Below are 70,812 nucleotides of genomic sequence, written 5' to 3' on the forward strand. Positions count from 1 at the left end.
AAAGACCAGATTCCACAGCCTCAAAACTTTTGCAGAGATGGTGCTTGCTGTGCTTCATTATGACCACTAGGTGGAGCCTTGTGACCACTGGAATGAAAGCCTCTGACTGTGTAGCGACCTGGTTTTAGAGGGTTGCCAATCCCCAGGTGGGGGCAGGGGATCCCTCGGTTTGGAGGCCCTCCCCCTGCTTCGGGGTCATCAGAAAGCTCCATTATACTCTATGGAGATCGATTTCCGTAGGGTATGATGGAGAACTGATCCGTGAGTATCCAGAGCTTCGGAGGGCTGTTTTTTTGAGTTAGAGGCCTAGCATCCGATGAATCTCCTCAAAACGCCTTCCAAGTTTCAAAAAGATTGAACCAGGCGGTCCGATTCTATGAGCCCCAGAAGAAGGCGCCCCTGTCCTGCATTAGTTACAATGGAGGGAAGGCATTTAAAAGGTGTGCGGTCCCTTTAGACATGATGGCCAGAACTCCCTTGGGAGTTCAATTATGTTTGCCACAACCTTGCTTCTGGCTCCACCCCCAAAGTCCCCAGATATTTCTTGAATGAGACTTGGCAACCCTACTTCGCTCTCACCTGGGGGCTGGCGACACTAACCGTGGTAGGGTTGCCAATCCCCAGGTGGAGGCAGGGGATCCCCGAGTTTGGAGGCCCTCCCCCCGCTTCAGGGTCATCAGAAAGCAGGGGGAGGGGAGGGAAATGTCTGCTGGACACACCATTATTCCCTATGGAGACTGATTCCCATAGGGTATAATGGAGAATTGATTTATGGGTATCTGGGGCTCTGGAAGGCCTCTTTCTTGAGATAGATGCACCAAATTTGCAGCATAGCATCCAATGCCTCCTTCCAACATACCCTCCAATTATCAAAAGGATAGGACCAGGGGCTCCAGTTCTATGAGCTCCCAAAGAAGGTGCCCCTATCCTTCATGATTTCCAATGGAGGGAAGGCATTTAAAAGGTATGCAGTCCCTTGAAATGCGATGACCAGAACTCCCTTCGGAGCTCAATTGTGCTGGTCACACCCTTACTCCTGGCTCCATCCCCAAAGTCCCCAGATATTTCTTGTATTAGACCAGGCAACCCTACTCCGCTCCCCCCTGGGGGCTGGCGACCCTGACCGTGGGCCTGTCGAGGACACCCTCCTGAGGCGCTGTTTCTCCTTCTCCTGTGTTGCAGGGCGTGGCGATGGCGCACCCCAAGCTCTTGCTCCTTCTGCTGCTGCTCTTGGCCGCCAGGACAGGCCTCAACCTCAAGCTGTCCGAGGCCGAGTCCATCTTCAGCTGCCTCAACGAGGCCCTCTCGGAGGCCCGGAAAGCCTCGGCTGAGGAGAACTCCCTGCTGGAGAAGAGGAGCTCCAAGTTCTCGCCGGGGGAGGACACCTCCTCGGAAGACAACAGCGAGGAGGACAAGGAGAAAAGGACGTTCCCGGCCGTCACCCGCTACAAATACCTGGCCCAGGCCCAGGGGAAGGGCAAAGTGTACCAAGGGCAGGCCAAGAGCGACCGGCGCACCAAGTTCACCCTCTCCCTCGACGTCCCCACCAACATCATGAACATCCTCTTTGACATCGCCAAGGCCAAGAACCTGAGGGCCAAGGCGGCCGCCAACGCCCACCTCATGGCCCAGATCGGTCGGAGGAAGTGACGAGGGCGGGGGAGGGACGAGGCTGAGGTAGAGGCAGGGCCGGGGGGCCATGAGGAGAGAGGGGGCGTCACGTTCGGCCTTCCCTTCCTCGAGGGCCCCAGAGACAGAACTGTCCACCACGCTGTATCTTTCCCACCCTCACCGCCGCTCGACGGTCCTTTCTCTTTCCTCTCCTCGAAAGAACCCTGGACTGGGCGGGATTTCGTTCTCATGAGGAAATGAGGGAGCCGGGGAGGGAGGAAGAGATTATTCACTTGACATTATGCTGTGCGGGGGGGACCTATTAAAGCAAATTCTCTCGAGTTCCTAATTCTTTGCATTTTAATAATAATAATAATAATAATAATAAATTTTATTTGTACCCCGCCCTCCCCCGCCGAAGCAGGCTCAGGGCGGCTAACAATACGGTGACCAATGGTGCACCAACAATAAAACAGTTACACTAGGAACATTAAATTAACATTAAACTAACCTTAAAAGCCTGAATTAAAACAATTAACTAAAACATTTTATGACGCTATCCTTGACACTCTTCTAGTTGATGCTGATGGCGGATTTTCAGTTATTCATAAGCTAATTTAAAAAGGGTGGTCTTGCAGGCCCTGCGGAACTGATCAAGGTTCCGCAGGGCCCGCACCTCCTCTGGGAGTTGGTTCCAGAGATGTGGGGCTGCGGCCGAAAAGGCCCGAGAGCGAGTATTCTGTAGTTTAATTTGTCTTGGCCCAGGGGTAGTCAGTCTGTTCTTTCCTACTGACCTCAGTGCTCTCTGGGGTTCATACGGGGTTTCCCCCCTTTCTGCTCTTCCGGAGTTGCGATTGGATGCCCCTGCCTCCTTGCCTCAGCTGAGTGCTAGAGAGGTCACCCTCCAGGTGTAGACAACAAACCAGTGGCGGCACAGTGAGAGCAAGAGAGAGAAAAAACCACTGCACCTGAAAACAAAACTGTTAAAAAAACTTACAATAGGATTTAGTTTACACTGCAAATGCAAAAGGCATATAGCAAAATTCAAAGAAATACTTCCAAAGGGCCAATATCTCTTTTCTTTTTTTAAATTTTATTATAACCAAAAAAATAAACCATTTCGTACAAATCATAATAATAAAAGATACAAAACAAATCCTTCCTCTACAGACTTGATTCAGTCATTACTGACATACAAGAGAATTACCTTAAATACCTTCAAGCGACAAGAAGTTCTCGCTGTACGGCGCCTCCAGTTTTTCTTCTTTCACAAAAGTCCCAAAAGATCCAAAGTTCAATCCATAAAGAAGAGTCCTTATCCAGAGTTGGGCTCCAAAGGGTAGTTTTCCTTCCCGCAGTTGCCGGCTTGGGGATCCACGTTCCGCTATAGAAAGCTTTTTCGCAAGCCAAATAACAATCTTACTCTTTGCTCTCCAAGCATCATTTTTACACTCCAATTCCTTTAGATATTTCTTTTCAAGGGACGGCTCTTTTCAAGATACTGGACCTTTGGAAGTATTTGTTTGAATTTTGCTATATGTCTTTTGCATTTGTAGTGTGAACGAAATCCTATTATAAGTTTTCTAATAGTTTTGTTTTCAGGTGCAGTTGTTTTTTCTATCGTCCTCCAGGAGGAGGCTTCCCAATCCCCAGGTCCCAGCGGGGGACCCCCCGGTTTTACAGGCTTCCCCCCCCCCACAGCCAGCAGGCTGGCGGAAGGAAGCCCCGCCCCCCACAGCCACCACCTACCTGTAGATCTCCGGCAGCTTTAGAAACCTGCAAATAGGTTCTGTTTTAAAATGTGCGCTTGTGCCTTTAAATAAGAGCAGGAAGCAGGAAGTACTTCATGGGGAAGGGTCAGAAGCAGCTGGCTTCGTCAAAGCAGAGCCCCTCCGTTTGTTCTGCTTTCGTCTCAGAGCAAGTCAGTGTGCGTTAGGGTTGCCAATCCTCAGGTGGGGGCAGGGGATCCCCGGTTGGGAGGCCCTCCCCCCACTTCAGGGTCATCAGAAACGGGAGGGGGGGAGGGGAGGGAAATGTCTGCTGGGCACTTCATTATTCCCTATGGAGAATGATTCCCATAGGAAATAATGGAGAATTGATCCGCGGGTATCTGGGGCTCTGGGGGGACTGTTTTGTGAGGTAGAGGGGCTGAATTTTCAGTAGAGCATCCAGTGCCTTTCCCCAGAATACTACTCAAGTTTCAAAAAGATTGAACCAGGGGGCCCAATTCTATGAACCCCCAAAGAAGGTGCCCCTGTCCTTCATTATTTCCTATAGGAGGAAGGCATTTAAAAGGTGTGCGGTCCTTTTAAAAGCGATGGCCAGAACTCCCTTGGAGTTCAATTATGCTTGTCACACCCTTGTTCCTGGCTCCGCCCCCAATGTCTCCTGGATCCACCCCCAAAGTCTCCTGGCTCCACCCCCAATGTCCTCAGACATTTCTTGAATTGGACTTGGCAACCCTATCCAGCTGGGACCTGGGGCATCCCCTGGAATTCCCACTCATTTTCAGATGACAGACTGTGGGTTCCCCTGGCGAAAATGGCTGCTGCAGAGCAGGGGTGGCTAAACTTGCTTCCAGTGCCAGATGAAACCCTGCGGTGGCCTCTAGGCAGTTGAAATCTTGGGGGCCCTTTTGCATCTTATCTCAGCTCTGAGTGTCCACCCCGCCACCCACGGCCCCCACTGCAGCCTGCGGGCACGTTCTTACAAGCCCTTTTTACTCAGTTGTGGAGAGAGGCAACCTTGGCGACAATGCCAGCAGTTGCCAAGTCCCCAGCTTCCCAAAGCGGGGGGGGCTCTCTCTCGCGCACGACGCAATGATGTCACCCGGAAGTGACGTCATCAAAACGGTGGCGCCCGTGCAAGGCCGTTCTAGGCGTTTCCAGGAAAACTCTGCCGTTTTCCCATACGATCTAGCCATTTGGGAGGTAAAAACTCTACGGTACCTATGCACCAGAGCTTTTTTACCTCCTAAATGGCTAGAATGCCCAGGGAAACCATAGAGTTTCCCCCTGAAACGCCTAGAGCAGCCCTGCATGGGTGCCAGCATTTTGATGTCACTTCCAGGTGATGTCATTGTGCCAGTGACATTGGGGGAGGTTCGCCCCGCCGGCCCACATTGGCAGCCCTATGCACCAGGCAAGTCAGGCAAAGAACGGCTCAGTTGCTGGCTGCACATGCAGACTGGGAGGGCTGCAAGCAAGTTGAAAAACGAGGCAGGGGGAGCTGGCTTGGGGCTGCTAAAGGCATGGGGGCTCATAGGCCAGTTCCTATTTTGCCTAATTGTTAATCCGGCCCTGCTTGCTTAATGTAAGGGTCCTAGAGAAGAAGACGACAAAGAAAATGGAGGAGGAGGATATTGGATTTATACCTTGCCCTCCACTCCGGATCTCAGAGTCTCAGAGCAGCTCACTATCTCCTTTATCTTCTTGTTTTTCTTTTTAGTTCGGGGCACCAAATTTTCAGCATCGCATCCAGGACCTCTCCTCAAAACACCCGCCTAGTTTCCAAAAAATTGGACCAGGGAGTCCAATTCTATGAGCCCCAAATGAAGTTGCTCCGAAAAGGTAAAGCTAAAGGTCGTCCCCTGCGCAAGCACCAGTCGTTTCCGACTCTGGGGTGACGTTGCTATCATGACGTTTTCCTGGCAGACTTTTGACGGGGCGGTTTGCCCTCGCCTTCCCCAGTCACCTACGCTTTCCCCCCAGCAAGCTGGGGACTCATTTGACCAACCTCGGAAGGATGGAAGGCTGAGTCAACCTGGAGCCGGCTACCTGAACCCAGCTTCCGCTGGGACTGAACTCAAGTTGTGAGCAGAGGGCTCTGACTGCAGGACTGCAGCTTTACCACTGTGCCACAAGTTGCTCCTATCCTTCATGTACGGTCCCTTAAATTGTGATAGCCAGAACTCCCTTTGGAGTTCAATGGTGCTTGTCACAACCTTGCTCCTGGCTCCACCCCCAAAGTCTCCTGGCTCCACCCCCAGTGTCTTCTGGCTCCACCCCCAGTGTCTTCTGGCTCCACCCCCAAAGTCCTCAGATATTTCTTGAATTGGCAGCCCTACTCAACCCATTGTGTGGTAACTGGCAACTGCACACACGAAGCCTTTCCAAAGGGACATAGTTGTGGGCCACGAGAACTTCTGCAAAGTCCTGGTAGTTGACCAAGAGAGGTCTGCCCAGAGAAAACCTTCTAGCGCCAGCTGCATCACAGGACACAAGGAGATTTCCAACACCCTCGGGGATAACAAGGCAAACACTGTTGAACCAACTGGAAAGCCAGCTGGGGGTAAAAAGCACAGACTCTAATTTGGGAGAACCGCGTTTGATTCCCCACTCCTCCTCTTCCTCGTGCAGCCAGCTGGGTGACCTTGGGTCAGCCGCAGTTCTCACAGAGATGTTCTCTCAAGAGCAGTTCCTGAAAGAGCTCTCCCAGCCCCACCTCCCTCACCAGGTGACTGTTGCAGGAAGGGGACGGAAAGGAGATTGTAAACCACTCTGAAACGCCAAGTGGAAGGCAGGATATAAATTAGGCTTCCCAACCCTCCCGCCCTGGCGGGGGACCCCAGGATATCCGGCCTCTTCCCCCGCTCCACAAAAAACCGGAAGCAGGGGGGGGGGAACGGCACGAAGGAGCATGGCGAGCCGCCCCATCCCGGAGCGGGCGATGCCGCCGCGCCGCTCCGCCCCCTCCCCGCCCACTGCAGCTGCTCCTCCGAGATGGGCCCAGGCTGAGCCCATCTCGGAGGAGCAGCCACAGAGAGCGGAGAAGAGGCGGCAGCTGCGCAGCGGCATCGCCCGCCCTGCCTCCGAGGCAAAACCAGAGAAGGGGAGGGCGGAGGCAGGCCAGGAGCATGGCGAGCCGCGAATCCGGGCCCTTCTAGGAACCGGACTCGCGGCTCGCCACGCCCCCGGCCCGCCTCCACCACCCCCTCCGATTCCACCGCAGCTGCTCCTCCGAGATGGGCCCAGCCTGAGCCCATCTCGGAGGAGCAGCCACGGCGAGCGGAGAAGAGGCAGCAGCCACACTCCCCAGCGCCGTTTCCCCCCCTCCCCCCTAGCTCCACCCCAGTGTCTCCTGGCTCCACCCCCAAAGTCCCCAGATATTTCTGTAGTTGGACTTGGCAACCCTAATATAAATTCAGTCTCCTCTTCTTCTTCTTCTTCCTCCTCCTCCTCCTCTTCTTCTTCTTCCACGGCAAAGCCCATCTGGGTAATGTGTGTGCAGGCAAAAACAAAGTTATACGCAGAGCCTCTTTATCTTTGCAAATTCGGCGGGGCCGAGCAGGAATGTACAGGAACACAAGTTTTGTTTGGCTTGGTGTCGGCACGGCCGGATCTGGGGGGGAGGGCAGAGGGGGGTGTTTGCCCCGGGTGCCAACAGAGGGGGGAGCCCGCCAAATTGGGTATGGGGTCCATTGTATTCTATGTCAGGGGTGGCCAATGGTAGCTCTCCAGATGTTTCTTGCCTACAACTCCCATCAGCCCCAGCCATTGGCCATGCTGGCTGGGGCTGATGGGAGTTGTAGGCAAAAAAAATGTCTGGAGAGCTACCATTGGCCACCCCTCTTCTATGGGACCATAAGATAGAATGGCCCATAAGGGGGCACCATTTTTAGTTCCCCCCCCCTCAAAAAAAACGTAGATCCGGTCCTGGGTGTCGGGGGTGGGCCTAATAGGCAAATGAGTTCCTGCTAGGGGGTTTTCCCCTACAAAGTAGCCCTGTGTGAAACAACGTGCCATCAGGGGGTGTGGCCTGATATGCAAATGAATCCCTTCCGGGCCTTTTCTATTTAAAAAGCCCCAGCAAAATGAATGAGTCCTTCGTTGTAAGCAACAGGACAGTGTAGAGAGAGGATTCTCATGCAGTCTCACTAGATAGAGAGCCAGTTTGGTGTAGTGGTGAAGTGGGCGGACTCTTATCTGGGAGAACCGGGTTTGATTCCCACTCCTCCACTTGCAGCTGCTGGAATGGCCTTGGGTCAGCCAGAGCTCTCTTATCTGGCAGAACCGGGTTTGATTCCCCACTCCTCCACTTGCAGCTGCTGGGATGGCCTTGGGTCAGCCATAGCTCTCTTATCTGGGAGAACCGGGTTGGATTCCCCACTCCTCCACTTGCAGCTGCTGGAATGGCCTTGGGTCAGCCAGAGCTCTCTTATCTGGGAGAACCGGGTTGGATTCCTCACTCCTCCACTTACAGCTGCTGGAATGGCCTTGGGTCAGCCAGAGCTCTCTTATCTGGGAGAATCGGGTTTGATTCCCCCCTCCTCCACTTGCAGCTTCAGGAATGGCCTTGGGTCAGCCATAGATCTCTTATCTGGGAGAACCGGGTTGGATTCCCCACTCCTCCACTTGCAGCTGCTGCAATGGCCTTGGGTAAGCCAGAGCTCTCTTATCTGGGAGAACCGGGTTGGATTCCCCACTCCTCCACTTGCACCAGCTGGAATGGCCTTGGGTCAGCCAGAGCGCTCTTATCTGGGAGAACCAGGTTTGATTCCCCACTCCTCCACTTGCACCTGCTAGCATGGCCTTGGGTCAGCCATAGCTCTGGCAGAGGTTGTCCTTGAAAGGGCAGCTGCTGTGAGAGCCCTTTCAGCCCCACCCACCTCACAGGGTGTCTGTTGTGGGGCAGGAAGGGAAAGGAGATTGTGAGCCGCTCTGAGACTCTTCGGAGTGGAGGGCGGGATATAAATCCAATATCTTCATCTACCTCACAGGGTGTCTGTTGTGGGGGAGGAAGATAAAGGAGATTGTGAGCTGCTCTGACTCTTCGGAGTGGAGTGCGGGATATAAATCCAATATCTTCATCTACCTCACAGGGTGTCTGTTGTGGGGGAGGAAGGTAAAGGAGATTGTGAGCTGCTCTGAGACTCTTCGGAGTGAAGGGCGGGATATAAATCCAGTATCTTCATCTACCTCACAGGGTGTCTGTTGTAGGGGAGGAAGGTAAAGGAGATTGTGAGCCGCTCTGAGACTCTTCGAAGTGAAGGGCGGGATATAAATCCAATATCTTCATCTACCTCACAGGGTGTCTGTTGTGGGGGAGGAAGGGAAAGGAGACTGTGAGCTGCTCTGAGACTCTTCGGAGTGGAGGGCGGGATATAAATCCAATATCTTCTTCTTCTTCTTCTTGTCCAGGAGACCCGAGTTTGATTCACAGCTGCTGGAATGGCCTTGGGTCAGCCATAGCTTTCGTAGGAGCTGTCCTTGAAAGGGCAGCTTCTGGGAGAGTTATCTCAGCCCCACCCACATCACAGGGTGTCTGTCGTGGGGTAAAGGGTGGGGTATAAATCCAATTTCTTCTTCTTCTTCTTCTTCTTCTTCTTCTTCTTCTTCTTCTTCTTCTTCTTCTTCTTCTTCTTCTTCTCCTCCAATTCAGCGCTCAGCTAAGGGTCATGCTTTGTTTAGTGGTGGTGAATGAGGAGGAAGGTTGAGAACAGGGAAGTGAGACAATCTTTCTCCCTTCGTCAATGAAATGTCCTGCTTGAACCCTCTCTTTCACAAGCAGTTTTCTTGCAACACCAAGTTACATTTCTCTCCTCCCCCCCCCCCCCCCCCCCGGTGCATCATACAAACATGAGTATTGGAAGAAACTCTGGAATCTCTTCAGCCCAAGCAAAAACGGAATATCTGATTCGAAAGATGAAGAGAAGAGCTATCCGGTCCTGGGGGTTTGGGGTGGCCCTCTTGTGTGCACGAGGAATCCTAGAATCATAGAGTGGGAAGGGACCTCCAGGGTCATCTAGTCCAACCCCCTGCACAATGCAGGAAACCCACAAAGACCTACCCCAAATTCAAACCTGCCTGTTAAAAAAACGAAATATGAACATCTGAAGCTGCCTTCTACTGAATCAGACCCTGGGTCCATCAAAGTCAGTCTTGTCTACTCAGACTGGCAGCGGCTCTCCAGGGTCTCAAGCTGAGGTTTTTCACGTCTACTTGCCTGGACCCTTTTTAGTTGGAGATGCCAGGGATTGAACCTGGGACCTTCTGCTTACCAAGCAGATGCTCTACCACTGAGCCACCGCCACCGTTCATGCCACATGAAAGTTTGCACAATGCAAAGACTTCCAACAATCGTTTCGAATGAGTTGAGGTTGCATGGAAGCAAGGCTTTTTTTGTAGCAGGAACTCTTTTGCCTATTAGGCAACACATCCCTGATGTAGCCAATCCTCCTTGAGCTTACAGGAGGCCCTGTAAGAAGAGCCCTGGAGCTCTCAGCAGGCCCTGTACGAAGAGCCCTGTAAGGAATTCTAGCAGGACCTCCTTTGCCTATTAGGCCACACACCCCTGATGCAGCCAATCCTCCTGGAGCTCTCAGCAGGCCCTGTACGAAGAGCCCTGTAAGGGATTCTAGCAGGACCTCCTTTGCCTATTAGGCCACACCCCCCTGATGTAGCCAATCCTCCTGGAGCTTCCAACAGGCCCTGTAAGGAATTCTAGCAGGACCTCCTTTGCCTATTAGGCCACACCCCCTGGTCTAGCCAATCCTCCTGGAGCTCTCAGCAGGCCCTGTACAAAGAGCCCTGTAAGGAATTCCAGCAGGACCTCCTTTGCATATTAGGCCACACACCCTGAAGTAGCCAATCCTCCTGGAGCTCTCAGCAGGCCCTGTATGAAGTGCCCTGTAAGGAATTCTAGCAGGACCTCCTTTGCATATTAGGCCACACACCCCTGATGCAGCCAATCCTCCTGGAGCTCTCAGAAGGCCCTGTACAAAGTGCCCTGTAAGGAATTTTAGCAGGACCTCCTTTGCCTATTAGGCCACACCCCCCCTGATGTAGCCAATCCTCCTGGAGCTTCCAACAGGCCCTGTAAGGAATTCTAGCAGGACATCCTTTGCCTATTAGGCCACACCCCCTGGTCTAGCCAATCCTCCTGGAGCTCTCAGCAGGCCCTGTACGAAGAGCCTGTAAGGAATTCTAGCAGGACCTCCTTTGCTTATTAGGTCCCACCCCCCTGATGTAGCCAATCCTCCTGGAGCTCTCAGCAGGCCCTGTACGAAGAGCCCTGTAAGGAATTCTAGCAGGACCCCCTTTGCCTATTAGGCCACACCCCCTGGTCTAGCCAATCCTCCTGGAGCTCTCAGCAGGCCCTGTACAAAGAGCCCTGTAAGGAATTCCAGCAGGACCTCCTTTGCATATTAGGCCCCACCCCCCTGATGTAGCCAATCCTCCTGGAGCTTACAGCAGGCCCTGTACAAAGAGCCCTGTAAGGAATTCTAGCAGGACCTCCTTTGCCTATTAAGCCACACCCCCCTGATGCAGCCAATCCTCCTGGAGCTCTCAGCAGGCCCTGTACGAAGAGCCCTGTAAGGAATTCTAGCAGGACCTCCTTTGTCTATTAGGCCACACCCCCCTGATGCAGCCAATCCTCCTGGAGCTCTCAGCAGGCCCTGTACAAAGAGCCCTGTAAGGAATTCCAGCAGGACCTCCTCTGCCTATTAGGCCACACCCCCCCTGATGTAGCCAATCCTCCTGGAGCTTGCCGGAACTTCTTTTGCAAATTAGGCCACTCCCTCCTGATGTAGCCAATCCTCCAGGAGCTTACAATAAGCCCCGGAATGAGAGCCCTGAAAAATCGCAGAGGTTTGGCGGGGGGTGGGGCCTAATATGCGAAGGGCTTCCTGCTACAAAGAGAAAGCCCTGCATGAAGGTATCCCAAACCTTTCCAATGAAGTTGAACTTAAAGAGTATTCTTCAAGATCATTAAGGAAGGAAAAGCTGGAAATGACATGTAGTTAAGGTTGCCAACACCAGCTTGGGGATTCCTGGAGATTTGGGGGGAGGGGTGGAACTTGGGAAGGGTAGAGGTCAGGGGTGGTATTCTAGCAGGAGCTCCTTTGAATATTAGGCCACACACCCCTGCAGTAGCCAATCCCCCGAGAGCTTACGAGGCTCTGTTTTTGTAAGCTCTCGGAAGATTGGCTGCATCGGGGAGGGTGTGGCCTAATATGCAAAGGAGCTCCTGCTAGAATTCCACCCCTGGTAGAGGTTAGTGAGCTGAGCAGAGATGTGATGTTCTAGAGACTGCTCTCCATAATTGCCATTTTTCTCCAAGCGAACTGATCTCTGTAGGAATGCCAACTCTGGTTTGGGAAATTCCTGGAGATTCTGGGGTGAAGCCAGGGGGGGAAACAGGGTCTGAGAAAAGGGAAGGACCCTCAGTGAAGTCGAATGCCATAAAATCCACCCCTCTGCTCCATCTGTTGATCCAATCCTCTCTTGAAGCTGTCTATGCTTGCAGCCGCCACCTCCTGTGGCAGTGAATTCCACGTGTTCATCACCCTTTGGGTGAAGAAGGACTTCCTTTTATCCGTTCTAACCCGACTGCTCAGCAATTTCATTGAATGCCCACGAGTTCTTGCATTGTGAGAAAGGGACTTCTCTCTCTACTTTCTCTGTCCCATACAGATTCCTGGAGATCTCCAGCCCCTACCTGGAGATTGGCAACTGGAGATCTCTGTTGTGCGGAGATCAGATATACCAGGGGCGGCCAATGGTAGCTCTCCAGATGTCTTTTGCCTACAACTCCCATGAGCCCCAGCCATTGGCCATGCTGGCTGGGGCTGATGGGAGTTGTAGGCAAAAAACATCTGGAGAGCTACCGCTGGCCACCCGAGATATACTTTGGGTCTGCTGGGCACTCCTATGGAGACTGATTCCCATAGGGTATAATTGGGGGTCATTTTGTAGAAAAATAGGCGGTGGAGCTCATCCAGGGATTGTTATGCAGCTGCACCTACTATTCAGTGGACAAGGAGGTGAGACTCTCAGAAGGAGAAGGTGAAACTCTCAGAAAGGTTAGGAGCTGTGCTCCTGTGAGCTCCCACTGAATCCGAGGCCTAGATATAATGGAGGCTTGATCTGTGGGTATCTGAGGGGGCTGTTTCTTGAAGTAGAGGCACCCAATTTTCAGCATAGCATCCTGTATCTCTCCTCAAAACACCCTCCAAGTTTCAAAAAGATGAGACCAAGGGGTCAAATTCTATGAGACTCCAATGAAGGTGCCCCTATCCTTCATTATTTCCAATGGAGGGAAGGCATTTAAAAGGTGTGCGGTCTCTTTAAATGTGATGGCCAGAACTGCCTTTGGAGTTCAATGATGCTTGGTGCCTGGCTCTACCCCCCCCAAAGTCTCCCGACTCCTCCCCCAAAGTCTCCTGGCCCGACCCCCCCCAAAGTCTCCCGACTCCACCCCCAAAGTCTCCTGGCCCGAACCCCAAAGTCTCCCGACTCCACCCCCAAAGTCTCCTGGCTCCACCCCAAAGTATCCGACTCCACCCCCAAAGTCTCCTGGCTCCACCCCCAAAGTCTCCTGGCCCGACCCCCAGTGTCTCCTGGCTCCACCCCCGAAGTCCCCAGGTATTTCTTGAATTGGACCAAGCAATCTTACTCCACCGGCTGTTGCGTAGCTGCCTGCGATGGTGTGATGTGTCCGCCCCTGAATCTCCAGGAATTTCGAAGCCCAATGTTGTGGACCGAAGTCGCCAAACACAGACAAACAAAGCGTCTGAACGCAACAAGGAGAACTGAGGCTTTATTTGGCGACGGATCTTTTGACGACCCACAACGGGGCCTTGCCGTACCTGAAGCCGTCGTGGCCCGGGGCGCGAAGGGTGGGCTTCGTTGCTGCCAGGCAAGTCAGGGTCAGTGGCTCCCACGGTTCGGTCTTTCTAGGGGCCCAGCCTTCAATGCCGGGGAGGGGTTCTCTTCTCTTCGACTCTGGAAGCAAAGAGGGGAAAGGGGGACATAGCGACACCTAGTGGCAGAACATGGCATTAGGGCGAGACCGGCTTCCATCTGTGGCTCGCGAAGCATGAGAAGCCAGCCTCCAGAACCGTTCGCAGCGTTCCTAATGGGGGTTGCTGCTTAGATCTATTCGTGTTTCGGACAACAGGTTTAAGATCTTACTGAGGATCTCATCGCACAAAACCGGAGCAGAATTCCTGGCAGAATAACTTTGGAGGAATCAGTGCTTGGCTACTCTCTAGAGAAAGGTGGCCGAATTGGCTCGGGAGCCGCATGTGACTCTTTCACACACACTGTGTGGACTCCCACTTTTGTTCTACGCATATTGTGTGACTCGAAGCCCCCGCCACCCTGTTGGCCGGACTGAAGAAGGCATTTGTCTCTTTCAATCACTTCTCCAAGCCAAGCCAGCGGGCAGCTTGAAGAATGCACTTAAAGTTGCTTTCTTTTCACTTCCCCCTCCCCCCCATCTATTTGCCCGGCACGGTTACTGGACAACTATAGGAGATTCGATTGGCTCTGCAGATTTTGCTCATCTGGGAAAACCGAGTTTGATTCCCCACTCCTCCACTTGCAGCTGCTGGCATGGCCTTGGGTTAGCCAGAGCTCTTGTAGGAGTTGTCCTTGAAAGGGCAGCTTCTGGGAGAGCTCTCTCAGCCCTACCCACCTCACAGGGTGTCTGTAGTGGGGGGAGGAAGATACAGGAGATTGTGAGCCGCTCTGAGTCTCTGATTCAGAGAGAAGGGCGGGGTATACATCTGCAACTCTTCTTCTTCTTAGGTAGTTGCTGAATGCTTGGCCTTGGTTACAATACACTGGGATGCTCAGCCTTTTTGAGTTTGTGGATACCATGGATCTCTGCCACAGGGTGGTGGGCACAACTACAAAATGTCTGCCACAGGCAACGAATCCAACCACAAAATGGCTTCCATGTGAGGTGGAGCTAGGGCGGCCAATGTCAAGTCTGAATATAACTCTGGTTCAACCAGAGAGCATACTGGGTAGAACCAAATGCTGCTAGTGCCTCTCTGCTGTTCCCCCCTCCCTTTCTTAGAAACTCTCCCTGCTTTCAAATGGTGATGTGTGAAAAGTAGGCTTCCCAACCCTCCCGCCCTGGCAGGGGACCCCAGGATTTCCAGCCTCTTCCCCCGCTCCCCAAAAAAACGGAAGCGGGGGGAGGGGGGAAACGGCGCCAAGGAGCATGGCGAGCCGCCCCATCCTGGAGTGGGCGACGCCGCCGCGCCGCTGCCGCCCCCTCCCCGCCCACCGCAGCTGCTCCTCCAAGATGGGCCCAGGCTGAGCCCATCTCAGAGGAGCAGCCACGGCGAGCGGAGAAGAGGCGGCAGCTGCGCAGCGACATCGCCCGCCCCGCCTCCGAGGCAAAACCAGAGAACGGGAGGGCGGAGACAGGCCAGGAGCATGGCGAGCCGCGAATCCGGGTCCTTCTAGGGACTCGCGGCTCCCCATGCCCCCGGCCCACCTCCCCCCCCCTCCGATTCCACCGCAGCTGCTCCTCCGAGATGGGCCCAGCCTGAGCCCATCTCGGAGGAGCAGCCACGGCGAGCGGAGAAGAGGCGGCAGCTGCGCAGCGGCGTCGCCCGCTCCGAGACGGGGCGGCTCGCCATGCTCCCCGGCGCCGTTTCCCCCCTCCCCCCTAGTTCCACCCCAGTGTCTCCTGGCTCCACCCCCAAAGTCTCCTGGCTCCACCCCCAAAGTCCCCAGATATTTCTGGAGTTGGACTTGGCAACCCTAGTGAAAAGTCTTATCTGAACCTTCTCAGCCCAGACCCGGGGGAGTCCTAGAAGCCTGGTCAAACATCAAGGCCGCTATACCTAATCAACATGAGAATGTACTGGTAACATCTATGTGTGAATGTCCCCTGCACAATTTCCCTGCCCATAGGAATGCTTTTGAAGTACTCTTTATATGCAATGTATTTACTGTATGGTTTCAGTCTCTTCAAGCTAGGGTTGCCAAGTCCAATTTAAGAAATATCTGGGGACTCTGGGGGTGGAGCCAGGAGACTTTGGGGGTGGAGCCAGGAGACATTGGGGGCGGAGCCAAGAGCAAGGGTGTGACAAGCATAATTGAACTTCAAGGGAGTTCTGGCCATCACATTTAAAGAAGGCATTTTTAAATGCCTTCCTTCCATAGGAAATAATGAAGGATAGGGGCACCTTCTTTTGGGGCTCACAGAATTGGACCCCCTGGTCCAATCTTTTGAAACTTGAGAGGTATTTTGGGGAGAGGCACTAGATGCTATACGAAAAATTTGGTGCCTCTATCTCAAAAAACAGCCCCCCCAGAGACCCGATACCCACGGCTCAATTCCCCATCATTCCCTATGGAATCGTTCATGGAGGTGCATGATGGCTGTGGGGGCGGGGCTTCCCCGCCGGCCAGCTGGCTGGGGGAGGAAGGAAGCCTGTAAAACCGGGGGATCCCCCTCTGGGACCTGGGGATTGGGAAGCCTACTTCAAGCGTTGGCTTGGGCCGCAAGCATCCAGTACCGATAAACTAGTTTCTTTGTATCTACATCGACTCCTTATTGAATCTGGGGCTGCTGATGACATATTTAAAACAATTGACGGATTCTTGCTGGGGGAAGGGGATCCCCCGACCGGGAGGCAGGGAGCAGGCTTCCGGGGCAATCCCCGCCCCCCCAAAAGCCCCGTCACTGTGCGCCGTCCATGGCATGATGACGTCACCCGGAAGTGACATAATTGTGCAGGAATGTCTTGCTGGGGACGCTCTAGGACTTGTGGTCCCATAGAGTTGTATTGTTAATCCTCGAGCGTCCTTGCCAAAACGCTCTAGGGCTCACGGTAAAACTCTATGGCACCGTAGAGTTTTCTTGTGAGTCCTAGAGTGTCCCCGGTACAATGTCCCCGGTACGATGACGTCACTTCCAGGTGACGTCATCGCACTATGCGCAGTTTGCGCGCCTGATAGAACCGTCCCCCGCCACAGTGGCGGAGGGACTTGGCAACTGTAGGCGGAGCCAACCGCATACTCAGGGTAAGTTCAGAGAAGTGGAAAAGAAGCGAGAGAGAATAAAATGAACACTCTGCCGGCAGTTGCCTCCAAAGCAGCTTGATTTTGAAACGCACTGCCAATTCAGATCTCCCATGGCCGATCAGAAACTGTGCTAGGCAGGAGCCCCACACGACTCCACCCATTTTTTGAAAACACTCGGGAGGGGCGGGGCTAGGTAAGGTGTTGGCAGATCCCCATGCGCCCTTGGGCATCATGCTGGCAACCCCGACCGTATGGCCAGATCCTTTTTGTAGCAGGAATGCCTTTGCATATTAGGCCATGCCCCGTGGCGCAGAGTGGTAAAGCTGCAGTACTGCAGTCAGAGCCCTCTGCTCACGACCTGAGTTCGATCCCGGCAGAAGCTGGGTTCAGGTAGCCGCCTCGAGGTTGACTCAGCCTTCCATCCTTCCGAGGTCGGTCAAAGGAGTCCCCAGCTTGCTGGGGGGAAAGTGTAGATGACGGAGGAAGGCGAGGGCAAACCACCTCGTAAAAAGCCTGCCGTGAAAACGTTGTGAAAGCAACGTCACCCCAGAGTCGGAAACGACCGGTGCTTGCACAGGGGACCTTTCCTTTCCTTTCCCTGATGTAGCCCATCCTCCTGGAGCTTACAGTAGGCCCTGTACTGAAAGCCCTGTAAGCTCCAGGAGGATTGGCTACATCAGAGGGGTGTAGCCTAATATGCAAAGAACAGGACCTACTGTAAGCTCCAGGAGGATTGGCTACATCAGAGGGGTGTGGCCTAATATGCAAAGAACAGGGCCTACTGTAAGCTCCAGGATTGGCTACATCAGGGGTGTGTGGCCTAATATGCAAAGAACAGGGCCTACTGTAAGCTCCAGGAGGATTGGCTACATCAGAGGGGTGTGGCCTAATATGCAAAGAACAGGGCCTACTGTAAGCTCCAGGATTGGCTACATCAGGGGTGTGTGGCCTAATATGCAAAGAACAGGGCCTACTGTAAACTCCAGGGGGATTGGCTGCATCAGGGGTGTGTGGCCTAATATGCAAAGAACAGGGCCTACTGTAAACTCCAGGGGGATTGGCTGCATCAGGGGTGTGTGGCCTAATATGCAAAGAACAGGGCCTACTGTAAACTCCAGGGGGATTGGCTGCATCAGGGGTGTGTGGCCTAATATGCAAAGAACAGGGCCTACTGTAAACTCCAGGGGGATTGGCTACATCAGAGGGGTGTGGTCTAATATGCAAAGAACAGGGCCTACTGTAAGCTCCAGGAGGACTGGCTACAGCAGAGGGGTGTGGCCTAATATGCAAAGAAGTTCCTGCTACAAAAAAAAGCCCTGTGTACGGCATTCCCTCCGACTTTAATAACCAAGAATCGCCTTTTCCTCCAAGGAGCCATCGAGAACGTCTTACCTAGTCTAGGCAACCAACAAGTCTGCAACTGGGGATACATCCGCAGTAACCGCCGCTCGGCGTACACTTTCGAAAACTTGCCTTCGCTCTTGAAATCTTTGGCGGTGGCGAACCTGCTCGGCGGGACAGAGTGCGTTTATTCAGGCGGAAGGTCAAACCCAGGGCACAGCTGATGGCCAAGCAAGATACAAAGTCTGTGTGTTCAGAATCAGGTGTCTGCGTCACATATAAAGTGTGTGTGTGTGGGGAGGGGTGTCTAAGGTTAACAGCCAAAGCCGCTGCAGGATTGTGGATTTCCAGCCTCCCTCCCGTCTGGCTAAAGCCTTTCAAGCACTTTTCCAGGGTTGGCAAATCAGGAAAGGCTGAACTGGGTTTGATTCCCCACTCCTCCACTTGCAGCTGCTGGAATGGCCTTGGGTCAGCCATAGCTCTCTTATCTGGGAGAACCGGGTTTGATTCCCCACTCCTCCACTTGCAGCTGCTGGAATGGCCTTGGGTCAGCCATAGCTCTCTTATCTGGGAGAACCGGGTTTGATTCCCCACTCCTCCACTTGCAGCTGCTGGAATGGCCTTAGGTCAGCCAGAGCTCTCTTATCTGGGAGAACCGGGTTTGATTCTCCACTCCTCCACTTGCAGCTGCTGGAATGGCCTTGGGTCAGCCAGAGCTCTCTTATCTGGGAGAACCGGGTTTGATTCCCCACTCCTCCACTTGCAGCTGCTGGAATGGCCTTAGGTCAGCCAGAGCTCTCTTATCTGGGAGAACCGGGTTTGATTCCCCACTCCTCCACTTGCAGCTGCTGGAATGGCCTTGGGTCAGCCAGAGCTCTCTTATCTGGGAGAACCGGGTTGGATTCCCCACTCCTCCACTTGCACCTGCTGGAATGTCCTTGGGTCAGCCAGAGCTCTCTTATCTGGGAGAACCGGGTTTGATTCCCCACTCCTCCACTTGCACCTGCTGGAATGTCCTTGGGTCAGCCAGAGCTCTCTTATCTGGGAGAACCGGGTTTGATTCCCCACTCCTCCACTTGCACCTGCTGGAATGTCCTTGGGTCAGCCAGAGCTCTCTTATCTGGGAGAACCGGGTTTGATTCCCCACTCCGCCACTTGCAGCTGCTGCAATGTCCTTGGGTCAGCCAGAGCTCTCTTATCTGGGAGAACCGGGTTGGATTCCCCACTCCTCCACTTGCAGCTGCTGGAATGGCCTTGGGTCAGCCAGAGCTCTCTTATCTGGGAGAACCGGGTTGGATTCCCCCCTTCTCCACTTGCACCTGCTGGAATGGCCTTGGGTCAGCCAGAGCTCTCTTATCTGGGAGAACCGGGTTGGATTCCCCACTCCTCCACTTGCAGCTGCTGGAATGGCCTTGGGTCAGCCAGAGCTCTCTTATCTGGGAGAACCGGGTTGGATTCCCCACTACTCCACTTGCAGCTGCTGGAATGGCCTTGGGTCAGCCAGAGCTCTCTTATCTGGGAGAACCGGGTTGGATTCCCCACTACTCCACTTGCACCTGCTGGAATGGCCTTGGGTCAGCCAGAGCTCTCTTATCTGGGAGAACCGGGTTGGATTCCCCCCTTCTCCACTTGCACCTGCTGGAATGGCCTTGGGTCAGCCAGAGCTCTCTTATCTGGGAGAACCGGGTTGGATTCCCCACTACTCCACTTGCAGCTGCTGGAATGGCCTTGGGTCAGCCAGAGCTCTCTTATCTGGCAGAACCGGGTTGGATTCCCCACTTCTACACTTGCAGCTGCTGGAATGGCCTTGGGTCAGCCAGAGCTCTCTTATCTGGCAGAACTGGGTTGGATTCCAGCAGCTGCTGGAATGGCCTCTCCATGCCCCCCCCCCCCAGGGCTTTTTTTGTAGCAGGAACTCCTTTGCCTATTAGGCCACTCACCCCTGATGCAGCCAATCCTCCTGGAGCTTACAGCAGGCCCTGTATGAAGAGCCCTGTAAGGAATTCTAGTAGGACCTCCTTTGCATATTAGGCCACACCTCCCTGATGCAGCCAATCCTCCTGGAGCTTACGGCAGGCCCTATATTAAGAGCCAAGTAAGCTCTTGCAGGATTGGCTACATCAGGGGTGTGCGGCCTAATATACAAAGGAGTTCCTGCTAGAAAAAAGCCCAGCCCCGTCCCCCAATTCCAGGAATTACCCAACCCAAATTTGGTAATGCTGTTTATACCCCACCTTTCTACCCAGTGGAGACCCAAAGTTGCTCCTATCAGGCCCCCGAGCAACTGGCTGTCATCTGCTTCCTTCTCCCTCTCTCTTCCTTCTCCCTCTCAGCTTGCTTTGCAAGGCTCTCTCAATTACACAGCAGAGCTACTGAGCCAAGCCTCTCTTCCTTCTATTGGCTGAGGCTCCTCCCCCTCCTGGTCCCCTGGGGAAGGAAGGAAAGAGCCAGAGCTTCCTTTTTCCATTTTCCTGGATCCCATTGGAGAAATACAAAGAAAGCACCTTTAAGACCAACAAAGGCGAATGTTTTAAGCATGTTTTAGGTAGTGTTTTTTAAAAAAAACATCGACTGCGGGCTAACGTGATAGAGGTTTACAAGATTATGCCTGGGATGGAGAAAGCAGAGAAAGAAGTCCTTTTCTCCCTTTCTCACAATACAAGAACTCGTGGGCATTCGATGAAATTGCTGAGCAGACAGGTTAGAACGGAGAAAAGGAAGGACTTCTTCACCCAAAGGGTGATTAACATGCGGAATTCACTGCCACAGGAGGTGGTGGCTGCTGCAAGTATAGCCAGCTTCAAGAGGGAATTGGATAAAAATATGGGGCAGAGGTCCATCAGTGGCTATTAGCCACAGTATATATACTGTATATTGGCCACTATGTGACACAGAGTGTTGGACTGGGTGGATCATTGGCCTGATCCAAAATGGCTTCTCTTATGTTCTTCTGTGACACAGAGTGTTGGACTGGATGGGCCACTGGCCTGATCCAGCATGGCTTCTCTTATGTTCTTCTGTGACACAGAGTGTTGGACTGGATGGGCCATTGGCCTGATCCAAAATGGCTTCTCTTATGTTCTTATGTGACACAGAGTGTTGGGCTGGATGGGCCACTGGCCTGATGCAACATGGCTTCTCTTATGTGGCACAGAGTGCTGGACTGGATGGGCCATTGGCCTGATGCAACATGGCTTCTCTTATGTTCTTATGTGACACAGAGTGTTGGACTGGATGGGCCATTGGCCTGATCCAGCATGGCTTCTCTTATGTTCTTATGTGACACAGAGTGTTGGACTGGAGGGGCCACTGGCCTGATCCAACATGGCTTCTCTTATGTTCTTATGTGACACAGAGTGTTGGACTGGGTGGACCATTGGCCTGATCCAAAATGGCTTCTCTTATGTTCTTATGTGACACAGAGTGTTGGACTGGATGGGCCATTGGCCTGATCCAGCATGGCTTCTCTTATGTTCTTCTGTGACACAGAGTGTTGGACTGGATGGGCCATTGGCCTGATCCAGCATGGCTTCTATTATGTTCTTCTGTGACACAGAGTGTTGGACTGGGTGGACCATTGGTCTGATCCAAAATGGCTTCTCTTATGTTCTTCTGTGACACAGAGTGTTGGACTGGATGGGCCACTGGCCTGATCCAGCATGGCTTCTCTTATGTTCTTCTGTGACACAGAGTGTTGGACTGGATGGGCCATTGGCCTGATCCACCATGGCTTCTCTTATGTTCTTATGTGACACAGAGTGTTGGGCTGGATGGGCCATTGGCCTGATGCAACATGGCTTCTCTTATGTTCTTCTGTGACACAGAGTGTTGGACTGGAGGGGCCATTGGCCTGATCCAACATGGCTTCTCTTATGTTCTTTTGTGACACAGAGTGCTGGACTGGATGGGCCACTGGCCTGATCCAGCATGGCTTCTCTTATGTTCTTCTGTGACACAGAGTGTTGGACTGGATGGGCCATTGGCCTGATCCACCATGGCTTCTCTTATGTTCTTATGTGACACAGAGTGTTGGGCTGGATGGGCCATTGGCCTGATGCAACATGGCTTCTCTTATGTTCTTCTGTGACACAGAGTGTTGGACTGGAGGGGCCATTGGCCTGATCCAACATGGCTTCTCTTATGTTCTTTTGTGACACAGTGTGCTGGACTGGATGAGCCAGTGGCGTGATCCAACATGGCTTCTTTTATGTTCTTATGTGACACAGAGTGTTGGGCTGGATGGGCCACTGGCCTGATGCAACATGGCTTCTCTTATGTTCTTATGTGACACAGAGTGTTGGGCTGGATGGGCCACTGGCCTGATCCAACATGGCTTCTCTTATGTTCTTATGTGACACAGAGTGTTGGGCTGGATGGGCCATTGGCCTGATGCAACATGGCTTCTCTTATGTTCTTATGTGACACAGAGTGCTGGACTGGATGGGCCATTGGCCTGATGCAACATGGCTTCTCTTATGTTCTTATGTGACACAGAGTGTTGGGCTGGATGGGCCACTGGCCTGATGCAACATGGCTTCTCTTATGTTTTTATGTGACACAGAGTGCTGGACTGGATGGGCCATTGGCCTGATGCAACATGGCTTCTCTTATGTTCTTATGTGACACAGAGTGTTGGGCTGGATGGGCCACTGGCCTGATGCAACATGGCTTCTCTTATGTTCTTATGTGACACAGAGTGTTGGGCTGGATGGGCCACTGGCCTGATGCAACATGGCTTCTCTTATGTTCTTATGTGACACAGAGTGTTGGGCTGGATGGGCCACTGGCCTGATGCAACATGGCTTCTCTTATATTCTTATGTGACACAGAGTGCTGGACTGGATGGGCCATTGGCCTGATGCAACATGGCTTCTCTTATATTCTTATGTGACACAGAGTGCTGGACTGGATGGGCCATTGGCCTGATGCAACATGGCTTCTCTTATGTTCTTATGTGACACAGAGTGTTGGGCTGGATGGGCCACTGGCCTGATGCAACATGGCTTTTCTTATGTTCTTATCTTTAATTGTGTTTGTCTGTGTCCTTTCTAAAGTTTCTCTTTCTGCTTCCTAATCTTAATATAGGTGCACACATGGCCTAGCCTGACCTGGCCCGGCCTGACAAGGGCTTATTTATGTCAGGTCAGGCCCTCATAACAAATAAGTTCGGCTGGGGTGGAATTCTAGCAGGATCTCCTTGGCCTATTAGGCCACACCCCCTGATTCAAGCAATCCTCCAAGAGCTTATGAAAAAAGAGCCTTGTAAGCTCTTGGGGGAATGGCTATCTCCAGGGGGTGTGGCCTAATAGGCAAAGGAGATCCTGCTAGAATTCTACCTGAGTTCGACACTCCTGCTCTAACCACTACACCTTCTTGGCTCTCTTTCACCATAATTATCTAGCTTTTACCACCACCACCCTTAAGTAAATAAAAATAGCGACTATACCTGTACGGCAAAGGTTTCCCGGGCCTTCTCAGGTCTGCACTGACCAGCTGCTGCTGTGTCTCTTTCAGGGGGGGTAAACTGTACGGCTTCGGACTCCCCGTCGTCTATGGGGAAGACGGGACAGGAAAGGAAATGTGTGAAGGGAAGTTCTCCCATCCAACCTTGTCCGCAGAAGATGGATGGCATTGTCAGGGGTGGGCTAGACTAACCCGGAACCTTCCGGTCTCCACATGGGCGACCTTCTTAGTGTGGTTTGTGAGCCGTTGAAGGGCCCAGAGCAGCCAGAAGCAATGTGACAAGCACAAATGAACTCCAAAGGGAGCTCAGCCATCACATTTAAAGGGACCACACTCCTTTTAAATGCCTTCCCTCCATTGGAAATAATGGAGGATAGGGGCACCTTCTTTTGGAGCTCGTAGAATAGGATCCCTTGGTCCAACCTTTTTGAAACTTGGTGGGGGTTTTTTTGAGGAGAGGAACTAGATGCTATGCTGAAAACTTGGTGCGTCTACCTTAAAAAACAGGGGGGCCCCCCAGAGCCCAAGATACCCACATATTGATTCTCCATTATACCCTATGACACGAGTGGCCAAACTGTGGCTCAGGAGTCACATGTGGCTCTTTCACTCATATTGTGTGGGTCTTGAAGCCCCCCACCCCACCCCACTGGCTGGCTTGGAGAAGGCATTGGTCTCTTTAAATCTCTTCTCTAAGCTAAGCCAACCAGCAACTTGGAAAATGCATTTAAAGTTGCTTTCTTTCTACCTCCCCTTTTATCTTCTCTCACGGCATCTATTTGCCTTCCTTCGATGTTCACATCTTGCAGCTCTCAAACTTCTAACATTTATCCAATGTGGTTCTTACGTTAAACGAGTTTGGTCACCCCAGCTCTATGGGAACCAGCCTCCATAGGGTATAATGGAGTGCTCAGAGGACATTTCCCCCTCCCCGGTTTTCTGATAAACCTGAAGTGGGAAGGCAGGGCCTCCATACCGGGGGATCCCCTGCCTCCACCTGGGGTTTGGTTAAGGTATTACAACGGGAGAATCACGGGAAGACTGAAACTGAAGCGAAAAACCGTGATGAAATTAATGAACACACTATACAAATAAATTCAAAAATACTCCCCGGCCTCCACCTGGGGATTGGCAACCCTAGAACCAGGGCTTTTTTTTTTTTAGCTGGAGCTCCTTTGCATATTAGGCCATGCCCCCCTGATGTAGCCAATCCTCCAAGAGCTTACAGGGCTCTTAGTACAGGACCTACTGTAAGCTCCAGGAGGATTGGCTACATCAGGGGGGGCGTGGCCTAATATGCAAAGCCACATGTGGCTCTTTCACTCATATTGTGTGGCTCTTGAAGCCCTCCCCCCCACCCCATTGGCTGGCTTGGAGAAGGCATTTGTCTCTTTAAATCACTTCTCTAAGCTAAGCCAACCAGCAACGTGGAAAATGCATTTAAAGTTGCTTTCTTTCTACCTCCCCTTCCTTCTTCTCTCCCACCATCTATATGCCTTCCTTCGATGTTCATGTCTTGCAGCTCTCAAACATCTGACATTTATTCTATGTGGTTCTTACATTAAACAAGTTTGGCTCTTCGTACAGGACCTACTGTAAGCCTTTGGAGGATTGGCTACATCAGGGGGCGTGGCCTCATATGCAAAGGAGTTCTTGCTACAAAAAAAGCCCTACCCAGAACCCTAACCAGATTCCCCCTCCCCGAAAGGAGAAACCTACCGTCCCTAAAAGCTCTTGGGTGAAAAAATGGAAAGGACTTGTGAGTTGCCGACCGGAGATGAGGAGAGAAAGGGGGTTGTTAGTCACAATCAAGGTGGTCTTGTCCTGATTGAACTCCGACGATCGCATCATGATGGCAATCTCTCCCTTATGTCGATCCAGGCGTTCTTGAAATTCGGCATCGGTCATAGGCATGAAGTAACGGATCTGCCCCGGAGCAGAAGAAGAATTTCATTTCATTCATAAGAACATAAGAGAAGCCATGTTGGATCAGGCCAGTGGCCCCTCCAGTCCAACACTCTGTGTCACATAAGAACAGAAGAGAAGCCATGTTGGATCAGGCCAGTGGCCCCTCCAGTCCAACACTCTGTCACATAAGAACATGAGAGAAGCCATGTTGGATCAGGCCAATGGCCCATCCAGTCCAACACTCTGTGTCACACAGTGGCCCAAAAAATTATATATATACACACACACTCACACACATATATATATATATACACAATTATATGAGTATGTGTGTGTGTGTGTGTATATATATATATATATATATATATATACACACACACACACACACACACACACACACACATAAACACTGGCTAATAGCCACTGATGGACCTCTGCTCCATATTTTTATCTAACCCCCTCTTGAAGCTGGCTATGCTTGTAGCCGCCGCCACCTCCTGTGGCAGTGAATTCCACATGTTAATCACCCTTTGGATGAAGAAGTACTTCCTTTTATCCATTTTAACCCGACTGCTCAGCAATTTCATCGAATGCCCACGAGTTCTTTTATTGTGAGAAAGGGAGAAAAGGACTTCTTTCTCTACCTTCTCCATCCCATGCATTATCTTGTAAACCTCTATCATGTCACCTTGCAGTCGACGTTTCTTCAAGCTAAAGAGCCCCAAACGTTTTAACCTTTCTTCATAGGGAAAGTGTTCCAACCCTTTAATCATTCTAGTTGCCCTTTTTTGCACTTTCTCCAATGCTATAATATCCTTTTTGAGGTGCGGTGACCAGAATTGCACACAGTATTCCAAATGAGACCGTACCATCGATTTATACAGGGGCATTATGATACTGGCTGATTTGTTTTCAATTCCCTTCCTAATCATTCCATTTCTTCTGTGTCATCTCACAAGATGATTCGACAGTTTCTAGCATCTCTGGTTCACAAACGGACCCCCAGAGGGCACCCTGCCTTGCCAACCTGCGGTGCCGATCCTGAATACCTGTATCTCACAGAATCATAGAGTTGGAAGGAACCTCAAGGGTCATCTAGTCCAACCCCCTGCTCCATGCAGGAAATTCACAAATACTTCTCCCACACACACATCCCTAGCGACCCCTGCCCAGAAGATGGCAAAAACCTTTCCAGGATCCCTGGCCAAATTGGGCAAGAGAAAAATTGCTACCTGAGCCAAAATGCCAAACAGCATTTTCCTGGGCATGTAAGGAAGAAGAAGAAGTGAAAGAAGAAGTAGAAGAAGAAGACTGCAGATTTATACCCCGCCCTTCTCTCTGAATCAGAGACTCAGAGCGGCTTATAATCTCCTATAACTTTTACAACCTGTGTGGTAGGTGGGGCCGAGAGAGCTCTCACAGCAACTGCCCTTTCAAGGACAACTCCTGAGAGAGCTATGGCGGACCCAAAGCCATTCCAGCAGCTGCAAGTGGAGGGGTGGGGAATCAAACCCGGTTCTCTCAGATAAGAGAGCTCTGGCTGACCCAAGGCCATCCCAGCAGCTGCAAGAGGAGAGGTGGGGAATCAAACCCAGTTCTCCCAGATAAGAGTCTGCACACTTCACCGCTACACCAAAAAGGGCCACGAGAACTAAGCACTGATGCAACCCGTCTTACTCTCCTTCTCATGATCTGCCTAAGTTCACAGGATCAACATTGGCATCAGATGGCCATCCAGCCTCTGTCAAAAGACCTCCAGGGAAGGAGATCCCGCCACCTCCCGAGGAAGCCTGTTCCACTGAGGAACCGCTCTAACGGTCAGGAAGTTCTTCCTAATGTTGAGCCGGAAACTCTTCTGATTTAATTTCAACCCATTGGTTCTGGTCCGACCTTCTGGGGACGCAGAAAACAACTCTGCACCCTCTTTTCTATGACAGCCCTTCAAGTGCTTGAAGAGGGTGATCCTATCACCTCTCAGTCGTCTCCACTCCAGGCTAGACATCCCCAGCTCCTTCAACCTTTCCTCATAAGACTTCCCTCACCGTCTTCATTGCCCTCCTCCATTGTTTTGTTTTGTTTTTTCTTTGCTAGCCATTTTGAAGGCTTTATTTGTTGGGGCGGGATGGGGGTAGAGTAATTCAATAAATGAATATAAAATATTATATTCCTTATGGAACCCCCAGGCTCAGAGGTAGAACACCAGAGCTGAGGACCACGAAAGAAGGTGTTTTTAGGCCGATTGTCCACTTGTTGGGTATCTGAATCGACCCCGGTGTGAAATGGGATGCTGGATTAGATGGACCACTGGTTTCACCCAGCAGGGGGGGGGTTTATGAATCTTGACTAGATTTTCCGTTTCGGTACAGGTCAATCTCACCAAGCAGTGAAGGTTGTCAAGTCCAATTCAAGAAATATCTGGGGACTTTGGGGGTAGAGCCGGGAGACCTTGGGGGTGAAGCCAGGAGCAAGGGTGTGACAAGCATCATTAAACTCCAAAGGGAGTTCCGGCCATCACATCTAAAGTGACTGCGCACCTTTTCAGGGCCTTCCCTCCATTGGAAATAATGAAGGACAGGGGCACCTTCTTTGGGGGCTCATAGAATCGGACCCCCTGGTCCAAACTTTATGAAACTTGCAGGGTGTTTTGAGGAGAGGCACCGAATACTCTGCTGAAGATTTGATATCTCTACCTCAAAAAACAGCTCCCCCAGAGCCTCAGATACCCACAGATCAATTTTCCAATATCCCTTATGGCAGGGGTGGCCAACGGTAGCTCTCCAGATGTTTTTTTTGCCTACAACTCCCATCAGTCCCTGCCATTGGCCATGCTGGCTGGGGCTGATGGGAGTTGTAGGCAAAAATCATCTGGAGAGCTACCGTTGGCCACCCCTGCCCTATGGGAATCGGTCTCCATAGGGAATAATGGAGTGCCCGGCACTTCCCCCTCACCCGCCTTCTGATGACCCTGAAGTGGGGGGATCCCCTGCCCCCACCTGGGGATTGGCAACCCTATTCCCGGTAGCTCCTGCCTTTGACTTCCTCTGCCATTCCGGCCCGCCTCTTTGTCATGTTCCACCTCAGTTAGTCGATCTCTGGTCTGCCCGGCGGTTTCTGTCAAGAGCCGCTTCGCTTCTGCCTCAAGAAACACTTGAGGCAGATGGATTTGGTGGCCTCATCCCCTTCACTGTACAACAGGGAGGGGCTTGTGATGAGGTGCCATATTGTGACACCAGAGCTCTGAGGCAGCTCAGGGCAAGCCTTTTTGGGAGAGGTCAACAGCCACTGGTGGGGAGGAGCGGATGAAAAACATGGCAGAGTTGGCCCAGGGGTCACAGGCGATCCGAGCGCTTGTGAAGAAGCTCAACTTGCAGCACTCGGGGCAGGTTGAATTCCCAAAAGCAGCTGTTAGGAGAGCTTTGTAGAGCTCTGTAAGAACATAAGAGAAGCCATGTTGGATCAGGCCTAAGGCCCACCCAGTCCAACGCTCTGTGTCACATAAGAACGTAAGAGAAGCCATGCTGGATCAGGCCACTGGCCCATGCAGTCCAACACTCTGTGTCACATAAGAACATAAGAGAAGACATGTTGGATCAGGCCAGTGGCCCACCCAGTCCAACACTTTGTGTCACAGAAGAGAAGCCATGTTGGATCAGGCCAACGGCCCATCCAGTCCAGCACTCTGTGTCACATAAGAACATAAGAGAAGCCATGTTGGATCAGGCCTAAGGCCCACCCAGTCCAACGCTCTGTGTCACATAAGAACGTAAGAGAAGCCATGTTGGATCAGGCCAACGGCCCATCCAGTCCAGCACTCTGTGTCACATAAGAACATAAGAGAAGCCATGTTGGATCAGGCTAGTGGCCCATCCAGTCCAACACTCTGTGTCACAGAAGAACATAAGAGAAGCCATGTTGGATCAGGCCAAGGGCCCATCCAGTCCAACACTCTGTGTCACATAAGAACATAAGAGAAGACATGTTGGATCAGGCCAGTGGCCCATCCAGTCCAACACTCTGGGTCACATAAGAACATAGGAGAAGTCATGTTGGATCAGGCCAGTGACCCATCCAGTCCAATACCCTGTATCACATAAGAACATAAGAGAAGCCATGTTGGATCAGGCCAATGGCCCACCCAGTCCAACACTCTGTGTCACACAGTGGCCAAAAAAACCAGGTGCCATCAGGAGGTCCATCAGTGGGGCCAGAAGCCCTCCCACTGTTGCCCCCCTCAAGCACCAAGACTACAGAGCATCACTTGCCCCAGACAGAGACTTCCAGCTATACCCTGTGGCTAATAGCCACCGATGAACCTCTGCTCCACATGTTGATCCTATCCCCTCTTGAAGCCGTCTATGCTTGTAGCTGCCACCACCTCCTGTGGCAGTGAATTCCACATGTTAATCACCCTTTGGGTGAAGAAGTCCTTCCTTTTCTCCGTTCTAACCCGACTGCTCAGCAATTTCACTGAGTGTCCACGAGTTCTCGTATTGTGAGAAAGGGAGGAAAAAGTACTTTTCTCTACCTTCTCTATCCCATGCATAGTTTGCAATTTCTCATGTTATTTGCAATTTCCCAAATGTGTAACACTTATACCTGCATTACGCATTCCCACTTAGACCCCCACCCCCTGTGAATAAATAAATTTTCTCCCCTTTGGAGGTTTGAACTGAACAAAACCTTCACTCCTGAGTAATTTGTGTCACAGTTCCCGGGTCAGGACGGTACATGCTCTGTCCCTAGATCCCATGGCCAGCTGTCATTCTGGGAGGGGGGGGGAGAAATGTGAGCTGGGAGTCTTGCAACTCAAAGGACAGTTTAGCAACTGATGGTATAATTTTTGGTATCTGTGGAATGCCACCTTTTGCTGCCTCTACAGTTGCTAAAATCATCACTGATGGTGCTGAAAGCTGGAAAATTAGTGTGGGAAATTAGAAGATATTGGATTTATTTGCTGCCTTTCACTCTGAAACTCAGAGTCACTCATAATCTCCTTTCCCTTCCCCCACAACAGACACCCCTTGAGGTAGGTGGGGCTGAGAGAGCTCTGACAGAAGCTACCCTTTCAAGGACAACTCTGCCAGAGCTCTGGCTGACCCAAGGCCTTTCCAGCAGACGCAAGTGGAAGAGTGGAGAAGCAAACCCAGTTCTCCAAGATAAGAGTCCGGGCACTTAACCACTACACCACACTTAACCACTACACCAAACTGGTTCACATGTATCAAATGCTTCCACAATCAAGTCTTCATGACCTGAAAATGTGATTTGAGCGTTCAGGCCAGATCCATCCGACTGGTTCCTTCCTTCGGCAACAGGAAGCGACAGAAACTTAGCGTGTGACTTTTACTTACCAAGTCAGGACGGGGCGAATAATCTTTCTCATGCTGCAGCCTGAATTGGCTCATCGTGTCGTCCGCGATCGACCTAGGATGGAAAAAAAAACACCAACCCTCACATCAAATGGCGTACTGTTTGCTTGTTTATCCGATGAGCATCAGGCTCAGATTACTTCATTTACCGGGGTGGCAGGAAGCGTTGCCGAGTCTCTGCCGCTTCACCGCGACTCCATAGGTTTTTAAAGGCAGGAGACGAAGAGAGACAGTTGGCGATTGCCTGCCTCTGCGTAGCAACCCTGAACTTCCTTGATGGTCTCCCATCCAGATACTAACCAGTGCTGACCCTGAGTAGCTTCTGAGATCTGATGGAATCGGGCTAGCCTGGGCCATCCGGGTCAGGGCAAGAGACGTTCAGGCGTGGTTTGCCCTTGCCTGCCTCTGCAGAGCTGCCCTGGACTTCCTTGATTGTCTCCCGTCCAGATACTAACCAGCATCCAGCTGCTCTCCCATCCAAGTTCTAACCAGAGCCAGCCACACTTAGCATATGGTTCTGATGAGGCTGGGCTAGCCAGGGTAATCTGGGTTAGGGCATATCACGTGTATGGCGGCGAAAAGTGCTGTTCAGCAGCCAACCTGCGGCAACTCTGTAGAGCTTTCAAGGCAAGAGACGAAGCATTGGCCATCGTCTTCCTCTGCATAGCGACCCTGGACTTTTCCGGTGGTTTCCCATCCCAGGGCTAAGATTTATACCCCTCCCTTCTCTCTGAATCAGTCTCAGAGTGGCTTACAATCTCCTTTAGCTTCTTCCCCCCCACCCCAACTGTGAGGTAAGTAGGGCTGAGAGAGCTCTCTCAGAAGCTGCCCTTTCAAGGACAACTCCTATGAGAGCTATGGCTGAGCCAAGGCCATTCCAGCAACTGCAAGTGGAGGAGTGGGGAATCAAACCCGGTTCTCCCAGATAAGAGAGCTCTGGCTGACCCAAGGCCATTCCAGCAGCTGCAAGTGGAGGAGTGGAGAATCAAACCCGGTTCTCCCAGATAAGAGAGCTCTGGCTGACCCAAGGCCATTCCAGCAGCTGCAAGTGGAGGAGTGGAGAATCAAACCCGGTTCTCCCAGATAAGAGAGCTCTGGCTGACCCAAGGCCATTCCAGCAGCTGCAAGTGGAGGAGTGGAGAATCAAAACCGGTTCTCCCAGATAAGAGAGCTATGGCTGACCCAAGGCCATTCCAGCAGCTGCAAGTGAAGGAGTGGGGAATCAAACCCAGTTCTCCTAGATAAGAGAGCTATGGCTGACCCAAGGCCATTCCAGCAGCTGCAAGTGGAAGAGGGGGGAGTCCAACCCAGTTCTCCCAGATAAGAGAGCTCTGGCTGACCCATGGCCATTCCAGCAGCTGCAAGTGGAAGAGGGGGGAGTCCAACCCGGTTCTCCCAGATAAGAGAGCTCTGGCTGACCCAAGGCCATTCCAGCAGCTGCAAGTGGAGGAGTGGGGAATCAAACCCGGTTCTCCCAGATAAGAGAGCTCTGGCTGACCCAAGGCCATTCCAGCAGCTGCAAGTGGAGCAGTGGGGAATCCAACCCAGTTCTTCCAGATAAGAATCCACCCACTTAACCACCACACCAAACTGGCAACAAGCAGACTATCCAGAATTCCACCTTCTCTGGCTGAGTCTGACGGCCCGGGCAAACTTCTAAGAACCTGGGCCCAGCTGGAGTAGAGTTCTGGAACCCTCTGGCTTCCTGCTCTGGCAGACCAGTTTGAGCGGCACTAGCACTAGGAACTAGGGTTGCCAGGTTGGAAAATACGTGGAGGTTTTGAGATGGAGCCTGCGAAAGGGTGGGTTTGGGGGAGAGACTCCAGTGGGCTATACTGCCAGAGTCCTCCTTCCAAAGCAGCCATTTTCTCCAGGTGAGCTGAGCTCTGTTCCTTGGAGATCAGTTGTAAAAGCGGGAGATCTCTCCAGGCACCACCTGGAGGTTGGCAACACTACCAGGAACCACAGTTTATGTCATCTGGTTCACGGAGAACACAGCCTGGAAAAACGTGCTTCTAGGGCTTTCGTCTCCATGTTAACAGCAGGGCAGGAACTCTGTAGTAGAATGTTCCAGAACGCTAAGATGTTCTGAGAGACGTTTAGTGGAAGGGCACTTACCCTCAAGGCACAAGGCACCACTCCTTCCTGAGATGGTCATGCATTTCCTAACGTTTTATTGGGTTATCTTACTTTAAAGCATTCTTGAGGGAAAGCTGACACCTCAAGAGACATTTGAGAAAATTCAACAGGTCCGAGGGGGGGGATGATATCAAGCAGAAATAGCAGAACTGACCCTGAGGAAGAAGGAAACATGGCCATCTTTGTCTTGACTGTTGAGAGTCAAATCGTTCCCAAACCTCCAATACAGATGTGTGGGTTACAGGATATGGAGGAGAAGACCATGTTGCCACACGAGGGGGTTACCAGAGCAGTGGAACTTTAAAGGTTTCACCATTCTAAGGATTGTGATGACACCTGAGTCCGCATTTGGCCAGGACGCTGGGCACACAGGACTTATGGAAAGGCTTAGGCTATATAGCGACCCCTAACGTTATTGAGCCTTTGGAACTCTGACACAACGTGGTAGGTGGAACCATAAGGCGGCTGCCACAAAATGGCTGCCACATACAGTTGCCAATCCTTAGTTAGTGGCAGAGGACCCCCAGTTTGGAGGCCTTCCCTTCCCTTTCAGGGTTATCAGAAAGCCAAGTGGAGGAAATGCCAGCTGAGCACTCCGTTATACCCAGTAGAGACTGGTCCCCATAGGGTATAATGGAGGAGCGATCTGTGGGTGTCTGGGGCTCTGTTTTTTTTTTTGTGGTAGAGGCCTCAGATTTTCAGCATAGCATCTGCTGCCTCTCCTCAAAAAACTCCACCGAGTTTCAGAAGGATTGGACAAGGGGGTCCAATTCTATGAGCCTCAAAAGAAGCTGCCCCCATCCTCCATTATTTCCAGTGGAGAGAAGGCATTGAAAAGGAGTGTGTCCCTTGAAGTGGGATGGCCAGAACTCCCTTTGGAGTTCAGTCATGGTTGTCACAACCTTACTCCTGGCTCCACCCCTAAAGTCTCCTGGCCCCACCCCCAAAGTCTCCTGGCTCCACCCCAAAGTCCCTAGATATTTCCTAAGCCGGACCTGGAAGCCCTAGTGCCACAGGAGGCAGAAACAGCCACAAAATGGCTTAGGGCTAGTCCCCAGGTCTGGGTGGGTTGCCTGCCCCCCACCCAGTTTCTGGGGCTTCTGCCCACTGCTGGCCAGCTGCTCAGTGAGGGAAACCCTGCTCCCAAACAGTGACATCACTGCATAATGTCCCTAACATCATCATGGCAACGGTGTTGTGTGGCAACCCTCTGGTTTGAGGGGGAAATTCTATGGTTTGAAGCCGGTTTTACCACAGAGTTTTGCCCTCAAACCAGAGCATTGCCGTGAGATGTTCCCGGTGTGATGATGTCACTTCCTTCCTTCACTGGAAGTGACATCATCACGGCCAGCCCGTTGCATGGCAACACTCTGGTTTGAGAGGGAAATCATATGGTTTGAAGCCGGTTTTACCACGAGTTTTGCCCTCAAACCAGAGCGTTGCCGTGAGATGTTCCCGGTGTAATGATGTCACTTCCTTCCTTTGCCGGAAGTGACATCATCACGGCCAGACCGCTGCATGGCAACACTCTGGTTTGAGGGGGAAATTCTCTGGTTTGAAGCCAGTTTTACCACAGAGTTTTGCACTCAAACCAGAGCGTTGCCATGTGACGTTCCCGGTGTGATGATGTCACTTCCGGGTGACATCAACATATCAGGGACATCCCGGAATGCCCCCCAAATCCACTGCTGCAAAGATCAAGGGGACATGGCAACCAGTGTTCCCTCTAAGCTGAGCTAGTGTGAACTAGCTCACAGATTTTTGGTCTCCGGCTCACACATTTCTGTCTTAGCTCAGGAAAAATAGCCCTGGAGCAAACCAATTTATGAAGGAGCTCACCACTTTAATGCCAGTAGCTCACAAAGTAGAATTTTTGCTCACAAGACTCCACAGCTTTAGAGAGAACATTGCTGGCAACCCTAAAATGGCTCACCTTCAGTCACAGAACGGGCAGTGTGGCAACTCTCACCAAAGTCACATTTATAAACAATTTGCACACACAATGAAATCCCAGATGGGGAATCAGAAGTCTTGTGGGTCAAAAGCCCCACCCACTTTCTAAAAAAAATGCTAAGCAAAGGCTAAGACCCATCCAGAGCATCGGAGTGGGTGAGAAAGTCCACACCTGGGTCTCCAGCCACTGTTGAGGGCCACAGGTTGGATGCTGAATCTTCTGTGTCCGTCACCTTAGATGGAGACTTGGGGGAGGAAGGTAGGATTTGGGGAGGGGAGGGACTTCAGTGGGGTATAACCCAATAGAGTCTGCCCGCCAAAGCAAGCCATCTTGGTAGAACTGATCTTGGTAGTCTGGAGATCAGTTGTAATTCTAGTCAATCTCCAGGCCCACCCGGAGGTTGTAAACCACCTGCCCCTCCAAGACAACTGTGTACATTGTAGTCTGCCCCTGTGAATCCCTTTATATAGGGCAGGGGTGTCAAACATGTGGCCCGGGGGCTGAATCAGGCCCCCGGAGGGCTCCTATCAGGCCCCCGAGCAACTGGCTGTCATCTGCTTCCTTCTCCCTCTCTCTTGCTTCCTTCTGCATCACAGCTTGCTTTATCAGGCTTGCTCAATCGCACAGGAGCTACAGAGCAAAGTCCCTGTCTTCTCCATTGGCTGAGGCTCCTCTCTCGGGAAGGACTAGTTTGCTTTGCCAGGCTCTGTCAATCGCACAGCATTATTATTGAGCCAAGCCTCTCTTCCTTCTATTGGCTGAGGCTCCCCCCCTCAGTCCCCCGAGGAAGGAAGGAAAGAGCCAGAGCTTCCTTTGCCCAGTTCCCTGGATCCCACGGGAGAAAGACGAAGAAAGCACCTTTAAGACCAACAAGTGGTAACATTTTGAGTTTTTAAAAATATATATATATTTGTGCTTGTCTGTGTCCTTTGTAAAATTTATATCTCTGCTACTATCTTAAATAGTACACACATTGCTTGGCTCGAAATGGTCCAGCCCAACAAGGTCTCATTTATGTTAGATCCGGCCCTCATAACATATGAGTTCAACACCTTTGAGTAGGGAATATTAAATTCCAGCATGATCCAGATTCACTGTGGGTTTTTGTCGTTTTTAAGTTTGAACACTGGGATTACAATTCTGCAGATGCGGGCAGAACTTTATTACAAGAGGCTCTGTGGATATCTAAACTGAACTCTGTGTTCCCATTGGGCAGGGGTGGCCAACGGTAGCTCTCCAGACGTTTTTTTGCCTACAACTCCCATGGCTATGCTGGCTGGGGCTGATGAGAGTTGTAGGCAAAAAACATCTGGACAGCTACCGTTGGCCGCCCCTGCCACATGGGCTCAATCCGGATTGGGATCTTTTGAGTTTTATGTAACTTGGTAGGTACACTGGATGTTTAAATGGTAGTTATCTCTGTAATGGGTACAGCCTGAGCTGCCGAACGACGTTCTTGTCCAGCGACTGCATGCATGATAGTTACGCAAGTAGGTTTCCAGTGTCATTAATTCGACAATCAGACGTAAGAACGCAGAATCAGAGAATCACTCCTCCTTTTGAATATTTCTCAGTGAAAAGGTATGTCGACACTTGTACGTTTTTTATGATGTAGTCTGTCTCTGGGTGTATATGCTGCAGTTTCGGTGAATGAACCTTATGCTAAATAGTGTGCTTTACAACCAGATTTTTGCTCTTCATACACAGTAAAAATCCAGATGCATTATTTAGCGTAGTGTGAACGCACCATTTCAGTGCCTTTTTTTGTAGCAGGAACTCCTTTGCATATTAGGCTACACCCCCCCTGGTTGCAGCAAATCTTCCAAGAGCTTACAGCAGGGGCGTCAAAACTCATTTGTTATGAGGGCCGGGCCATGCGTTTACCTATTTAAGATTAGGTAGCAGAGATAGAAACTTTATAAAGGACACAGACAAGCAAGACTAAAGATTTTTTTTAAAAAACTTAAAATAAAACATGCTTAAAACATTAGCGCTCGTTGGTCTTAAAGGTGCTTTCTTTGTATCTCTCCCACGGGATCCAGGGAACTGGGCAAAGCAAGCTCTAGCTCTTTCCCTCCCTCCCCAGAGGACCAGGAGCGGGAGGAGCCTCAGCCAATGGAGAAAACAGAGAAAACTGTAGCTCCTGCACAATTGAGCAAGCCTAGCCAAGCAAGTCGAGATGCAGAAGGAAGCAAGAGAGAGGGAGAAGGAAGCAGACAAGAGCCAGTTGCTCAGGGGCCTGATAGGAGCCCTCCGGGGACCTGATTCAGCCTCCGGGCTACATGTTAGACACCCCTGGTTTACAGGGCCTACTGTATGCTCTGGAGAGCCAGTTTGGTGTAGTGGTTAAGTGTGCGGACTCTTATCTGGGAGAACCGGGTTTGATTCCCCACTCCTCCACTTGCACCTGCTGGAATGGCCTTGGGTCAGCCAGAACTCTCTTATCTGGGAGAACCGGGTTTGATTCCCCACTCCTCCGCTTGCACCTGCTAGCATGGCCTTGGGTCAGCCATAGCCCTGGCAGAGGTTGTCCTTGAAAGGGCCGCTGCTGTGAGAGCCCTCTCCAGCCCCACCCACCTCACAGGGTGTCTGTTGTGGGGGAGGAAGGGAAAGGAGATTGTGAGCCGCTCTGAGACTCTTCGGAGTGGAGGGCAGGATATAAATCCAATATCTTCTTCTATCTTCTCTTGGAGGATTGGCTACATCAAAGGGGTGTAGCCTAATATGCAAAGGAGTTCCTGCAGCCAAAAAAAAAAAACCCTGGGCCAAGGAGACCTTCAGCAACATATCCGCACATCATGCACCCACCACCGTAATAATGAAATCGAAAGTCACCCAGGAGCGTGAGGTTCCCGGTGCCCACAACAACGAGTGCGCCTCCCTCACAGGAAGGCGAGCATCAGGATTTCGTCGCTCGTCGCCGGAATTCAGCGAAAAGGCGGAAACGCAACACCATACTTCTCAGCAGGCGTTCTCGGCGTCAAGGAACATCCATGTCAATCCGTGTCAGAGCCCCCGGAGAGACACCTGCTTCATTGGCAGACAGCTGACCGGCTGGCCGCTCCTCGACGCGGCCTGGTTTGGATTCCGAACCGAGGCCGGCAGTGACAGTTACGACCGTTAAGGGCACAGCTGGGAGATTCCACAGCTGGAACAGTTTTCCTTTCTCCCAGGGAACAATGGAAGAGAGAATTTTGGTAGGCACCTAGGAATGCCAACTCTGCGCTGCGAAATTCTTGAAGACGGTACCTATTTGCTTTTCACATTTCCAACACAGGTACCCAGGGGTCGTTTTGAAGAAAAATAGGTGGTGGAGCTCATCAGCATAACGCATTAGCATATGCTGCCCACCCATCCCCAGCCAAAAGCAACTTGATGCAAGGCAGGAGAGCCCCGGGCGAGCGAGGCCTGCTTGGGTTGGCTAGAGATCCAGCCAGCTCAAGCAGGCTTCGCTCACCTGGGGCTCTCCTGGGCTGCCCCACCCAGGTCAAAAGGCTAGCAAGCCACCCACCACTGAAAATCACATAAGAAGTGGAGAAAGGGTGGTGTGGGCTTCTCCAGGGGTTAATGAAGGCTGCTGGGGGCGTGGTAAAGCCCCTGGGGGCTGGCTGGCTGCCCGCTCTCCTCATCCAGGGATTGTTATGCAGCTGCACCTCCTATTCAATGGGCAAGGTAGGTGGGGAGGAGGAGGGGGAACCCTCAGAAAGGTTCAGGAGCTCTGCTCCCGTGAGCTCCTGCTGGATCTGAGGCCTGCATGTACCTATTTTCACATGTGGTGGTCATGCAAACGGGTTAAGCGTTATTGGGAAAAGGTGCATGGGCTGTTGCAAAAAGATTTCAAAACGACCGTTCCATTTAAACCAGAATTTTTTAAATTGGATTTGTTGTCTCAAAAGATGGGAAAAAAGAGTTAAATATCTGTTAATACCTATGGTTACCGCAGCGAGAATTATTATTGCCAAACAATGGACGAATTTTCAGAAAAGGTACTGGACACAGCAGACGGGTTTATTGAAAGAAAACTCAGATCCACAAGTAATGGGGAACTGGTCAATTTTCTATGATTGGATATGTAAAACTTAATTGGTGGTTAGAATAGACTAGGGGTGTCAAACACGCAGCCCGGGAGCCGAATCGGACCCCCGGAGGGCTCTTATCAGGCCCCCGAGCAACTGGCTGTCATCTGCTTCCTTCTCTCTCTTTCTTGCTTCCTTCTGCATCTCAGCTTGCTTTGCAATGATTGCTCAATCACACAAGAGCTACAGCGCAAAACCTCAATTTTCTCCATTGGTTGAGGCTCCCCCCCCCCCTTCCTGGTCCCCTGGGAAGGGAGGAAAAGCACCAGAGTTTCCTTTGCTCAGTTCCCTGGATCCCATGGGAGAAATACGAAGACCTTTAATACCAACAAGTGCTAATGTTTTAAGGAGGAAGCATTTTTTTAAATTTTATTTTATGTTTTATGAATACAATAAAAATATTGAAACTGTAAAGCAGAAAAAAGGAAATTCTTGGAAACAGGAAGGCGGCAGGAAAAGAGGAAGACTGAACATGAGACGGACAGCGCTTCCTCTAAGCTGAGTTAGTGTGAGATAGCTCACCATTTTTTAGCCTCCCACTCACACATTTTTGTCTTAGCTCAGGAAGCATGGCCCCAGAGCACACTGATTGATGCAGTCGGTCACAACTTCAATGCCAGTAGCTCACAAAGTAGAATTTTTGCTCACAAGAATGCATAGCTTAGAGGGAGCATTGGAGACGGAGTGACCTCAATGGGGTAAAACGCCATAGAACCCACCCTCCAAAAGCAGCCATTTTCTCCAGAACTGAGTTAAGAACGTAAGAGAAGCCATTTGGATAAGGCCAATGGCCCATCCAGTCAAATACTCTGTGTCACATAAGAACATAAGGGAAGCCATGTTGGATCAGGCCAATGGCCCATCCAGTCCAACACTCTGTGTCACATAAGAACATAAGGGAAGCCATGTTGGATCAGGCCAATGGCCCATCCTGTCCAATACTCTGTGTCACATAAGAACATGAGAAGCCGTGCTAGATCCGGCCAGTGGCCCATCCAGTCCAACACTCTGTGTCACGTAAGAACATAAGAGAAGCTATATTGGATCAGGCCAGTGGCCCATCCAGTCCAACACTCTGTGTCACATAAGAACAGAAGAGAAACCTTGTTGGATCAGGCCATTAGCCCATCCAGTCCAATACTCTGTGTCACATAAGAACATAAGAGAAGCCATGTTGGATAAGGCCAATGGCCCATCCCATCCAATACTCTGTGTCACATAAGAACGTAAGAGAAGCCATGTTGGATAAGGTCAATGGCCCATCCTGTCCAATACTCTGTGTCACATAAGAACATAAGGGAAGCCACGTTGAATCAGGCCAATGGCCCATCCAGTCCAACACTCTGTGTCACATAAGAACATAAGGGAAGCCATGTTGGATCAGGCCAATGGCCCATCTAGTCCAACACTCTGTGTCACATAAGAACATAAGAGAAGCCATGTTGGATCAAGTCAATGGCCCATCCAGTCCAATTCTCTTGGTCACATAAGAACATAAGAGAAGCCATGTTGGATAAGGCCAATGGCCCATCCCATCCAATACTCTGTGTCACATAAGAACGTAAGAGAAGCCATGTTGGATAAGGTCAATGGCCCATCCTGTCCAATACTCTGTGTCACATAAGAACATGAGAAGCCATGCTGGATCCGGCCAGTGGCCCATCCAGTCCAACACTCTGTGTCACGTAAGAACATAAGAGAAGCTATATTGGATCAGGCCAGTGGCCCATCCAGTCCAACACTCTGTGTCACATAAGAACATAAGAGAAGCCCTGCTGGATCAGGCCAATGGCGCATCCAGTGGCCAAAAAGCCCAGGTGCCATCAGGAGATTCATCATTGCAGCCAGGACACTAGAAGCCCTCTCACTGTTGCCCCCCCAAACACCAAGAAAACAGAGCATCACTTGCCCCAGACAAAGACTTCCAGCTATACCCTGTGGCTAATAGCCACTAATAGACCTCTGTTCCAGACGTTTATCCAATCCCCTCTTAAAGCCGTCTATGCTTGTAGCTGCCATCACCTCCTGTGGCAGTGAATTCCATGTTTTAAATCACCCTTTGGGTGAAGGACTTCCCTTTATCCGTTCAAACCGAACTGCTCAGCAATTTCATGGAGTGCCCACTCACATGTTCTCATATTGTGAGAAAGGGAGAAAAGGACTTCTTTCTCTACCTTCTCTATCCCTTTTGTGTATAAATAGCTAAATCACAAACAAGCAATATCAGGAAGGAATAAATTCAATCCACAGAAGCTTCCGAAGTGACAGAATTGGGGGATGGATTAAGCTTCTGCTCCCAAAATCTTGTCTTTTGTCTGCCATTCTAAGCATAGGAGATACACTGGCTTCCTGGTTTCGGAATGATGTTTCTCCCAGATACACGCTGAGGTCTGCCTCCCCCACCCCGCCCCTTCGTCCCCCCAGTTTAGCGGTGAAGTTGTCTCGAGACTGGAAGCGTTTGTGAAATCTCCATTTTCAGTTTCGCATTTCCGTTCCTAGAACTGTCATTTCTGACAAGAAGTCAGCAGCTCTGAAGGAGAAATTCCTGTTGTGTAACCCGTGACAGGACAGCTTGGCGAAGAATTTTTGGAGTTCCAAAAATATACCCTCTCATGCCACAGCTGGGGAGCACAGTTGGTTTAGACACGTCTCTGTATTCCCTGAGGAGATTTTTGGTCTTGTTGTGGAGAATATATTTTATGTTTGGGAAAAGAATTAGGTGACCCTCTCTATCTGAAAGGGGGAAGTTCAATATATCACCCTAATATCCCACTGTCTTATTGTGCAGCATGGGCACACCAGAGGTCTTCTAAAGAGTTTTTTTTTAAATTAATTAAATTATTTCATTTCTACCTCACATTTCTCCCTAATGTGGACCCAAAGCGACTTAAATCATTCTCCTCTTCTCCCCTTGGGCCTCACAACAACCTGGTGAGGTAGGCTAGCCTGAGAGAAGGTGAAAGCGCCAAGGCTGCCCATTGGGTTTCTGTCACATGAGGGGGGATTTGAACCCAGATCTCTGGGATACTAGTCCAATACAGAAGAAGATGAAAAATAATCAGAAAAAGAGGAGGAGGAGGAGGAGAAAAGGAGGAGGACTCTGCCCTTCACTGAGTCTCAGAGCAGCTTAAAATCTCCTCTTCCTCTCCCCACAACAGGTGAGGCTGAGAGAGCTCTTTTGAGAACCGCTCTTTCGAGAACAGCTCTGAGAGACCTGAGACTGACCCAAGGTCACCCAGCTGGTTGCATTTGGAGGAGGCGTGGGGAAATCCAACCCGGTTCTCCCAGATTAGAGCCAGCACACTTAACCATGACACCAAACTGGCTGTCTCATTAGATAAATACCTGGTGGATCAGGCTACTGATGGCTAAAGTCAGAGGCTGTGTTCCCTTTGTGGCCGGGGAGATCAACATCGGGGGGAATTTGGTGCCTATTTTGGGGAGGCAAAAAAATATCTGGCGAGCCACTGTTCCCTAGCCCATTCTTTGTAAGGATGGAGTGGGTCAGCTATAGCTCTCGCAGAGCTGTCCATACTAGCTCGCCGCAGAGGCTGCGGCTGAGAGGTGATACAATCACCATCTTCAAGCACTTGAAGGGCTGTCACATAGAGGATGGTGTGGAATTGTTTTCTGCGGCCCCAGAAGGTAGGACCAGAACCAACGGGTTGGAATTAAATCAGAAGAGTTTCAGGCTCAACATGAGGAAGAACTTCCTGACTGTTAGAGCGGTTCCTCAGCGGAACAGGCTTCCTCCTTGGGAGGTGGTGGGCTCTCCTTCCTTGGAGGTTTTTCAACAGAGGCTAGAGGGCCATCTGACAGCAATGAAGATCCTGTGAATTTAGGAGGAAGTGTTTGTGAGTTTCCTGCATTGCGCAGGGGCTGGACTAGATGACCCTGAAGGTCCCTTCCAACTCTAGGATTCTAAGAATATCCTGACCGTTAGAGCGGTTCCTCAGTGGAACAGGCTTCCTCGGGAGGTGGTGGGCTCTCCTTCCTTGGATGTTTTTCAACAGAGGCTGGATGGCCATCTGACAGCAATGAAGATCCTGTGAATTTAGGGGGAAGTGTATGTGAGTTTCCTGCATTGTGCAGGGGGCCGGACTAGATGACCCTGGTGGTCCCTTCCAACTCTATGATTCAATTGGTTGAAATTAAATCAAAAGAGTTTCTGGCTGAACATTAGGAAGATCATTAGAGCGGCTCCTCAGTGGAACAGGCTTCCTTGGGAGGTGGTGGGCTCTCCTTCCTTGGAGGTTTTTCAACAGAGGCTAGATGGCCATCTGACAGCAATGAAGATCCTGTGAAATAGGCAGGTCATGAGTGGGAGGGCAAGAAGGGTCCCCTCTAAGCTGAGTCAGTATGAGCTAGCTCACAGATCTTTAGCCTCCAGCTCAACACATTTTTGTCTTAGCTCAGGAAAAACAGCCCCAGAGCAGTGCCGGGTTAAACCCTGTGGAGGCCTCTAGGCAACTGAAATCTTGGGAACCCCCTTGCAAATTATCTCAGAGCCTGAGCGCCCACTCCACCGCCCACGGCTCCCACTGCAGCCTGAAGGCACCCTCCTAAAAGCCCCGTTGACAAAGCTGCGAAGGAGAGGCAGAGAGAGGCAAACTTGGTGATGACGCCAGCAGCAGCCGCACCAGGCAAGTCAGGCAAAGAGCGGCTCAGTTGCTGGCTGCGTGGGCAGTATGGAAAGGCTGCAAGCAGGGGGGAAACCGGGGGGGGGGGAGAAAGCTGGCCCCTGAAGGCATCGGGGCCCACAGGCCACTGCCTACTCTAAAAAAGTAAAGGTAGTCCCCAGCGCAAAGCACCGGTCATTTCCAACTCTGGGGTGACGTTGTTTTCACAGCGTTTTCACGGCAGACTTTTTACGGGGTGGTTTGCCCTTGCCTTCCCCAGTCATCGACGCTTTCCCCCCAGCAAGCTGGGGACTCCTTTGACTGACCTCGGAAGGATGGAAGGCTGAGTCGACCTGGAGCCAGCTACCTGAACCCAGCTTCCGCCGGGATCGAACTCAGGTCGTGAGCAGAGGGCTCCGACCACAGTGCTGCAGCTTTACCACTCTGCGGGCCTAACTGTTAATCCAGCTCCGGCCCAGAGCGCAATAATTCGTACAGCAGCTCCCAACTGTAATGTCAGTAGCTCCAAACTTTAATTCTAGTCGCTCACAAAGTAGAATTTTTGCTCACAAGACTCTGCAGTTTAGAAAGAACTTTGGGGGCATCAGTGCTTAGTTATTGTGGCCCCTTCTGACACGCCCAGGGAAATGCTGATCAAGAAGCAATTTTTCTGCAGGCCCGAGATCCTGGAGAGGCATTGGTGGGTTTTTTGGCCATCTTCTGGGCATGGAGCAAGGGCCACTGGAAGCATGGAGGGGGGGATATTTGTGAATTTCCTGCATTGTGCAGGGGTTTGGACTAGACGACCCCCCCCAAAATCCATAATTCTATGATTCTATCCAGTTTTTTTTAATCCGATGCTTTGAGCCTGAAGTACAGATTAGAGCAGTTAGAGGGTTCGAACCCTTTCCCTGTGAAGAAAGGTTAAAACGCTTGAGGCTCTTTAGCTTGGAGAAACGCTGACTGCGGGGGTGACAGGATAGAGGTTGACAAGATTATGCATGGGATGGAGAAAGTAGAGAAAGAAGTCCTTTTCTCCCTTTCTCACAATACAAGTGTCAAGTCTGCTATAATTTCTGTGTGTAGCTAAGTTACTTCTTTGGTTCGGGAAAAGGATCCTGGGTAAAAACCACACTGTATGCCAATGCTGCTAGCTCAAACTCTCCATTCCCCCCTCCCACCCTTTGTTATGTAGCAATGCTTTGAAATGGGAATATGGGAACAAGATTATGGAGCCTTCTCAGAGGAGCGTGGGGGCAGCTGGTGCCAAGGAGGCGCCCAAGGCCGACACAAACCTGAGAACGAAATAGTAACATCAATGTGTGAATGTGCCCTGCACAGAGTGCCCCTCCCTTAAGAATTCCTTTGATGTATACCTTATATGATTGCTCTGTTTGAATACTTGCCAGTCTTTCAATTTTGTTCTATAGTTCTGCAACATGTTACAATAAACTAGAAACTTTTATCAAGAAGGTCTCGTTATTGAAACATCAGACTTGACAACAAGAACTCGTGGGCATTCAATGAAATTGCTGAGCAGTCGGGTTAGAACGGATAAAAGGAAGTACTTCTTCACCCAAAGGGTGATTAACGTGTGGAATTCACTGCCACAGGAGGTGGTGGCGGCTACAAGCATAGACAGCTTCAAGAGGGGGTTGGATAAAAATATGGAGCAGAGGTCCATCAGTGGCTATTAGCCGCAGTGTGTGTATATATATATGTGTGTGAGTGTGTGTGTGTGTATAAATATTTTTTTGGCCACTGTGTGACACAGAGTGTTGGACTGGATGGGCCATTGGCCTGATCCAACATGGCTTCTCTTATGTTCTGATGTAGATCCAGCTGGGTATGAAAAAGCTCTGGGTATGAAAATATTGTAAAGAGCTCGAAGACGCTTGTGCAAAACAAGGTTTCCAGTACGACCTTGTTCTTTTCTCAGCTGCTGGCTGCGTTTATTGAAAGGCACCGATCAGTTTACAACCTCTTCACCGAGATTCCTTGGGATGAACTTGGTTTTGACTCCTATAAAGACTGGATTGTTTCTCGGGGATCACATTCCTGATTCCTTCAAAGACCAAGTATATGGTTGTTTAATGAATGAATATATGTTTTTGTAATCGTTGAACTGTTTGGTGAATTTATTGGTTGGAGGCTGGATGTCACGGAAAGCCTTGTGCTTTGGATTTCTCTGTCCGTCTGGAGGTTGGCAGCCAGATTTGGAACCCCCATTGGGAGGAAGGCTGGGTATAAACGAAGTATTTCCAGCGTCTAGCTAGCTGCCATTGGCTTTCTTTGGAAAGAAAGCAGCAGGTTATATTAGAGGGGAGAATCCAACAGAGCTCTGCCCACCTTCACCTTATTGCACCTCGAAGAAAGGATCTAGAAGCCCTGATCTAGGCCTTGGAAGCTAAGCAGGGCTGAGCCTTGCTAAAGTACTTGGAATACCAAAGGAATACCAGGCCTGGAACACAGAAGCAGGCGATGATCAAGCTTCTCTCTCGGAAACGTCCAAGCCCCCCACTACCACTAGGGGTCGCCAGAAGTCACCCCGGCTCTTGCAGAATTGCAAGCGCGCACCCTATCAAAACCGACCAAAAATAATCCTAAAGGAAGGGTATTTTTAACAACTTCCATACAAAAGGGGAACTTCCAGGAAAAGAAATATGTGGTTTCGTGTTTGTGCAACTGAAAAATTCAAGCCTTCTACAGGAGCGCTTCCGGAGGCCCAGTTCTGAGGATTTGTCTCGATGTGGGTTTCCAGACAACACAGGATGTGGCTTCAAGCAAAGAAGCATGCGCAGGCACACGGGAAATACAGAGAGGCGCCTTGCAGCAGCGCACACATCCCACTGTGTGGTTCCTAGTTTACCTTTAACGCTACCCCGAGGAGTTGGAGTTGCCAGTTCCGGTTTGAGATTCTAGGGAGGGGATGACGCCTCGGCTGGGTGTGATTTGGGGAGGGGTCTAGGCCATGGAAGAGCCCCGCGGCGCAGAGTGGTAAAGCTGCAGTACTGCAGTCCTAAGCTCTGCTCACGACCCGAGTTCGATCCCGGCGGAAGCTGGGCTCAGGTAGCCGGTTCCAGGTCGACTCGGCCTTCCATCCTTCCGAGGTCGGTGAAATGAGCCCCCAGCTAGCTGGGGGGAAAGCGTAGGTGACTGGGGAAAGCAATGGCAAACCACCCCGTAAAAAAAGTCTGCCGTGAAAACGTCGTGAAAGCAACGTTACCCCAGAGTCGGAAACGACTGGTGCTTGCACAGGGGACGACCTTGACCTTTTCTACTAGGCCATGGAGTCCATCTCCCCAAGCGGCCCTTTTTTTTTTTACTCCGGGAGAACTGACCTCTGTTTCCCGGAACTCAGTTGGAATCCCAGGAGGAGATCTCCAGCCACCCCCTGGAGCTTGGCAACCCCATGTCAGCAGAAGCCGGGGAGGCGGCACCCATCCACGCGGCTGGCTTTTGACAGAGCGGGCGGGCCAGCGGCGCTTCTGATCCACCCACCTTTCCTGAGCCAACGAGGTAGCCAATTTTGCGCGCCAGCGTGCCCCAACGCGCCTTATCCAGGCACGTGTGGATGCAGCTTGAGGGCTCGGGCGGGGTCCGGAGCGCGAGTCCAGGGCGGCACCGGTTTCCCCTTCGCTCCGGAGCCCGGGCTCCCGTAGGGTTGACGCGGCCGGCCGGCCTCCCTTGGCCGCCAGCCCGCTTCCTTCCCGGCTGTGCGTAAAAGCGAAAGCGAAAGAAGCGCGCCCCGGCACTTCTGCGCCATGCGCCGGCCAAGGAGAGCGCCAGCGCTGCGGGGCGGAGGGGCGCTTGCAGAAGGCGGCGGCGGCGGCGGCTCCTCCACGCCCGGGCGCCCCATGCCAGCCCGACCCTCGCCGCCCCCCGGCGCCTAGCGGAGGACGGGAAGGTGGAGCGCCGCCGCTGACCCCCCTTTGGCACGGTCCCCTCTCCATGGCGCGTCTGCTGCTGCTGCTGCTCGCCCTGCTCTGCGGCTCCGCGGCGCTCTGGGCGGAGGGAGGCGGCAGCGCCGGCAGCGGTAAGTGGTGGCCCCACAGACGACTGAGCCAGCGCCGCCTGTAAGCGCGACGGGCCGGGCAGAGGAGGGCAGGGCCTGGGAGGTGCCCGAGGAGCGCGCCATGGAGAGGTTCCGTGCCCCAATCGGGAGAGCCGCAGCTCGGAGTTGGCGCCCGAGGGATCTGGCGGGCTGGAGCGGGGGGGGGGGGGCGGATGGGACAACCTTGCAGGGAGAAGGTGGCGCTTTTGGCTCCGCCCCTCTCACCTGCCCTGTGCGACAATAGCAACACCTGTCGTGTGCAACGACGGCCCGGCTATACTTCTGGGTTGTCCATCTCTGGCCCGCCCCTTCTCTGCCGTGCGGTTGTCGTTGATGCTGCTGCTGTGTTGACGGAAGAGTCGCGTTCTCAGATCCGCCTTCCTCTACCCTATGTATGTCATTATAAGTATTAGCATATATTATGTGTGTGTGCCTGTGTGTATGCATATATGCGCGCACGGGGCTTTCTTTTGAGCAGGAACGCAGTTCCGGCTGGCTTGGCACCAGTGGGTGTGGCCTTATATGCAAATGAGCTGCTGCTGGGCTTTCCCGGCAAAAAAAAAAGCCCTATGCTAAACGATGGTGATGCCAGGGGGTGTGGCCTAATATGAAAATAAGTTCCTGCTGGGCTTTTTCTACAAAAAAACCCCTGTATATGAACATAAGAACATAACAGAAGCCAAGCTGGATCAGGCCAATGGCCAATATATGTGTGTGTGTGTGTGTACACACACACACACACACACACACATATATATATATACACATATACATATACATATATACACACTGTGGCTAATAGCCACTGATGGACCTCTGCTCCATATTTTTATCCAACCCCCTCTTAAAGCAGGCTATGCTTGTAGCCGCCACCACCTCCTGTGGCAGTGAATTCCACATATATTAGCAAATGCCGCCCCCCCCCCCCAGCCAAAAGCAACCCGACGCAAGAAAGGAGAGCCCCAGGTGAGCGAGGCCTGCTTGGGCTGGCTAGAGATCCAGCCAGCCCAAGCAGGCCTCACTCACGTGGGGCTCTCTTGGGCCGCCCCTCCCCCCCCCTCCAGCCAAAAGGCCAGCAAGCCACCCGCCGCCCAAAACCACATCAGAAGTGGAGAAAGGGTGGTGCGGGCTTCTCGGGGGGTTAACGAGAGCTTCTGGGGGTGCAGCAAAGCTCCTGGTGGCTGGCTGGCTGCCCGCTCTCCTCATCCAGGGATTGTTATGCAGCTGCACCCAGGCCTCGGATTCAGCAGGAGCTCACAGGAGCACAGCTCCGGAACCTTTCTGAGGGTTCCCCCTCCTCTCCACCTTGCCCATTGAATAGCAGGTGCAGCTGCATAACAACGCCTGGATGAGTTCCACCACCTGTTTTTCTACAAAATGACCCCCGGTTGCGCCTACTATTCAGTGGACAAGGTAGGTAATAATAATAATAATAATAATAATAATAATAAGTTTTTATTTATATCCCGCCCTCCCCGCCGGGGCAGGCTCAGGGCGGCTTACAAAGACATGATGTGATATCATTAAATAACAATACAGGTAAAATCAGTTCACAATATAAATACAAATACAAATATAAATATTAATGTTAAAAAGCTAGAACAATACGGTGGTGCTACAGTCTCTATTTATCCAGGCAGCGTTGCATTCAGTCTGGTCACGTCTTGAAGGCTTCTTGGAAGAGGGCAGTTTTGCAGGCCCTGCGGAACGGATTGAGGTCCCGCAGGGCCCGCACCTCTTCTGGCAGCTGATTCCACCATTGGGGCGCTTTTATAGAGAAGGCCAGCTCCCTAGTTGTTTTAAGTTTGGCCTCCTTAGGCCCAGGGATTTCCAAAAGATTTTGTGAACTGGAACGCAGTGCCCTCTGGGGAACATATGGAGAGAGGCGGTCCCTGAGGTAGGCAGGTCCTTGGCCATGAGGTAGGCAGGTGGGGAGGAGGAGGGGGAACCCTCAGAAAGGTTCAGGAGTTGTGCTCCTGTGAGCTCCTGCTGAATCTGAGGCCTGTATATCTCTATATATATCTATATAGAGATATACACCATTGCACTCTTTTCACACGCCAGCAAGGTCATGTTAAAGATCCTGCAAGCTAGGCTTCAGCAGTATGTCGATCGGGAACTACCAGAAGTTCAAGCTGGGTTTTGGAGAGGTAGAGGAACTAGAGATCAAATTGCCAACATTCGCTGGATTATGGAGAAAGCACGGGAGTATCAGAAAAACGTCTATTTCTGCTTCATTGACTACGCTAAAGCCTTTGATCGTATAGCTCACCACAAACTGTGGCAAGTCCTTAAAGAGATGGGAGTGCCAGACCACCTCTCATGTCTCCCGAGAAACCTGTATAAGGGTCAAGAAGCAACTGTCAGAATGGGAAATGGAACAACTGATTGGTTTAGAATAGGAAAAGGAGTTCGACAAGGATGTATATTGTCACCCTGCTTATTTAATTTATATGCAGAGTACATCGTGCGGAATGCTGGCCTGGATGAACATAGAAAGCTGCCTTATACTGAATCAGACCTTCGGTCCATCAAAGTCAGTATTGTCTACTCAGACTGGCAGCGGCTCTCCAGGGTCTCAAGCTGAGGATTTTCACACCTATTTGCCTAGACCCTTTTTTGGAGATGCCGGGGATTGAACCTGGGACCTTCTGCTTCCCAAGCAAATGCTCTACCACTGAGCCACAGTCCCTCCCTTGCTTTCCAGGGTCTCAAGCTGAGGTTTTTCACACTTACTTGCCTGGATCCTTTTTAGTTGGAGATGCCGGGGATTGAACCTGGGACTTTCTGCTAACTGAGCGGATGTTCTACCACTGAGCCAACATCCCTCCACAAATGAAACACAAGCCGGAATTAAAATTGCCGGGAAAAACATTAACCACCTCAGATATGCAGAGGACATTACTCTAATGGCAGAAAGTGAGGAGGACCTAAAGAACCTCTCGTTGAGGGTGAAAGAGGAGAGCACAAAAGTAGGCTTGAAACCCAACATCAAAAAAAGCTAAGATCATGGCATCTGACCCCATCACACCTTGGCAAATAGAAGGGGAAGACACGGAAGTAGTGACAGACCACATTTCTGGGATCCAAGATCATTGCGGATGGTGACTATAGCCATGAAATTAAAAGACATTTGCTCCTTGGGAGGACAGCTATGGCAAACCTGGGCAGTATAATAAAAAGTAGAGACATCACCCTGCCAACAAAAGTCCGTATAGTCAAAGTCCCGGTAGTAATGTATGGCTGTGAGAGCTGGACCATAAGGAAGGCTGAGCGCAGAAGAATAGATGTTTTTGAGATGTGGTGCTGGAGAAGACTCTTGAGAGCCCCTTGGACTGCAAGAAGACCCAGTCAGTCAGTCCTGAGGGAAATCAATCCAGACTGTTCCCTGGAAGGTCAGATGCTGAAGCTGAAGCTCAAATCCTTTGGCCACCAAATGAGAAGGGAGCACTCCCTGGAGAAGACTCTTGAGAGTCCCTTGGACTGCAAGAAGATCCAATCAGTCAGTCCTGAGGGAAATCAACCCTGACTGTTCCCTGGATGGTCAGATGCTGAAGCTGAAATACTTTGGCCACCAAATGAGAAGATAGCACTCCCTGGAGAAGACTCTTGAGAGTCCCTTGGACTGCAAGAAGATCCAATCAGTCAGTCCTAAGGGGAATCAATCCAGACTGTTCCCTGGAAGGTCAGGTGCTGAAACTGAAGATGAAATCCTTTGGCCACCCAATGAGAAGGGAGCACTCCCTGGAGAAGACCCTGATGCTGGGAAAGACAGACGGCAAAAGAAGAAGGGGACAGCAAAAGAGGAGATGGCTGGACAGCCGTACTGATGTAACTAACATGATTTCGGAGGATGGTGGAAGACAGGAGGGCCTGGCGTGACTTTGTCCATGGGGTCGCAAAGAGTCGGACTCGACTGTGCGACTGAACAACAGATAGATAGATAGATAGATAGATAGATAGATAGATAGATAGATAGATAGATAGATAGATAGATAGATAGATAGATAGATAGATAGATAGATAGATAGATAGATAGATAGATAGATAGATAGATATTAGTATTCAGTGCTGGGACTGAGAACAACTCTTGCCTTGAAAACCCTTATGGAAGGTGGTTTGCCATAATTAATTAATTAATCATTGCATGGCCTTTTGTGTGGTATAGCCAGGAGATCCTATGATTATCTGGCAGCCTGAAATTCTAGCTCTTTGAACCTTATGCACCACTAGGTGGTAAGTTATACACACACACACACATATTTCTCTGGTCTGCCCCCTCTGCTATGTGGATGTTATTACTATAAATATATGCATTGTCATCATTATTAGCATTATTGTTAGCATTCCATGGTCCACCCTCTTTGTATATGAATATTATTATAAGTGTTAGCTTTACGGTGTGGTCTCATTTGGAATACTGTGTGCAATTCTGGTAACCGCACCTCAAAAAGGATATTATAGCATTGGAGAAAGTCCAGAGAAGGGCAACTGGAATGATTAAAGGGCTGGAACACTTTCCCTATGAAGAAAGGTTAAAATGCTTGGGGCTCTTGAGCTTGGAGAAACGTCGACTGCGGGGTGACATGATAGAGGTTTACAAGATAATGCATGGGATGGAGAGAGTAGAGAAAGACGTACTTTTCTCCCTTTCTCACAATACAAGAACTCGTGGGCATTCGATGAAATTGCTGAGCAGTCAGGTTAAAACAGATAAAAGGAGGTACTTCTTCACTCAAAGGGTGATTAACGTGTGGAATTCACTGCCACAGGAGGTGGTGGCGGCTACAAGCATAGACAGCTTCAAGAGGGGGTTGGATAAAAATATGGAGCAGAGGTCCATCAGTGGCTATTAGCCACAGTGTGTGTATATATATATGTGTGTGTGTGTGTGTGTATGTATAAATATTTTTTTGGCCACTGTGTAACACAGAGTGTTTGGACTGGATGGGCCATTAGTGTGATCCAACATGGCTTCTCTTATGTTCTTATCAGGGCTTTTTTCTAATAACAAACTATAATGGATGTTATAACCTCTTGAGAAACCATGCCCTCTATTTCAACTAACAAAGCCAGAATGTTATCTAGATTTACGGCACTGTTCACCTACAACAGCAGTCTGCTTTTTATCACCCTCCAGTGTTGTTTCAGCCCTGCTTTGTCCTAACACTAACAAACACTGATCCCTATTTGTGATTCTTTAAAAGGCCTAGTTATTTCAACATTGTCATCATTTGGATAAGCATAAAAAAAAACCAAATATCATTTCTTTATCCTTCTCACCTTATTTCAAACGGAGAGAAAGAAAGCAAATTTCAAATAACATCAAAAGGAGAGAGAGAGAGAGAGAAAAGCGGTGAACAAAAAACATAATAGTTTATCTGTCTCAATTTAAACAGTTTCTCCAGTCAAACATATTAAGAGCGGATCTGCAAGATTACAAAATGGTTGCGTTGTCTGCCTTATGAAACAATCCTGGTATTCCTTGGTGGGCTCCCATCCAAATGCTGTCCGGGAATGACTCTGCTTAGCTTCCAAGCTCTACGCCTGTAAACTGGTTTTTAGCGGTTTACATCTGCGACGCAAAATCCGCGGCTCTTCCTGGTTCTGCGGAGCAGTTGGTGCGAAATCCGCGCAGACGCTGCGCGGTGAAGAGGGACGTCGCTCCGAGGTAAGCTATGTGGGAAAACGCTCACAGAGTGTTGGACTGGATGGGCCATTGGCCTGATCCAACATGGCTTCTCTTATGTTCTTATGGATCAGGCCAATGGCCCATCCAGTCCAACACTCTGTGTCACACAGGGGCCAAAAATCCCCAGACGCCATCAGAGGGTCCACCAGTGGGGCCAGGACACTAAAAGCCCTCCCACTGTGCTGCCCCAAGCACCAAGAGTACAGAGCATCACTGCCCCAGAAAGAGTTCCTACAATACACTGTAGCTAACAGCCACCGATGGACCTCTGCTCGATATGTTGATCCAGTCCCCACTTGAAGCCGTCTATGTTTGCAGCCGCCACCACCTCCTGTGCCAGTGAACAGTAGGGACATCTTACTTGACCCTTTTGACATTAAGGTGGATGATTGATTAAAGGTTTTGCAGTCGTTTACCTTGTTTTTGAACAACTCCTTGAGTGATGAATAGATTCAATGTGCCACCAATGACATATCACCAATTTTCGATGATATGTTTCTTTTGTGGAGATCCCGAAAGAAGACAACCGTTTTGGTTAACCGTCACAGAAACAGTCAAATAAATGGAAACCGTTGCTCGTTTTACAAGGAACAGCTCTTTCAATTTTTTCTTTCTGAGTCATCATTTCAATTTCTCTTTCATCTGCTTTGGGGATATGGAAAACTCCCTGTTGCAAAGCGCGATGGAACCAGTGACTTAAAACTGGGAAATCCCACGGCCCGATGAGAAAGACCCATGTTTTTAAAAGGGATTTATGTTGCTATCTTCGGAGTGGCTATCAGTGGCTATTAGCCACAGCATATTGATGGAACTCTTTGTCTGGGGCAGTGATGCTCTGTATTCTTCGTGCTTGGGGGGGGGGCAACAGTGGGAGGGCTTCTACAGTCCTGGCCCCACTAGTGGACCTCCTGATGGTGACTGGGTTTTGTTGGCCACTGTGTGACATAGAGTGTTGGAGTGGATGGGCCATTGGCTTGATCCAACATGGCTTCTCTTCTGTTCTTATATGACACAGAGTGTTGGACTGAATGGGCCATTGGCCTGATCCAACATGGCTTCTCTTCTGTTCTTATGTGACACAGAGTGTTGGACTGGATGGGCCATTGGCCTGATCCAACATGGCTTCTCTTCTGTTCTTATGTGGCACAGAGTGTTGGACTGGATGGGCCATTGACCTGATCCAACATGGCTTCTCTTATGTTCTTATGTGACACAGAGTGTTGGACTGGATGGGCCATTGGCCTGATCCAACATGGCTCCTCTTATGTTCTGATGTGACACAGAGTGTTGGAGTGGATGGGCCATTGGCCTGATCCAACATGGCTTCTCTTCTGTTCTTATGTGACACAGAGCGTTGGACTGGATGGGCCATTGGCCTGATCCAACATGGTTTCTCTTACGTTCTGCGCTCAGCCTTCTTTATGGTCCAACTCTCACAGCCATACCTTACTACTGGAATACCATAGCTTTGGCTATACAGACTTTAGAAGGGTGTAACTGTTCAGTATTCCACCGTTAAACGTTTTTTATCCCACTGGAAAAACTGGAAACTTTGGGGGAGTGCTGGGAAGTAGGGTGGCCAGATCGTCCCGACCACCCGGGAGAGTCCCGCTAAGGCCCCCAAATTCCCGCCTCCCGGGCTGGCTATCCGGGGACCATTAAAAATCCCGGTTTAGCCAGCGAGAGGAGCCGGCGGAAGCGGGGGGAGGCTGCGCTGCTGCTGCTGCCTCTTCTCCGTAGCTGCTCCTCCGAGATGGGCTCAGCCTGAGCCCATCTCGGAGGAGCAGCTATGGATAAGCGTGGCAAGCCCCGAATCTGGGTCCTTCTAGAACCCTGAGCAGCAACGCTGGAGGAGCAGGAGCAGGCCAGACTTGTGCCCCGCCCCTCCACTCTCTGCAGGGGCAAAGGCGGCCTGCGTGGGCCTGCTTCACTTCTCTGCCCAGCCTGCTTTGCTTCTCCACCCGGCCCCTCTGCTGCGCGGGCGGCAAGGGGCATGCTGGGCCGGCCTCGGCGGAGAAGGAGGCGGCGGCGGCAGCACTGGCGCTGAACTGAGCCGTGGCCGGAGGAGGAGGCGGCATGGCTGCGGCGGAGGCGCGCTGGCCTTCTGAGCCAAGGACTTGGTAAGGCCGGGGGTAATGCGGAAGGCGGGCGGGGAGCTGCGCTGCGCTGGTAGCCGGAGGGAGAGGCCCTCCTCGCCTTCCCTGCTGGCCGGTAGGGTTGCCAATCCCCAGGTGGGGGCAGGGGATCCCCCGGTTTGGAGGCTCTCCTCCCCTTCAGGGTCGTCACAGCCTTGATCTTGGCTCCACCCCTAATGTCTCCTGGCTCCACCCCCAAAGTCCCCAGATATTTCTTTTATTGGACTTGGCAACCCTACCACCCGCGCCTGGCTCGCCAAACACTGCAAGGTGAGCGGGAGGCCGGGCGGGACTCAGTCCGGTGGTGTAGGGAGGGGGGGGCGTTATTCTCAAGATCTTGTATCTGCAAATTGGGGAATACACATGGGGGACCCACCAAGACTTTCAAAGTGCATCTCATTTTGCCCTCCACCACTGTTTCTTCTTTCCCTTCATTGAAAGTTCAAATAGTGTTGCGTATTTTCTTACTTCCTTCTCTCCTTCCCATGCACCAGCCAACCATCCTATATCTGGGTGGGGCTGTGATTGGGTACTAGGGAGAGAGCTTGGCTGCCCTGGGGAGGGAGGTGATTGAATGAGCCTGTAGTTTGGCATCCTGAGCTTCTCCAAGCCTAATTGGAGCAATGAGGGTATGACTTAAGTTTTCAGTTCACTTGCCGTCTGTGGATCACACCATGTTTTTGTTGGTGTAACTCTCTGCCTCGGGCAGGGGGCATTCCCAGGCTGAAAGGGCTCACCTTTGGTTACATCCTCAGAACCACCCACAGCCACTCCAGCACAGAGACCTTTGTTTCAGTTGAGCCAACAGGTGGCTGCCACAGCTCTCCACTGAGGGCTGTGAGGGTGATGGAGCGGCCCTGGGGGCCTGTGCCATTATAACTGGCCTTTATGCTGGTGTAGCTTGGAATCATGCCAATGCAAAGGTCAGTTTACTCCCTGAGCACTCCCCCTGTTTAGGATTGCACTGTAAATTGTCCTTTTCTAGTTGCCAAATCATAGTAGGGCAGGTAACTTGCTCTAGTTTTTGTTACTTTATGGTGGCCGCGAGACTTGACCATGCAAACCCCAGTCTACTGCCAACGGCTTATGAAGATGAAAAAGTTAGTCCATACTTCTTTTTATGTTGCTTGGTTCTGTTTTGCCAACACATCAGTTCAGGAGCCCATTAATTAAAATGCTGATGCCTCTGCCTACGTAAAAGCAGCACATGCTCTGTGCTTCTTCTGTTGTTTTGGAGAATTTGTACCAGTATACCATTAACGTACTGCAGTAGCAATTTCTGAAGGTGTGTAAAGCGGAACTAAATTTATTGTGCTTGGAGCATGAGTAGATGGAAAAAATCAGTTGAAAAAAGGAGGCAAATAACAAGGAACATGTTCAGATACTTGATAGCTCACTATAGGAGCAAGGGAAAGACGTGTACTGAAAGTATATATAATACTGAAATCTGTTGGTTATCTTACAGAATGCAACTAATGGACATGTAGTTTTACTACTTGTGATTGTGGCTTTGGAATTACTGTCTAGAAAGCTCCATTAAGTTCTGTATGGTCAGTAACAATAATAAAGTTAAGCACTTTAAAATTAAGCATTGATGCATGCCATTTAAGACCATGCTTAACTATTTAATTGAAGTTAATAGGACTGAAGTGTTTAGCTCTGGCTAGATTGTGCCAATATATCAGTGTCTTTGCAAATGTTAAAATGCTTCCCAGCTATGGATCTCTTGATTAAAGGTATGCAAACCCCCTCCCCCCATATTTCTTGGTTCGGGTCTGTAGGATTAAAAAAAAATCCAGTATTTAGTGATCCTTGCTTTTGCTTGTGACTGCTGAGGCTCTTTTTTTTTTTTTTAATCTTGTTGCAGCTGGAGATAGCAGATCTTGCAAAGTTAGTAGCTTATAGCCTGGTGGGTGGTTGTTGCTCACTCACTTCTGTCTTGCAAGCAAGTTTGTGTGCTTTGTCCTGACAGCCTTCTCAGTGTGGTGCCCATAACACTGTATAAAATCCACTGAGGGAAAAAAAGGGTTTTATGATAGAACATTGTCCCCAAGCCCATTTAAACGTAATAGAAATGCACACTGATGGCATTTTGGAATGGAAATGGTTTGCTGGTTCACAGGAAAGCCTCTTGATAATGCTGTCATGAGGTGATAAAGCAAATGTGTTTTTGGCAGCTTAAAAATGTGGTTTCTGTCACTTGTCACCTGTGAAATTGGATGGAGGCATCTAAAAATAAGGTCCCCGGACTTCATGGCTATGAGAGTGTTTGCACAGACTGCCTTTCATGTTTCCCTAAAATCTTAGTGTGTCTGTTAAACTTATGCAACTGGACTTTGATTATCATAGTGTATATGTAGTTGTTAAGCAGAATGCATTTTTTGTTTCTTTCTTGGTGGCTGGCAACAAAGACATTGTGTTGATAAAAATAGTGCTGAAATCTTAGGTAGTTTATACCCAGTTTTTGCAAGTTGGACCTTTTTCCTAGTCATTACTTTTGTTTGGGATCTTCTGTTCTAGAAAAAGATGGGATGTGTGGTACTTAACCAGTGCTTTAGTCTCATTGATGGTTCAATAGACCAGGATGGGGGGGAAATCCTGTTTTTGCTTTGGGTGTTTTACCTCCCCACTTTCCCTCTTGCCTACAGCAATCTCCATTTTACGTTCCCAGCAAGTTTTTAGTTATGAAATGAAGATGCAGTGTATATATTATCAGCTTCTGATTGTTTTATTGTATGCCTCTTGGTGATGTTCTTGTTTTTGAGACAAGGAATCCCTCCAATATACTAGGAAGTTCTTAATGTTCTTATCTAACTATCTCTCCCTTTGCCATGAAGATAGACATACTAGATTGGAAGAGATGCTGCAGGACAATTGGTGTTTGCTAATAATTTTTATCTCCTTTTTGCTGTTGATGAAGTAGTTTAATGTAGAAGACTCTTCTGTTGGTGGAAGGAGTTTTTTCTCTAGTGGAAATTTCCTCCCTTGATAGAAAGGTATCTTTGGATCCAGTTCATGGTGAGCAAGAAGAAACCTAATACATTAGTTTCTAAAATAACAGTAGCATTTGCAGGAGACTGGAGACTTTGGGTCCCACATTATAAATGGGCAAGTATCTAGCCTTCATTGGTATTTTAGAGGTCAAAAAACAAGATGTGTACAGTGTCTCTGCTCCAGTGCCCTCCTACAGTGTACCACTTTCCCACCATCTAAAGCAGAGATGCTTCTAATATAGGTTTAAAGATTAAGGGACATCTTATGGCATAGTCAGTAGACGGGGGAATTTTTACAACAATACCACCTTGGCAAATGGTCCCTTAGCTGCATTCATACATAACAGCAAAGCATGGTTGACTCTGTCCTTGAGGAACAGCTCTCTTTTTATTCCAAATGACAGGATTTCTGTAATTCTGCTTCACTACACTGTACTAATAGTGTAGGCATAACTCTCTTGGAGAACTTCCCCTGGAATCTCACTGGAATCTGACTGGCTTCTCAGCGTGGAACCCGTTCTCTCTAGTCTTCTCACTTTGAAAAAAGTAAAAAAAGAGTTTTATTTAACTTTATTTCCCCCTTTCCCTCTCTATAAATAATCTTGGTGTTTCCGGCGGTGATATTTGGGGGATTTTTGGGGACGTCACAGGAAGTGCTGTGAAGTCACTTCCTGTTTCCGGCAGTGTCATTTGGGGGAAATGATGTCACAGGAGGTGATGTCACTTCCTGCTTCCGGCAGGTGGCGCGGGGGAAATGTCACAGGAAGTGATGTCAATTCCTGTTTCCGGCGGTGGCATGCCGTCACAGGAAGTGACGTAACTTCCTGTTTCCGGCGGCGCGCGCGCACTGCGCGCGGCTGGCCTGCAGATATTATGGCTACCCTACTGGGAAGGTTCCAATGAAATGGTCTTTAGGAATGAGAGAAACGCTTTGTGAGGCAGAATATTACACATTCAAAATGTGTAAATTGCTTTTGGTAACACTAGGCAGTTAAGGAACAATACGTATATTGTTTAAGGAGATGAATTTTTATCCACGCTTGATTGGCTGTAATCTGTATGATGCTAACGCTCTAGTGAAGAGATCTGTTGTTTTCAACAGTATAAAGTTTAATTTGTTATCCGGTTAAGCCGCTAGTCCGGTTATGGCTTGTATGCATCTATCTCAGTTGTAGCCTATCTGTTCTTTACACAAAGAAATATTTTTAATGTTTTTTTTCCCCTGCCTTTCTAATGGCAAGGATTAAGATACATGGTTGTCAAGGGTATAGCAGTTTGCAGCTCTTGGTGTGTTTATTATGGGATGTAGAACAAAATAGGAGTCGATTGCACCTTTAAAATCAACTTAGTTTTATTCAGAACATAAGCTGTTCTCTTAGAGGGAACAGTGGGTGTTTTTACATTCCGTTTTGATCCAGAGTTATTGAGTCTTCAAATTGCCTGCCGCTGTTCCATTTTAATTATTTCCTTTTGCGTTTGTGGATTTGCTCTGCTCATTTTGCGGAGCTAAACTTCTGTATTGCAGCTCATGCACAGACTGCTAATGTCGATTACAGGAACTACAGAGCTGTGGTTCTGAGACATCACGTTTTGTCCTAAAGCCTGATTGCTACATTCTGCAGATCTTTCCAATGTTCGCGGTTTCCTTATTATTCCATGACGCGGATTATTGTGCGCAAAAATTAAACTTTGTGAGCTACAGTATGAGCTCTGATCAGGGCAGCCAGAATACCAGCGCTTAGTACAGGGATGCATACGATTGCTTAGAAATCGTGTCACAACTACAGTCACCGTACAAATGTAAATTGAGGCAAGCAACAAGATGAGGCAAGCAATGAGATGTGAAAATTTCAAGCGCTGTCGGTTCTCATGTAAATTGGTGGCACCTTGTGGCTTTCGGAGGAGCCATTCGTTTGATACGCCTCTTGAGAAATGCCCGGATCAAAACTAGTTTCAAGAAAAATGAGGCAACAGCCGAGTCGGCACCCATTTCGCCTAAACAAATGTAGATGCTTCGGGAAGCAACGATGCAAGACGGTTGTGAGCACGTTCTGTAGTGTAAAAGGTGAGTTTCCAATGCGGAGATTGAGAGCAACAAACTGTCAGTGTACAAACACCCATTGTAACAGGGTGTCTGTTGTGGGGAGGGGAAGGGAAAGGAGATTGTAAGCCGCTCTTGAGACTCCGAATGAAGGGCGGGGTATAAATCTAATCTCCTCTTCCTCCTCCTCTTCTTCTTCACCACTTGGGAGAGGTTAATCTTGAAATGGTCTTTTTGGAGAGGACGAGAGGGAAAGTATTCTCTTGGACTCCAGCAATCCTGATTAATCCTCCGTCACATAGAAAGCAGATATCTGCAAAGCCGTAGATCAGGGGTGTCAAACTCCTTTGTTATGAGGGCTGGATCTAACATAAATGAGACCTTGTTGGGCCGGACCATGTCAGGTTGGGCCAAGACATGTTGGGCCGGGCCATGTGTGTGCCTATTGAAGATTAGGTAGCAGAGATATAAACTTTAGCATAGCCAGCTTTAAGAGGGGATTGGATAAAAATATGGAGCAGAGGTCCATCAGTGGCTATTAGCCACAGTATATATATGTGTGTGTGTGTGTATGTACGTACACACACACACATATATTGGCCACTGTGTGACACAGAGTGTTAGACTGGATGGGCCATTGGCCTGATCCAACATGGCTTCTCTTAGGTTCTTATGTCACACAGAGTGTTGGACTGGATGGGCCATTGGCCTGATCCAACAGGGGTTCTCTTATGTTCTTCTGTGACACAGAGTGTTGGACTGGATGGGCATTGGCCTGATCCAACATGGCTTCTCTTATGTTCTTATGTGACACAGAGTGTTGGACTGAATGGGCCACTAGTCTGATCCAACATGGCATCTCTTATGTTCTTATGTGACGCAGAGTGTTGGACTGGATGAGCCATTGGCCTGATCCAACATGGCTTCTCTTATGTTCTTATGTGACACAGAGTGTTGGACTGGATGGGCCATTGGCCTGATCCAACATGGCTTCTCTTATGTTCTTATGTGACATAGAGTGTTGGACTGGATGGACCACTGGCCTGATCCAACATGGCTTCTCTTCTGTTCTTCTGTGACACAGAGTGTTGGACTGGATGGGCCATTGGCCTGATTCAACTTGGCTTCTCTTATGTTCTTATAAAAGATACAGACAAACACAATTAAAAACAAAACAAAAAATATGCTTAAAACATTAGCACTCGTTGGTTTCAAAGGTGTTTTCTTTGTATTTCTCCCATGGGATCCAGGGAACGGGGCAGAGGAAGCTCTGACTCTTTCCTTCCTTCCCCAGGGGACCAGGAGGGGGAGGAATCTCAGGCAATAGAAGGAAGAGAAGCTTGGCTCAGTAGCTCTGCTGTGCGATTGAGAGAGCCTGGAAAAACAAGCTCTGCCTCCCCCACTCTTCCTCCCCAAGGGAGAAGCCTCAACCAATGGAGAAAATGGAGGTTTTGCTCTGTAGCTCTACTGTGCGATTGAGCAAGTCTTGCAAAGTAAACTGTGACACAGAAGGAATCAAGAGAGAGGGAGAAGGAAGCAGATTACAGCCAGTTGCTCAGGGGCCTGTTTGGAGCCCTCTGAGGGCCTGATTTGGCCCCTGGGCCACATGTTTGACACCCCTGACATAGAGGATGGGGGGGAGGGACTGTGGTTGTATCCGCAGCCTTCTATTTCCCAAAGGAAAGCAAAGTTGCCTGCCTTTAGCCTAACTTCATCATGGATTTAGGCAACGATTCCTGCATTTCAAAAAGCAAAAAAGAGAACATATTTCCTGACTGACGGCTTCAAATAAGCGAGCAGTATGACAGATCTCATTTCAAATACCCCTCCTACTTAAGCTGTGGTAATTGCTACAAACTAGGAGCATTCCTAAGCATCCAACCCAAAAAGAGAACATTTTAATTGGGTTTTGAACAAGAGCCCAAAAGGGGGCAGATACCACAAAAACAGGACAATGCCCTTTAAAAAGAAAACATCTGCTAAGCATAATTTTGGCAGATTTTGAAAAGGGGATGAGTCGATGCTTGGCTCTTGTGGCCGTTTCTTATATGTTCAGGGTAATGCCGGAAATCGAACTCGACACCCTCTGCATGCAAAGCAGAGGCTCTTCCACCGAGGCACAGACTCCCCCTCCCCACTTTCTCCTCGTCTTTCCTTTTGTTCTCCATGATTTCTTACGTGCAATGCATTCTCAATACCACCCCATCATTGGTTGAAGGGCAAATTCTTGCCCTTTCTTACATGGTTCAATCCTCTTACACTGGGGTGTCAAACATGCGGTTCGAGGGCCAGATCAGGCCTCCGGAAGGCTACTATCAGGCCTGTAAGCAACTCATTGTCATCTGCTTCCTTCTCTCTCTCTTGCTTCCTTCTGCATCACTGCTTGCTTTGCCAGGCTTGCTGAATCGCATAGGAGCTACAGAGCAAAGCCTCTATTTTCTCTATTTGCTGAGACTCCTCCCTTGGGGAGGAAGGGGGAAGGGATGGCTTGCTTTGCCAGACCCTCTCAATCGCACAGCAGAGCTACTGGCCAAGCCTCTCTTCCTTCCATTGACTGAAGCTCCTCCCCCTCCTGGTCCCCTGGAGAAGGAAGGAAAGAGCCAGAGCTTCCTTTGCCCAGTTCCTTGGATCCCATGGGAGAGATACAAAAAAAGTACCTTTAAGACCAATATTTTAAGGATGTTCTTCTGCATCACAGCTTGCTTTGCCAGACTGGCTCAATCACACAGGCACTATGGAGCAAAGCCTCTGTTTTCTCCATTGGCCGACCAGCACATGAAGCAAATTATGTGCAAAAGTTTGCTATGCCCAGCCATTTATTGTTTACCCCTGGGTCTTAGGCTCAAAGCATTGACCATGAGATTTCGGTAATGAATGTCAATAAATCAGAAGTAGGTTTGGAACTTACAGACACACATCTGAACACCTGAACAGCATACCCACGATCCATCCCTCATGAGATTGACACCCCTGCTCTAACATGACTATAAAGGTAAAGTTAGTCCCCTGTGCGAGCACCAGTCATTTCTGACTCTGGGGTGACGTCGCATCATGACGTTTTCACGGCAGACTTTTTACGGGGTGGTTTGCCATTGCCTTCCCCAGTCATCGACGCTTTCCCCCCAGCAAGCTGGGGACTCATTTTACCGACCTCAGAAGGATGGAACGTCGAGTCAACCTGGAGCCAGCTACCTGAAAACCCAGCTTCCACCGGAGATTGAACTCAGGTCGTGAGAAGCTTAGGACTGCAATACTGCAACTTTACCACTCTACTCCACGGGGCTCCTTAAGATATAGATTTAAAAGGTAAAGTTAGTCCCCTGTGCTAGCACCAGTCATTTCCGACTCTGGGGTGACGTTGCATCATGATGTTTTCAAGGCAGACTTTTTACGGGGTGGTTTGCCCTTGTCTTCCCCAGTCATCTACAAATTCCCCTCCAGCAAGCTGGGGACTCATTTGACCGACCTCGGAAGGATGGAAGGCTGAGTCAACCTCGAGCCGGCTACCTGAAAACCCAGCTTCCGCCAGGGATCGAACTCAGGTCATGAGCAGAGCTTAGGACTGCAGTACTGCAGCTTTAACACTCTGAGCCACGGGGCTGCCAATTGAGAATTCACACAGCAAGTGACTGGTATGCAAATACTCCCAGAATCAAAAGTCACAGAAAGAAGGGAAGGGTCCGAATCACACCCATAGCTGTGAAAGAGCAAACAAGGGCTGTGAAATCTCCTAGCATTCCTAATACGTACAGTCTGCAGATTACAAGACCAGTTGAGTAACCCCAGGGACAAAAAACACACACCCCAAACGATAGTTTACTAGAGATTAGATTAGGGGACTGTAGTTCCCTTTCACCTGCTGCCCCATTATCTTGTAACCTTATTTACTTCGGGTTTAAAAAAAAAACAACAACCTCAGGAATGATTTAGTAGGAGTCAAGTTGCACTTTTAAGACCAGCAAAGTTTTATTGAGAATGTAAGCTTTCGTATGTCCATGCACGCTTCTTCAGACGAGGAATCCAGTGCAGGGGGCAAAGCCACGCATAGCTGGTAGTCAGTGGCTCAGAATGCAAACTGATAATTTGTACCAGTTGGCATTCTGAGCCACTGACTACCCAGCTGTACCGGATTCCTCGTCTGATGGAGTGTGCTTAGAGAACACACGAAAGCTGACGTTCTGAATAAAACTAAGTTGGTCTTAAAGGCGCAATCGACTCCTATTTTGTTCTACTACTTCAGACCAACACGGCTGCCTACTTGGATCTATCTGTATAGCTGGTAGGCAGCGAACAAGATAGCTGAGGTAACATAGAAAACATTATGCGGCTTTTCTTTTTAAAAAACCCCAACTTCATCTTGGGTTCCTGACAGGTATTAAGTTGGGCCCTTTTCACGTTACTGTTTCAAATCAGGCGGTATTCGTCATTGGCCCAATGTTGAGTAAAGCGATACAAGAACAGTGGTTTCATACAGCAAGTTGCCTTCCATCAAAACCAGAGGCTAGATGGCCATCGGACAGCAATGAAGATCCTGTGAATTTAGGGGGAGGTATTTGTGAGTTTCCTGCATTGTGCAGGGGGTTGGACTCGATGACCCTAGAGGTCCCTTCCAAGTCTAGGATTCTATGAAAAAGCCATCTCTGAAGTGCTGTAGTAATCTCAAACAATGCCACTTCCTCCCCTTCCCTTTTTTACCATACAGTCTTCCTTTGACTGACTGACTGACTCTATGGGCGTTTTCGCACTGACCTTACTCCGGAGCGACGTCCCTCTTCACCGCGCAGCGTCTGCGCGGATTTCGCACCAATTGCTCCGCAGAACCCGGAACAGCCGCAAAGTCCTGCGGCTTTTGCGTCACAAATGTAAACCGCCAAAAAACAGTTTACATTTGCGACACAAAAGCCACAGGACTTTGCGGCTCTTCCGAGTTCTGCGGAGCAATTGGTGCGAAATCCGCACAGACGCTGTGCAGTGAAGAGGGACGTCGCTCCGGAGTAAGGTCAGTGCGAAAACGCCGTATTATCTATCTATCTATCTATCTATCTATCTATCTATCTATCTATCTATCTATCTATCTATCTATCTATCTATCTGTCTGTCTGTCTGTCTGTCTGTCTGTCTTCATCATCATCATCGTGGATTTTTATTCCATCCTAACCCAAGAAGGGGCTCAGAGCAGATTACAACAGAGATGTGATATAATAGTTAAAATCAATAATTCAGTAATTAAAACAATTGAAACCGGGGCTTTTTTGTCGCAAGGACTCCTTTGCATATTAGGCCATACACACTCAGATGTAGTTGATCCTCCCAGAGCTTACAGTAGGCCCTGTAAGAAGAGCCCTGTAAGGAATTCTAGCAAGACCTCCTTTGCATATTAGGCCACACACCCCTGATGTAGCCAGTCCTCCTGGAGCTTACAGCAGGCCCTGTACGAAGAGCCCTGTAAGGAATTCTAGCAGGACCTCCTCTGCCTATTAGGCCACACACCCCTGATGTAGCCAATCCTCCTGGAGCTCTCAGCAGGCCCTGTACAAAGAGCCCTGTAAGGAATTCTAGCAGGACCTCCTTCGCATATTAGGCCACACACCCCTGATGCAGCCAATCCTCCTGGAGCTCTCAGTAGGCCCTGTACGAAGAGCCCTGTAAGGAATTCTAGCAAGACCTCCTTTGTATATTAGGCCACACACCCCTGATGCAGCCAGTCCTCCTGGAGCTTACAGTAGGCCCTGTAAGAAGAGCCCTGTAAGCTCTTGGAAGATAGGCTGCATCAGCGGTGTGTGGCCTAACATGCAAAGGCGTTCCTGCTACGAAAAAAGCTCTGATTGAAACCATCTCGTTTCAGAACACACGAAGTCGAGCGCTATAGCGCTAAACCAAAACAGCATTTCAGTGCTATAGCAGCACCATTGAGATGCCTTTGGCTGGGAGATGTAGGAAAGCTGTACACAAGAGAGCCAGTGCGATGTGGTGGTCAGGGCATCAGAGGAGGACCTGGGAGACCCAAGTTCGATTCCCCCACTCTGCCATGGAAGCTCACTGGAGGGCCAAGTGCACACTTTTGGATTAACCTAGCTCACAAGGCGGTTGTGGAGGTAAAATGAAGGAGAGGAGAGCACTGTGAGCTACTTTGTGAAGAAGAGTGGGGGATAAAGGAAACAAATAAATAAAGATGCTAAGAGGGAAGAACTAGCCTCCTTTCTGTTGTAACTCTGCTGCAAAGGAGAGTCATTTTCTATTTCTTAATTTTAGCCTGTACTTCAGGGGCGGCTAAACTTGTTTAACGTAAGAGCCCCATAGAATAAATATCAGATGTTTGAGGGCTGCAAGACATGAACATCAAAGGAAGGAAGGAAAATAGATGGGAGAGGGAGGGAGGGAGAAAGAGGTGGAAAGAAAGCAACTTTAACTTTAAATGCATTCTTCAAGCCAGCCAATGGGGGCAGTGGGGGTTTAGGAGCCACATGATATGTGTGAAAGAGCCACGTTTAGCTCCCGAGCCTCAGTTTGGCTGCTTCCTCCAAGGGGCTGGGGGTGTTTCTCCGCTCCTCCGTTTTATCCTCCCAACTGATGATGAGGTTTTCCCAACCGGGGCCTCTGAACACCTGTTGCCCTGTTCCATGAGGTCAGGTGCAGTCAGGAAGATGCAGACTCCAAAGTTTAACTGATATGACCGAGCAATTTATTGTGCGTCACAGTGTGAACCATAATAAACTAAAAGCATGTCTTGTGCATAAACAGAAGAGAGGGAAGGCATAAACCTGCCTCGTATTAAATCAGACCTTTGGTCCTTCCAGGTCAGTCTTGCCTACTCAAACTGGCAGTGGCTCTCTAGGGTCTCAGGCTGAGGTCTTTCCCATTACCTACTTACTTGATCCGTTTAATTGGAGATGCTGGGGATTGAACCTGGGACTCTCTGCATGTTGAACAGAGGCTCTGCCATTGAATCGCGGCCTCTCCCAATGTAAGAAAACAAAACGATTGTATATAGCATAAGAACATAAGAGAAGCCATGCTGGATCAGGCCAATGGCCCATCCAGTCCAACACTCTGTGTCACATAAGAACAGAAGAAAAGCCATGTTGGATCAGGCCAATGGCCAATTCAGTCCAACACTCTGTGTCACATAAGAACATAAGAGAAGCCATGTTGGATCAGGCCAATGGCCCATTCAGCCCATTCAGCCCAACACTCTGTGTCACATAAGAACATAAGAGAAGCCATGTTGGATCAGGCCAATGGCCCATCCAGTCCAACACTCTGTGTCACATAAGAGAAGCCATGTTGGATCAGGCTAGTGGCCCATCCAGTTCAACACTCTGTGTCACATAAGAGAAGCCATGTTGGATCAGGCCAATGGCCCATCCAGCCCAACACTCTGTGTCACAGAAGAACATAAGAGAAGCCATGTTGGATACACACACACACACACACACACACACACACACTGTGGCTAATAGCCACTGATGGACCTCTGTTCCATATTTTTATCCAACCCCCTCTTGAAGCTGGCTATGCTTGTAGCCGCCACTACCTCCTGTGGTAGCTGCAGAGAATAGTATAAAGTTTATGAACAAGTTCTTTTCTCCCTTTCTCACAAGCCGGGTTAGAATAGCTAAAAGGAAGTCCTTCTTCGCCCAAAGGGTGATTAACACATGGAATTCACTGCCACAGGAGGCGGCTACAAGCATAGACAGCTTCAAGAGTGGATTGGATAAACCTATGGAGCAGAGGTCCATCAGTGGCTATTAGCCACAGTGTATTTATAGAACCCTGTGATGCTCTGTATTCTTGGTGCTTGGGGGAGGGGCAACAGTGGGAGGGCTTTTAGTGTCCTGGCCCCACTGACAGACCTCCTGATGGCACCTGTGATTTTTTGGCCACTTTGTGATACAAAGTATTGGACTGGATGGGCCATTGGCCTTGTCCAACATGGCTTCTCTTATGTTCTTATGTGACACAGAGTGTTGGACTGGATGGGCCACTGGCCTGATCCAACATGGCTTCTCTTATGGTCTTCTGTGACACAGAGTGTTGGACTGGATGGGCCTTTGGCCTGATCCAACATGGCTTCTCTTATGTGACACAGAGTGTTGGACTGGAGGGGCCATTGGCCTGATACAACATGGCTTCTCTTACGTTCTTATCTGACAAAATGAGACCTTGTTGGGCCGGGCTGCGTGTGTCATAAAATGTAATGCCAGGTAGTGGAGATAGAAAGAACACACAAAAATACAATTAAAGATGTTTTAAAAAAAATTTAAAATAATTGGGAGGGTGTGCAATGGTCACTAGGTCTAGAGTCGGGGCCTCGAACTCATTTGTTATGAGGGCCGAATATGACATAAATGAGACTTTGTTGAACAGGGCCATGTCAGGTTGGACCATGTGTGTACCGATTTAAGATTAGATAGCAGAGAGATAAACTTTTTAAAGAACAGAGACAAATATAATTAAGGATTTTAAAAAAAACACACTTGAAACATGCTTAGAACACTGGCACTTGTTGGTCTTAAAGGTGCTTTTTTGTATTTCTCTCCCATGGGATCCAGGGAACTGGGCAAAGGAAGCTCTGGTTCTTTCCTTCCTTTTCCAGGGGACCAGGAGGGGGAGGAGCCTCAGCCAATAGATGGAGGCTTGGCTCAGTAGCTGTGCTGCTCAATTGAGGCAAAGCAAGCTATTCCTCTCCAAGGGAGGAGCCTCAGCCAATGTTGAAAATAGAGGCTTTGCTCTGAAGCTCCTGTGTGATTGAGCAAGCCTTGCAAAGCAAGCTGTTATGCAGAAGGAAGCAAGAGAGAGGGGGAAGGTAGCAGATAGCAGCCAGTTGCTTGGGGGCCTGATAGGAGCCCTCCAGTGGCCTGATTCAGACCCAGGCCACATATTTGACACCCTTGGTCTGATCCAGCATGGCTGTTCTGATGTTCTTATACAAGCCTTGGCCTCTGTTCCCTGTTGTTGGCCCTCCAGAGGAACTGGTTGGCCATTGTGTGAGACAGGAGGCTGGACTAGATGGACACTCCCTGGTCTGATCCAGCAGGGCTCTTCTGAAGTTCTTACGGAGTCTCAGCCTCTCTGCCCTGTTGTTGGCCTCCAGAGGAACTGGCTGGCTACTGTGTGAGACAGGAGGCTGGACTAGATGGACCCTCCCTGGTCTGATCCAGCAGGGCTCTTCTGATGTTCTTATGAAGGCCTCGGCCTCTCTGCCCTGTTGTTGGCCCTCCAGAGGAACTGGTTGCTCATTGTGTGAGTCAGGAGGTTGGACTAGATGGACCCTCACTGGTCTGATCCAGCAGGGCTCTTCTGATGTTCTTCTCAGGGGAAGGCCTCAGTCTCTTTGCCCTGCTGTTGGCCCTCTAGAGGAACTGGTTAGCCTCTGTGTGAGACAGGATGCTGGACTAGATGGACCCTCCCTGGTATGACCCAGCAGGGCTTTTCTGATGTTCTTCTCAGGGGAAGGCCTCAGTCTCTTTGCCCTGCTGTTGGCCCTCTAGAGGAACTGGTTGGCCTCTGTGTGAGACAGGATGCTGGACTAGATGGACCCTCCCTGGTATGACCCAGCAGGGCTTTTCTGATATTCTTCTCAAGGGAAGGCCTCAGCCTCTCTGCCCTGTTGTTGGCCCTCCAGAGGAACTGGCTGGCCACTTTGTGAGACAGGAGGCTGGACTAGATGGACCCTCCCTCGTCTGATCCAGCAGGGCTCTTCTGATGTTCTTATACATTTGTGGAATGAATGGGAGGTCAAAGTAGGGGAGGGGTGGCTAAACTTGCTTAACGTAGGAGCCACATAGAATAAATGTCAGATGTCTGAGAGGCACAAGGCATGAATGTCAGATGTCTGAGAACTGCAAGACAGGAAGAGAGGAAAGCAAATAGGAGGGGGAGAGGTGGAAAGAAAGCAACTTTAACTTGCATTCTCCAAGCTGCCATTTAACTTTGAATGCATTCTCCAAACTGCCAGCTGGCTCGGCTTGAAGAAGGGATTTAAAGAGACAAATGCCTTCTCCAAGCTGGCCGATGCGGCAGTATGAGGTTCCAAGAGCCGCACAATATGTTTGGGCAGTTCAACCCACAGGCATGAGGCAGCTGAAATGATGCGGCCTTTGAAGGCCTGCGACTTTCCGTTGGGGACCGGCACACTTGTTTGCATCACACCGATTGTAAGCCATGGGACTTTGAAGCGATTTAAGTTGGACTGGATAGTCCCTCTGCAGATGTGAAAACACCCTGAATGCCGGTGAGATTTTGTTTTCCAGTTGATTTTAAAAGGGTCAACCTCTGTTCAGGAAGATACCGTTGAACATATCTCAGTGGAAAAAACGGAAATTTCGAGGAATGCGGAGGAAGTTCCAGCGAAAGTCCTCTTTTGAAATGAGAGAAACGTTTGGAATGGCCAAATATGACGCGTTCAGTCGTCCGGAGATCCCTGAGGCGAAATGAATCTGCCACGTGATGCAGAGAGAAGATATTTTTCGACAATGCGTTCATTATTCAAAGGAGACTAATTTTTTATCCACACCTCGCTTGCCATAATCTGTATGGTGCTAACGCTCCATCGAAGAGATCAGCCGCTTTCCAGGTGTGCTGCCCCTCCAGTTATTGTGACAAAAGGAAAAACTGTATAGGCGTAACAATTGTGAATACGAGTC

At 50.1% G+C, this 70,812-nt stretch overlaps 2 protein-coding genes across 2 annotated transcripts; one reads left to right on the forward strand and one right to left on the reverse strand.

The window, feature by feature from the left end:
* The first annotated feature begins 1,191 nt into the window (after positions 1-1,191).
* UCN3 (urocortin 3) lies at positions 1,192-1,661 on the forward strand. Its single transcript, XM_060244623.1, has one exon. The coding sequence runs from the start codon at positions 1,192-1,194 to the stop codon at positions 1,648-1,650; it is 459 nt and encodes a 152-aa protein (XP_060100606.1). The 3' UTR covers positions 1,651-1,661.
* Positions 1,662-13,152: 11,491 nt separating this feature from the next.
* Positions 13,153-47,204, reverse strand: TSGA13 (testis specific 13). Its single transcript, XM_060244461.1, has 6 exons — positions 46,753-47,204; positions 30,446-30,518; positions 24,906-25,112; positions 23,170-23,273; positions 17,775-17,887; positions 13,153-13,337 (listed from the first exon to the last, which is right to left on the reverse strand). Exons 1-6 carry the CDS (start codon positions 47,202-47,204, stop codon positions 13,153-13,155), a joined length of 1,134 nt encoding a protein of 377 aa, XP_060100444.1.
* Positions 47,205-70,812: the final 23,608 nt, after the last annotated feature.

The sequence above is a fragment of the Heteronotia binoei genome, chromosome 8, assembly GCF_032191835.1.
Source record: "Heteronotia binoei isolate CCM8104 ecotype False Entrance Well chromosome 8, APGP_CSIRO_Hbin_v1, whole genome shotgun sequence".
Lineage (NCBI taxonomy): Eukaryota > Metazoa > Chordata > Lepidosauria > Squamata > Gekkonidae > Heteronotia > Heteronotia binoei.

Excerpts from the sequence above, each read along its gene's own strand:
- UCN3 (XM_060244623.1), top strand. The coding sequence starts at position 1,192 with ATGGCGCACCCCAAGCTCTTGCTCCTTCTGCTGCTGCTCTTGGCCGCC.
- TSGA13 (XM_060244461.1), bottom strand. The coding sequence starts at position 47,204 with ATGGAGAGGGGACCGTGCCAAAGGGGGGTCAGCGGCGGCGCTCCACCT. Across the intron at positions 30,519-46,752 it reads ACCTCGTTGGCTCAGGAAAG|GTCGATCGCGGACGACACGA; the intron begins GTGGGTGGATCA and ends TTTCCATCCTAG. Across the intron at positions 17,888-23,169 it reads GGGAAACCTTTGCCGTACAG|GTTCGCCACCGCCAAAGATT; the intron begins GTATAGTCGCTA and ends CCCGCCGAGCAG.